At 35.7% G+C, this 72089-nt stretch overlaps 2 pseudogenes across 2 annotated transcripts; both read right to left on the reverse strand.

The window, feature by feature from the left end:
- Positions 1-1765: 1765 nt before the first annotated feature.
- Positions 1766-18486, reverse strand: LOC307185507 (UDP-glucuronosyltransferase 2B31-like; annotated as a pseudogene). The gene is made up of 3 exons: positions 17776-18486; positions 5487-5635; positions 1766-1902 (listed from the first exon to the last, which is right to left on the reverse strand). The product of its transcript is annotated as a UDP-glucuronosyltransferase 2B31-like (transcript).
- Positions 18487-22792: 4306 nt separating this feature from the next.
- On the reverse strand, positions 22793-59524 carry LOC307185333 (UDP-glucuronosyltransferase 2C1-like; annotated as a pseudogene). Its single transcript has 7 exons — positions 58804-59524; positions 54315-54462; positions 47097-47138; positions 44812-44901; positions 28410-28496; positions 26846-27065; positions 22793-23073 (listed from the first exon to the last, which is right to left on the reverse strand). The product of its transcript is annotated as a UDP-glucuronosyltransferase 2C1-like (transcript).
- Between the last annotated feature and the right edge of the window lie 12565 nt (positions 59525-72089).

A 72089-nucleotide genomic window follows, 5' to 3' on the forward strand; every position in this document is an offset into this window, starting at 1 on the left:
GTGATTCTGGTGCTCTCATAAGAGGAGATGAGAGCATGTCCTTCTACTCTGCCATCTTGAACCAATCTCCTATAATCTTTTAAGTATGAATTTTTCAAGATATTATCTCAATTTTTTTCCCTCAAAGTTTCTAGTTTCTAAGAGTGGAGTTATCCATGCACAGTTTTACACGTTTTTATACAAAACTAGGAACTGAAGAATAATACAAGTGATAAAATTTAAAAAAAGACAATGTCACATTAATTTTCACTGACCATTATATGATAAAATAGGCAAAGTAGCAGTTTATGCTTTCAGGAGATCTAACTGCATTTTATACAATGGAAAACACTAATTTAGAAGGTATTGAATATGCTATATCCAGCCCAAAGAATTCATGGATATTGAAATTCTCACTTCTCAATGGGATGAAATCCCAAGGAATCCTAGGTTTCTGGGGCAATTTTTTTTTTTTTAAGGTAGGTGGCTGTCTATTACTTGTCAAGGCAGTCAGCCTGATTCCAGGCTGTAGAAGATAAAAATTGTTTGGGTTGTTTTGGGGCAGTTTAGATCATGCCTGAAGGTGGAAAGTAGTTCACCACTAGTGAGAGAGCTCAGATGGATTTATACTGTCATAAAAATAACTATAGGATTTACCAGGGAGCACTTCTGTAATTTTCTCTGTGCTAACCCTGACTACTCCGATGCTTTCCAGTTTTTGCCTCTCCTCTTCCTCCCCACCTCTGAGAAAGTAGCTGTTAATCCAATTGGTCAGAACCGTATGTTGATTAGGCCAAGTTGTTAATGGGCAGGACTAAGAGACCTTAAATTCAGAACCTATGCCTCTTACGGTCACCCTTTTCTGCTTTAACAGGAAACAAAGCATGGCACCCAGGGGTCTCTCTTGGTCTTTTACTCAACGACTGGTTTTAAGACACAGACCTACTAGAGAATGGACTTGAGGATATGGGGAGGGGGAAGGGTAAGCTGGGACAAAGCAAGAGAGTGGCATGGACATATATACACTACCAAATGTAAGGTAGATAGCTAGTGGGGAGCAGCCGCATAGCACAGGGAGATCAGCTCAGTGCTTTGTGACCACCTAGAGGTGTGGGATAGGGAGGGTGGGAGGGAGGGAGACGCAAGAAGGAAGAGATATAGGGACATATGCATATGTATAACTGATTCACTTTGTTATAAAGCAGAAACTAACACACCATTGTAAAGTGATTATACTCCAATAAAGATGTTTTAAAAAGAAAGAAAGAAAGAAAAAAGATATATGCTCTTTTCATCTTGGGAAAAGAGAGAGCAGGAACAGGAAGAAGGATTTGAATCTTTATGCTTCAACTCAGCCTTTTTCAAAATTCTATTTTGAATATTGAATATCGAGTACTAACTGAACTGTAACACAATGTCTCTCTGCTGCTCAGAACTTCCACAGTCCCCCAGAAACTCCTCTGGGAAAAATCATCATTTGTGGGGTTAGATTTGGACATTCTTGTGTTCTTACTATTAACTTAATAGCACTGAAACCTCACACATAACCTCTAATACAGAAGTGTCTCTGAGAACAAAGTAAAACTTGAATTGGAATATTTAAGCACATGAGTCCCCCTTGCACCATTTAAAACTTTGACTTCAAAAGAAAAACAGATATACCAGTTCATTTTGATCTAATTGTGTTATGAAATTCTCTCCCCCTTGCAAAAACTATTTTAATGGACCCACTCCATAGACATTAAAGAGAGTCATTTAAGTAGTTGTTCAGCACAAAGGCAATGTATCATACCTTCTGTGGAATCTGGACAGGGGCCAATGCAATCATGTTAGCCTTTCCTTCTGGAAGGTTTTGGACCATTGAGCCCAAACTAAGTAATACAATGCCATCTTCTCCAGAGCTTTGGACAACTTTTCGATTTCCTGAAAAGAAATAATTTGCTATACTACAAAGGGGCATCAGCAAAGAGAGAGTTTTGTTTGTTTGTTTCATTTATTCTTGTTTTAGTTTGTTTGAAGGAAATGAATATGTATATTTCTAAAGAGAGAAGTATTGTTAGAATGCCTCATCTTCTAACATGCCAAACCTTAAACCCCCTTGGAAAGAGATGTGTAATATGAAATCTATTTTCTTTAATCAATGTATAATCATTGACTACTAGGCAAGTATGGTGATTTATTTATTACTTATCAACAAGAGACAGCAGTAAAGTGAAAGTTTCCAGTGAAGAACATTTTACGTTGTGACAGCACAGGTTTAATTTTCTTAAGTGAGTTTTGAAAACAGTGTAATTTTTATTCCATGTCTCAAACAATAGCAGGACCAGGAATTTTTTTTCTAGTTATGTGTTAAATAATGCTATGTTCCAGCAACAATGACTTAGTAATTTGTCCCAGGATGACAGGATTGTGACCAAGTAAAATAGTGTGCTTATTAAAACACGTGGCTTGCTCACACAGACAAAATTCAAGACCTGACCTCACTGTGTCCAGCAATTCAAAGTTATGCCTTGAACTTTGCCCAGTCCCAAACTGTTCCTCACTTTACAAATTCTTCCTTGATATCGCCAACCAGGCCCCAACACCTTAGAATTATCTTCCCCTGACTTTCCTCTGCTGAAAAGTAATAAAACTCTGTCAAAGTGCTGTTCTTGTTTCCTATAATAAGTCAAATAAACCTAGCCTTGCTTGATCAACAAGGTTTTTTTTGTTTGTTTGGATTTTTTTTGGTTTTGTTTGGAGGAGTTGACAGAAGACAAATATTTAAAAGGACCTGAATTCCTAACAGAGAATCTGTCTGTAGCTCGGCTTCTTGAGATTTTATGTCATTTTATGTCCAGTGTATTTGTTACTGAATTGGTCTACTTTTCTTCTTGGCAGTTTTCAGGATGTCTCTTTTGGTGTACAGGCTTTCCTGATTATAAAGGCTACATATGATAATATAACCTGATTATGAGGTTACATATAATTGCTTTGGTAAAAGAACGAAAGTGCTCTTGTTAAATCATCTATATATAAATAAATGACTCTGAATTTATTAATCACAATTTATTATTTATTTATTGGTGTTTCAAATTCCCAATATTGATGGGTTCCCTAAATTTAATCCTCAGTTAAGATTCTGATCTATTAAACTTCTGGTGATATTACATTAATTGACTGAAAGAGAAAAAGACTGATGAAAGCAATTTTCCTTATCTTAAAATATTATTTCCTTTTTCTTTCTACCTCATGCTCTGATAACACTGGGCATGCTATATTAATTTCATCTCTCTTAAGGAAATAGCTTTTCAAAACTTCCTGTAGTTTATTTCTCTCTATTTTCATTCAAAACCTAATGAAATTACAATATCAAATATTATCATTATTTTTATATGGGATGTTTAAATTTTGAGTATAAATTTAATTTTACTTCTGATCATGGCCCAGATATTTTAAGGGAATTAATGCTATGACTTATAATGAATGTGACAGATTTTGCCTGTAAATTGTTTATTTTGGGTGGATTTTACTCCATGAGAGTGTGATTTATTGGGTAAAACATCTGATCAGGCTATCTATGAACTAATTGGGGCTCATGACATAACGTTATGGAAGACTTTCATTTACATTTTAAAATTTGTAGCCTATTGTGCAGGTTAATACTAAACTAGGCACTTCCTCTCTGATATCTACTTTACTTTATTTGTTTCCAAGCCTAGCTAGTGAGGTCAGGCAATTTACATGATTGAAATAGAGCTATATCTTTATGCGTTACTGGATGATTTTTAATGCACCACCACAACCAATTCCTGAGAGAGGCTTATTTCCATGAATTGTATTATCAGGATACAATAATTTCTGTTCTATTTTGTGCTGTGAAGTTCTTTGATCTCAAATATGATGAGAACAAATTTTGGGGGAAAAAATATCATGAGTTTGCCAGTATGACACATACACAAGTGCATATATCAGAAGGAATCCCTCCAGTCTAGATACTAGTGAGACTGCTTAAAGCTTCAAATACAATTTTAATATTTTCTTCTTCTTACTTTGGTTTCTGAGACAAATTCCTTTTGTCAAAAGGGGCACTAAGAAATTTGTCACAATAGCTAATATTTATCAAGCACTATGTCCTTGGCACTGTGTATGGGCTTTATGTATCCAGTCGATTCTTTTTATTCTTAGTAACTATGTTCTATAAAGTTGCCACAAACATGTCATTTGTGAGTAATGAATCATTGCTCCTGGTTTCACCCAAGCTTCTTGTCACAACACTTTTGTCAACTGCTCAACACATAAGCTGGTTTTATGTGTATTTCTGTTTTAAAACACCTTGTTTAACATATATTGTTGATTCATCAACACTGAACTCATAGCCAACAGTGCTATAACTCATGGAATGGAATGAAGATTATCTGGCAAACATATTTTCTTCCTAAGGCACATCACAGCCTTCTTACTTCTTTTCCGGAACAATAGAAAACATGTCAGCACTCTCCTTGGGGGCCATTCCAAACAGCGACATCACCAACAAAAAGCACTCAAATGCAAGAATGTGGTATTAATTAGACCTGAAAAGGACACTTATTTACAGTATGAGAGCTGCAACAAAAAGGCAGAGGATTGCATTGTTCAATGCTTAACTGGGAACATGCACGTCCAGTGAGTAACTTTTTTGCTGCTCTGTATATAGCTATGAATGACCATGAAATACTACAAATATTGATTCTGGGGTTACAAATAAATTTTAGTGAGTAGGAAAATTTGAAAATACAGAATCTGTATATAATGAAGAATTACTGTATTAGACCATTTTATTCTCACACCACTCCAATGAGGTAGGTAAGTAAACCCCCTCCCTCATTTTTCTTCTTTTTTTCTTGTGCATCCATATTTTATAGGAAAGGCACTACCGGCAGGATTTGGCTTTTGTATATTTCCTAGCTACCATAGTACCATACATTAAAGCACCAGATTCCATAACCTTTGAATACTCTCACATATTTCCACTTTTAATATCACATTATCAGAATTTAATTCTTTTAAATACCTCATTGCAATTTATTTTAATAAAATACAAGAGATAAGCTCCCACATTACCTCAGTCTTATGCATTTTGTGATTTGTACTTGATTGTAAATAACTATTTAACATTTATAGTTTTTCTGGCTGACCAGTCTATAATATCCCTAAGGACTACAACTTTGTCTATCTCATTCACCCCTCCTTCTTCATTTCGGAGTGTAGAATCTGGTATCTAGCAGACAAAGAATACACATTTGTTGAAAAAAATATAATTTCTTATGTGTTGGAAGACTTTTTTATAGTGGTTATATCCACACAATCTTGCATTTCTCTCTTACTTTTCATGACTGTTATGTAGCTCAGAATCTTCAGTGATAATAAAACCTGAAACACATAATAGGTGAGGACATGGTGTGAAGAAATTTTATATATTGTCCGTTTCTTTTCCATAAGACAGTATTTGGACTGGGAATAGAAAACTATTCAAGACACCAGTTTACCTTTGGCAGTGGTTTAGCAGGTTTGCTGTGGAGTCTTCCAACAAATTCAAAATTTGGTAAGAGTGGGTGGAGAAATTCAAAGTCCCAATAACTTCTTATCAGTCAAATATCAGTTTTCCCCATCAATTCACACAATGTAGTGAGTCTTCCTGAAAAAGAAAATAGGAAAAGGAATATATGTAAATTTGTATCCATTTTTTCTTAGAAGATATAGCAATAAAGCTTCAAGTCTGTGTTGGTCAAGATGAACAAATAATGCCAGTGTTTTATAATTTAAACAAACATATATACAGAAAAAAGAGAAGGAAAAAAATACATGTTAAGTGAGAGACTTACATAGCTTACAATAACTTCTCCCCTCTGCACCTTTGAAAACAGGTTCAAATAATTGTTAAAGATTAATTCTTGTTTCATGTATTACATGTTCAAGTTAACTAACAGATTTTAATTCTAAGTCAATATCTCTCTGTAATTATTTAAGTATGTGATGAATATTACATTCTAAATGGTCATTTTCCTGCATAGCATTGGGCTTGTATCACATTGATGATATTTGTGTATTTTTTACTTAATGCTCTAACATTTTAAACTTTTCTTTTTTTTAACTAACTGAGCATCCCCATCTTCCAAGGATGACCCAGCATCGTGTGACTGCCATGGACCTACTGGCAGGCAAGCCCCTGGTGCTAATAGGTTAGAAAGAGGCTTCCAAAATGGTGTTTGCCAGTGTTAGCATGGTAGAACAAGATCTCCAAAATGGCTGCCACCAGAGTCTCCATCCCTAGGTGGAGTCCCAGCTGCACAATGCCTCTCCAGGAGACTCGCCAAGATCAGCAAGTAGGTCTCACCCAGGTGCCTTTTTAACTACTGCCTCTTCACTGGGACTCAGACTGTGTGAGATTTTGTGTGCAGACTTTGAGAACAGAATCTCTGTTTACAGGGTCTCCTGTTCTCTCGAATGTAAGCCCGTCTGGTTTGCAAAGCCAGACATTCTGGGGGCCTATCTTACCAAAATGGGGAGCCTGAAGTGGGGGCTCAGACCCCTTTCTCCTGGAGGAGAACCTCTGTGGTTGTGATATTCCTCCTGTTTGTGAGTGGCCAACCCCAGGGTGTGGATCCTGGTTAGACTGCATCTCTGCTCCTCCTACTTGTCTAGTTGTGGCTCCTTCTTTATATCTTTAGTTGTGGGAAATCTTTTATGCTAGTCTTCAAGTTGTTCTCAAAGATAGTTGCTTTCTGAATAGTTGTATTTTGGTGTGTCCATGGGAGGAGGTAAGTTCCTATTTCACCAACTTGATCTCACCTTCATAGAGATTGTTTTCTAAAGATTATTAATGACTTTCCACATTAAACAAGGACCTGCAGCATGATGAATTTGCACTGTTCACACTTGTTTCAGTCTGGTCTCCAGTGTCACTTAGCTAGCCACCAGAGAATAACAGGTTACTCATAGGAAATTGAATTTCCTCTAGGGGTATAGAGAAAGGCAAGAAGAGAAACCTCAGTGGTTTAAGAAGCTTCCCTAATGATGCATATATCACTAAGAATGAATAGCCTTCCCTTGCATAACTTAAAGTCTCACACTTTCTTGTATGTTTTAAAGAAGAAAGCTTATTGTGGGACTAAATTCTTGGACCATCTGTGATCAAGAAAGGGCATGATGAATGAGGTGCACCAAATGAAATGATGTCTTTCACTTCCATCTCTATGTCATTTATTTTTTCTGTTCTAGGAAATTCGAAACATTCTGACTGTATCAATTACTACAATCTAATATAAAGGGAAGGCTGCTTGATAACTGCCTAGAAAGGATAGGAGGCTAAGGAAGTATCACATGATTCAGACTGTGAAGTGTTTTCCCATATCTAAACTTGTCTCTTTGGTCTCCAGAAAAATTATAAATACTGGAAAATCTAAAAATAAATATTATGAACAAGTGGGAATGAGTGATAAAGGAGACTCAGCTGCCCAAAGCTGAAAAATATTCCTTTAGTGTTTATAACTTGGTCAAAGGATCTCCTTTGTTAGTTTCTATTCCTAGAATAAATCAGCAATGCTGTGATGGCTTCTTTTTCAAGGAATGACAAAAAACTTCTGGAAAGTCAGACTGGAAAACTGCCTTGGTTGTAAAAGTCTATTTGTGTCAATCGCTTTCACCTCTGTCCCCTTATTTACCTACAATTTCTCTAAGCTTTTTCGTGGCTTTGGATTATTTGCTTAGTCATATTCTCACAGACCAATGCACCCGCCCCATTCACAGCCCAGCATTCTACTTTGATTGTTATTTGGTGCCATGTTTTCCTTCCCATTGCTGTGCATGTGCTTATTATGGTATCTCATTTAAGAGCTTATTTTCTATGACTTATGATTCCTGATTAATTTTTATCTTAGAAACTTTGGTCTTTGGGTTATTTGTTTAGTCTTTTATTTCAGATAGGCCTACTCATCCTCCCACTTCATTCACCAACCAGCTTTCTACTTTGATTGTTTGGCATTTGATGCTCTGTTTTCCTTCACATTGCCTTGCATGCCCTGGGAATGGAATCTCATCTAAGAGCTTATTTTCTATGATCTGTGATTCTTGATTAATTTTTAGCAGAATTTGTTCCTGAGACTTTGACCTTGGCTCTATTCTCCAAGCCACTACGTCCTATAACCTCATATACTATATATGTAATCAAAGTTTAATGTTTATATAACTCGGATATTTATTTCCTTTGTAATTGTAAATTACCCTTTTAAATATTCTTAGGCAATGAGAGTAATTATGAATTTCTGTCAAGGATGGTTAAGATCAATTTGGAAGGGATACTTTTCTTAGGTTTCCAAAATTTTTACAATACTTCCCAAATACAAAGATGCTTTATATGTATCTATGAGTAAATGGTGGTGAGGGAGCATCTCTCCTGGCAAAAATAAGTTTGGTTAGTTCAGCGGTATATGCTGACTATAGAGAGTGTTTGTTATAAAGACCACCAACATCAAGAAAAACTAATCTTCTTGGTCTTCTATATTGCAGAACACTTGGTGCTTAGCACAATGTTTCTCCAAATCGTACATGGAGTTTTGAAATTACAGTCTCATGCTTTTCTTTCAGTTAATGCAATATACAAGTGCTTAGGTTCAGGGGCCAGACTGCTGTGTTTTAATCCCATCTCCATCACTTCTTCCCCAAGAGAACCGGAGTAGGTTATCTTACTTAAGTTTCCATATTTATAAAATGACGAGAATAATAGTGCCTATGAATAGGATTTCTATATGTGTCTTTCATGAGTTAATAAATGTAAAGGATGTAGAAGATTTCCTGGAGAAGTGTAAATTCTCAATAAATATTTACTAATTTCCTACTGTGCTTCACCCCCCCCTCAAACAAGAAGAAGCTCAATAAATATTTATAGTTGAATGAATGTACTCACAGAATCAAGATTAGAAATCATCCAGATATGAAAAATATTCTGGAACTTTGCCTTTTGCTTCATTTTTCAAACTGTAGTGTTGTAGAATCAGAAAGCAGACATTGATAATTCTAATATAAATCCCCAGTGTTTTAGGTTTGCTTAGCAAATGACTTTTAATCCATTGAGAGGGAAGGAGTAATACTAGATAATTCCCAGCGACAACTCATCCACACTAAGTAATTTTCCTTCTTAATAGATATATTAGATGATGAAGATGTTAGAGATATTAAAATAATAGAAGAACTGAATCTAGAAGAGAGATATCAGAGACTTTGAAGCTGAAAGCTGAAAGGAACCTCAGGTATGAGTTCATAAAATGTTTAATTTTTTTTTTTTTTCTTTGCGGTACGTGGGCCTCTCACTGTTGTGGCCACTCCCGTTGCAGAGCACAGGCTCCGGACGCGCAGGCTCAGCGGCCATGGCTCACGGGCCTAGCCGCTCCACGGCATGTGGGATCTTCCCGGACCGGGGCACGAACTGCTGTCCCCTGCATCGGCAGGCGGTCTCTAAAACGCTGCGCCACCAGGGAAACCCTAGAAATGTTTAATTTTAAAGACAAACATAAAGTTTACACAAAGTGTCATACTTTCTTGTACATGAAGTAGATTTTTTTTTACTACACCCAGGTTTAAAATTATATTTAATCATGACTGACTTTCACTTGATTTTTAAATATATTTAATGAAGTTTCTTACTATTATATATTATAAATGGCTACGTAGTCTTTGAAACTCCTCCTATTGAGAGGTGGAGGCTACTTCTTCACCTTTTGAATTTGGGCTTGTGTTGTGACTTGTTTTACCAATAGAAGGTGGCAGAAGTGATACTGTGTGACTTCCAAATCTAGGCCTAAAACTTTCATACAAACTATTCTAGAATTCTTCTGTCATGTGAAAAATTACAAGCTTTTCTGTTGGACAGGTCACATGGAAGAGACAATCATAGTATCCTGCCAATCTGCCAAATCCCAGCCATGAGAGTGACACTTTCTTGGACTGATCCACCGCAGCCAAGCTGATAACTAACCGTAGGCTAATGAGTAAGCCCAGACAAGCCTCAAAGAAGAAACATTTCCCTGAGCCCAGCCCAAGTTGCTGATTCATAGGATCATGAGCAAATGATATGTTTGCTCTTTTATTTTATTTTTTATTATTTTTATATCTTTATTGGATTATAATTGCTTTACAATGGTGTGTTAGTTTCTGCTTTATAACAAAGTGAATCAGTTATACATATACATATGTTCCCGTATCTCTTCGCTCTTGCGTCTCCCTCCCTCCCACCTTCCCTATCCCACCCCTCCAGGCGGTCACAAAGCACCGAGCTGATCTCCCTGTGCTATGCGGCTGCTTCCCACTAGCTATCTACCTTACCTTTGGTAGTGTATATATGTCCATGCCTCTCTCTCGCTTTGTCGCAGCTCACCCTTCCCCCTCCCCATATCCTCAAGTCCATTCTCTAGTAGGTCTGTGTCTTTATTCCTGTCTTACCCCTAGGTTCTTCATGACATTTTTTTTTCTTAAATTCCATATATATGTGTTAGCATACGGTATTTGTCTCTCTCTTTCTGACTTACTTCACTCTGTATGACAGACTCTAGTTCTTTCCACATCATTACAAAAAGCTCACTTTCATTTCTTTTTAAGGCTGAGTAATATTCCATTGTATATATGTGCCACATCTTCTTTATCCATTCATCCGATGATGGACACTTAGGTTGTTTCCATCTCCGGGCTATTGTATATAGAGCTGCAATGAACATTTTGGTACATGACTCTTTTTGAATTATGGTTTTCTCAGGGTATATGCCCAGTAGTGGGAGTGCTGGGTCATATGGTAGATCTATTTGTAGTTTTCTAAGGAACCTCCATACTGTTCTCCACAGTGGCTGTATCAATTTACATTACCACCAACAGTGCAAGAGGGTTCCCTTTTCTCCACACCCACTCCAGCATTTATTGTTTCTAGATTTTTTGATGATGGCCATTCTGACTGGTGTGAGATGATACCTCATTGTAGTTTTGATTTGCATTTCTCTAATGATTAATTATGTTGAGCATTCTTTCATGTGTTTGTTGGCAGTCTGTATATCTTCTTTGGAGAAATGTCTATTTAGGTCTTCTGCCCATTTTTGGATTGGGTTGTTTGTTTATTTGCTATTGAGCTGCATGAGCTGCTTATAAATTTTGGAGATTAATCCTTTGTCAGTTGCTTCATTTGCAAATATTTTCTCCCATTCTGAGGGTTGTCTTTTGGTCTTGTTTATGGTTTATTTGCTGTGCAAAAGCTTTGAAGTTTCATTAGGTCCCACTTGTTTACTTTTGTTTTTATTTCCATCTCTCTAGGAGGTGGGTCAAAAAGGATCTTGCTGTGATTTATGTCATAGAGGGTTCTGCCTATGTTTTCCTCTAAGAGTTTGATAGTTTATGGCCTTACATTTAGGTCTTTAATCCATTTTGAGCTTCTTTTTGTGTATGGTGTTAGGGAGTCATCTAATCTCATACTTTTACATGTACCTGTCCAGTTTTCCCAGCACCACTTATTGAAGAGGCTGTCCTTTCTCCACTATACATTCCTGCCTCCTTTATCAAAGATAAGGTGACCATATGTGTGTGGGTTTATCTCTGGGCTTTCTATCCTGTTCCATTGATCTATCTTTCTGTTTTTGTGCCAGTACAATACTGTCTTGATTACTGTAGCTTTGTAGTATAGTCTGAAGTCAGGGATCCTGATTCCTCTAGCTCCGTTTTTTGTTCTCAAGATTGTTTTGGCTATTCAGAGTCTTTTGTGTTTCCATACAAATTGTGAAATTTTTTGTTCCAGTTCTGTGAAAAATACCAGTGGTAGTTTGATAGTGATTGCATTGAATCTGCAGATTGCTTTGGGTAGTAGAGTCATTTTCACAATGTTGATTCTTTCAATCCAAGAACATGGTATATCTCTCCATCTATTTGTATCATCTTTAATTTATTTCATCAGTATCTTATAATTTTCTGCATACAAGTCTTTTGTCTCCTTAGGTAGGTTTATTCCTAGATATTTTATTCTTTTTGTTGCAGTGGTAAATGGGAGTGTTTTCTTGATTTCACTTTCAGATTTTTCATCATTAGTGTATAGGAATGCAAGAGATTTCTGTGCATTAATTTTGTATCCTGCTACTTTACCAAATTCATTGATTAGCTCTAGTAGTTTTCTGGTAGCATCTTTAGGATTCTCTATGTATAGTATCATGTCATCTGCAAACAGTGACAGCTTTATTTCTTCTTTTCTGATTTGGATTCCTTTTATTTCCTTTTGTTCTCTGATTGCTGTGGCTAAAACTTCCAAAACTATGTTGCATAATAGTGGTGAGAGTGGGCAACCTTGTCTTGTTCCTGATCTTAGTGGAAATGTTTTCAGATTTTCACCATTGAGGACGATGTTGGCTGTGGGTTTGTCATATATGGCCTTTATTATGTTGAGGAAAGTTCCCTCTATGCCTACTTTCTGCAGGGTTTTTATCATAAATCAGTGTTGAATTTTGTCGAAAACTTTCTCTGCATCTATTGAGGTGATCATATGGTTTTTCTCCTTCAATTTGTTAATATGGTTTATCACATTGATTGATTTGTGTATATTAAAGAATCCTTGCATTCCTGGAATAAACCACACTTGATCATGGTGTATGATCCTTCTAATGTGCTGTTGGATTCTGTTTGCTAGTATTTTGTTGAGGATTTTTGCATCTATGTTCATCAGTGATATTGGCCTTTAGTTTTCTTTCTTTGTGACATCCTTGTCTGGTTTTGGTATCAGGGTGATGGTGGCCTCGTAGAATGAGTTTTGGAGTGTTCCTCCCTCTGCTACATTTTGGAAGAGTTTGAGAAGGATGGGTGTTAGCTCTTCTCTAAATGTTTGATATAATTCGCCTGTGAAGTCATCCGGTCCTGGGTTTTTGTTTGTTGGAAGATTTTTAATCACAGTTTCAATTTCAGTGCTTGTGATTGGTCTGTTCATATTTTCTATTTCTTCCTGATTCAGTCTCGGCAGGTTGTACATTTCTAAGAATTTGTCCATTTCTTCCAGGTTGTCCATTTTATTGGCATATAGTTGCTTGTAGTAATCTCTCATGATCTTTTGTATTTCTGCAGTGTCAGTTTTTACTTCTCCTTTTTCATTTCTAATTCTATTGATTTGAGTCTTCTCCCTTTTTTTCTTGATGAGTTTGGCTAATGGTTTATCAATTTTGTTTATCTTCTCAAAGAACCAGCTTTTAATTTTATTGATCTTTGCTATCGTTTCCTTCATTTCTTTTTCATTTATTTCTGATCTGATGTTTATGATTTCTTTCCTTCTGCTAACTTTGGGTATTTTTTGTTCTTCTTTCTCTAATTGCTTTAGGTGCAAGGTTAGGTTGTTTATTTGAGATGTTTCCTGTATTTTAAGGTACGTTGTATTGCTATAAACTTCCCTCTTAGAACTGCTTTTGCTGCATCCCATAGATTTTGGGTCATCGTGTCTCCATTGTCATTTGTTTCTAGATATTTTTTAATTTCATCTTTGATTTCTTCAGTGATCACTTCGTTATTATGTAGTGTATTGTTTAGCCTCCATGTGTTTGTATTTTTTACAGATCTTTTCCTGTAATTGATATATAGTTCTCATAGCATTGTGGTCGGAAAAGATACTTGATACAATTTCAATTTTCTTAAATTTACCAAGGCTTGATTTGTGACCCAAGATATGATCTATCCTGGAGAATGTTCCATGAGCACTTGAGAAAAATGTGTATTCTGTTGGTTTTGGATGGAATGTCCTATAAATATCAATTAAGTCCATCTTGTTTAATATATCATTTAAAGCTTGTGTTTCCTTATTTGTTTTCATTTTGGATGATCTGTCCATGGGTGAAAGTGGGGTGTTAAATTCCCCTACTATGTATGTGTTACTGTCGATTTCCCCTTTTATGGCTGTTAGTATTTGCCTTATGTATTGAGGTGCTCCTATGTTGGGTGCATAAATATTTACAATTGTTATATCTTCTTCTTGGATCAATCCCTTGATCATTATGTAGTGTCCTTCTTTGTCTCTTCTAATATTCTTTATTTTAAAGTCTATTTTGTCTGATATGAGAATTGCTACTCCAGCTTTCTTTTGGTTTCTATTTGCATGAAATATCTTTTTCCATCCCCTTACTTTCAGTCTATATGTGTTTCTAGGTCTGAAGTTGGTCTCTTGTAGACAGCAAATATATGGGTCTTGTTTGTGTATCCATTCAGCCAATCTGTGTCTTTTGGTGGGAGCATTTAGTCCAATTTAAGATAATTATCGATATGTATGTTCCTATTCCCATTTTCTTAATTGTTTGGGGTTCGTTATTGTAGGTCTTTTCCTTCTCTTGTGTTTTTTGCCTAGAGAAGTTCCTTTAGCAGTTGTTGTAAAGACGGTTTGGTGGTGCTGATCTCTCTCAGCTTTTGCTTGTCTGTAAAGGTTTTAATTTCTCCATCAAATCTGAATGAGATCCTTGCTGGGTAGAGTAATCTTGGTTGCAGGTTTTTCTCCTTCATCACTTAAGTATGTCCTGCCAGTCCCTTCTGGCTTGCAGAGTTTCTCCTGAAAGATCAGCTGTTAACCTTATGGGGATTCCCTTGTGTGTTATTTGTTGTTTTTCCCTTGCTGCTTTTAATATGTTTTCTTTGTATTTAATTTTTGACAGTTTGATTCATATGTGTCTTGGCATACTTCTCCTTGGATTTATCCTGTATGGGACTCTCTGTGCTTCCTGGACTTGATTAACTATTTCCTTTCCCATATTAGGGAAGTTTTCAACTATAATCTCTTCAAATATTTTCTCAGTCCCTTTCTTTTCCTCCTCTTCTTCTGGAACTCCTGTAATTCGAATGTTGGTGCGTTTAATGTTGTCCCAGAAATCTCTGAGACTGTCCTCAGTTCTTTCCATTCTTTTTTCTTTATTCTGCTCTGCAGTAATTATTTCCACTATTTTATCTTCCAGGTCACTTATCTGTTCTTTTTCCTCAGTTATTCTGCTATTGATCCCATCTAGAGTATTTTTCATTTCATTTATTGTGTTGTTCATCGTTGTTTGTTTCATCTTTAATTCTTCTAGGTCCTTGTTAAATGTTTCTTGCATTTTGTCTATTCTATTTCCAAGATTTTGGATCATCTTTACTATCATTATTCTGAATTCTTTTTCAGGTAGACTGCCTATTTCCTCTTCATTTGTTAGGTCTGGTGGGTTTTCATCTTGCTCCTTCATCTGCTATGTGTTTTTCTGTCTTCTCATTTTGCTTATCTTACTGTGTTTGGGGTCTCCTTTTTGCAGGCTGCAGGTTCATAGTTCCCGTTGTTTTTGGTGTCTGTTCCCAGTGGTTAAGGTTGGTTTAGTGGGTTGTATAGGCTTCCTGGTGGAGGGTACTAGTGCCTGTGTTTTGGTAGATGAGGCTGGATCTTGTCTTTCTGGTGGGCAGGTCCACATCTGGTGGTGTGTTTTGGGGTGTCTGTGGACTTATTATGATTTTAGGCAGCCTCTCTGCTAATGGGTGGGGTTTTGTTCCTGTCTTGTTATTTGTTTGGCATAGGATGTTCAGCACTGTAGCTTGCTGGTCATTGAGTGAAGCTGGGTGCTGGTGTTGAGATGGAGATCTGTGGGAGATTTTCGCCATTTTATATTATGTGGAGCTGGGAGGTCTCTTGTGGATCTGTCCTGAAATTGGCTCTCCCACCTCAGAGGCACAGCACTGACTCCTGGCTGCAGCACCAAGAGCCTTTCATCCACATCGCTCAGAATAAAAGGGAGAAAAAGTAGAAAGAAAGAATTAGTAGAAGTAGAGAGAAAGAAAGAAAGAAAGAAAGAAGGGAGGGAGGGAACGAGAGAGGGAGGAAGGAAGGAAGGAAGGAAGGAAGGGGGAAGGAAGCATAAAAAGAAAGAAGATAAAGTAAAATAAAAGTAAAGTAGATAAAATAAAGATAAGTAAAATAAAAGTAAAATAAAATAAAGTAAGAAAATATAATAAAGTTATTAAAATAAAAAATTATTAAGAAAAAAAGAAAAAAAATTAACAAAAAAAAAAAGAAAAAAAACCACGGACAGATAGAACCCTAGGACAAATGGTGGAAGCAAAGGTATACAGACAAAATCTCACACAGAAGCATACACATACATACTCACAAAAAGAGGAAAAGGGGAAAAAATCATAAATCTTGCTGTCAAAGTCCACCTCCTCAATTTGGGATGATTCATTGTCTATTCATGTATTCCACAGATGCAGAGTACATCAAGTTGATTGTGGAGCTTTAATCCGCTGCTTCTGAGGCTGCTGGGAGAGATTTCCCTTTCTTTTCTTTGTTCTCACAGCTCCCAGGGGCTCAGCTTTGGACTTGGCCCCGCTTCTGCGTGTAGGTCTCAGGAAGGCGTCTGTTCTTCGCTCAGACAGGACGGGGTTAAAGGAGCCGCTGATTCCGGGGCTCTGGCTCACTCAGGCGGGGGGGAGGGAGGGGCATGGAGTGCGGGGCGGGCCTGCGCCGGCAGAGGCCGGCGTGACGTTGCACCAGCCTGAGGCGCGCCGTACATTCTCCCGGGGAAGTTGTCCCTGGATCCCGGGACCCTGGCAGTGGCTGGCTGCACAGGCTCCCCGGAAGGGGGGTGTGGATAGAGACCTGTGCTCGCACACAGCCTTCTTGGTGGCGGCAGCAGCAGCCTTAGTGTCTCATGACTGTCTCTGGGGTACGCGCTTTAGCCGCGGCTCGCGCCAGTCTCTGGAGCTCGTTTAAGCAGCGCTCTTAATCCCCTCTCCTCGCGCACAAGGAAACAAAGAGGGAAGAAAAAGTCTCTTGCCTCTTCGGCAGGTCCAGACTTTTCCCCGGACTCCCTCCCGGCTAGCCATGGCGCACTAACCACCTGCAGGCTGTGTTCACGCCGCCAACCCCAGTCCTCTCCCGGAGATCCGACTGAAGCCCGAGCCTCAACTCCCAGCCCCGCCCGCCCCGGCGAGTGAGCAGACAAGCCTCCTGGGCTGGTGAGTGCCGGTCGGCACCGATCCTCTGTGCGGGAATCTCTCCGCTTTCCTCTCTGCACCCCTGTTGCTGCGCTCTCCTCCACGGCTGCGAAGCTTTCCCCCTCTACCACCCGCAGTCTCCTCCCACGAAGGGGCTTCCTAGTGTGTGGAATCCTTTCCTCCTTCACGGCTCCCTCCCACTGGTGCAGGTCCCGTCCCTATTCTTTTGTCTCTGTTTATTCTTTTTTCTTTTGTCCTACCCAGGTACGTTGGGGCGGGGGGGGCGTTCTTGCCTTTTGGGAGGTCTGAGTTCTTCTGCCAGCGTTCAGTAGGTGTTCTGTAGGAGTTGTTCCAAGTGTAGATGTATTTCTGGTGTATCTCCGCGTCTTACTCTTCCGCCATCTTCCCGGAGGCTCTCTCACGTTTGCTCTTTTAAATGCTAAGTTTTAGGATGGTTGATTTTACAACAATAATTAACAGACAGTATGGTTTATCGAAAACACAGTGAGTATGTAGCTTTCTAAATAAACAAGTCCCAAGAATATTCACATATTGGAATATTATTGTCAAATGGAGGGATATCTCCAGTGTCACACAGTTCTAGATTACTTTGCATGCTTTCTTGAATAGTTGATAAATTTTGACTGAGAAGCGTTCTATTTCCATTTTGACACTAAAGCTAAGAAAATACAAGTTATTTTTTATTTTAAATTATATGTGTATATATATATATATATATATATATACACACACACATATGCACTCTAACCCACACAAAGGAAGTAAGGTTTCTTTCCATCTACTAGAGGGAAAACGTACTAAATAAACCAGACTTACCTAATACTTCACTGTAAAATTTATCCCACTACTTCTTGTTAAAAGTCTCAAATGCAAAGTCAAAATATAGCTAATACAACATATTTGTTACCATCTCCATAAATGTCCTTTTGTCACTAAGTTCTGATATGATAACAGGTACATAGGAAGGAGGTAATGTGAGCCCTCCGCAGAGTTTTTCATTTGTATTGTCAGTGGTAAGTCAAAGACTGTAGACCAAAGGTAGGTTAAGTAGTTCAGACAGCAGCTCGGCACAAGGAGAAATGGCATGTCCAAAAACAACATCAAATCTGTATTCCTGCAGTTTTTTCACAAGTTTTTTGTTCAAAACTGCATCCTCACAGAGCTTTTGAACAGTATCAGAATATTCATAATATGTTTTTTGCATCTTTGAATCATATGCCCATAATGTACTCTTTGGTAACTCGTATGGCCATATCTTGATCCATTCTGTAAAAAGCAAATCAAGCTCATTCTTAGTGAAGGATGTAGAGTGAACCTCAAATTTAAGGGTAGATGGCTTATTGGGACCCACAAGGATGGTGAAGATACTAGCACAGTAACTTCATGGTCCCTCTGAGCAAGTTCATCCCATATTGTCTTTAAATTGATGCAGTGATTATATTCCATTGGCCACAGCAGCACCTTTCCACAAGATGCACAGCTGAAATAAAAGGAAAGGACAAGAAGAGAAACCCATGTCTTAGACATCTTGATAAAATCCAAACCTTCTTCATAAACTTTCTTTACTGCAGAGGTAGCTCTCACTTATATCCAGTATGGAGTAATTAAGTAGTTAAAATATAACTGGCACATAGCAAGGTCACAATGACTATGAGGTAAAGATTTTGTTTCCAAGAGCACGCCTTCATAATTTCTCTGCAAGCTAATCTCCAGTTCAGAGGCTTTGGAAAGCAAATAGATAAAGAAAAGCGTAGATGATCTTGTGCCTCTATGTGTGAAAAATAAATCCCAGTATCATTGTAAATGCTACTGGCTCTAGGCTAAGAAGAAATTACCTTGTATGTAGGGAGTTTCCAGATACGAAAGCAGCATGTGTCAACACAAGGATATTCTGATTTATTTGAGCATTTCCAAACATTTCTTTCTCCATATTTTCACACCTGTTTTATTAGCCCCATTTCATTTAGCTTGCTGTTGTTCTTTTTTGGCTATAGTTATTCCTTCCCTTTTTTCCTTTTTATCCAAACATGGGTATCCTTTGAGTATCAACTTTGGTTACTTTCCTTTATTTAAGAATATTATCTCTGGGCTTCCCTGGTGGCGCAGTGGTTGAGAGTCCGCCTGCCAATGTAGGGGACACGGGTTCGTGCCCCGGTCCGGGAAGATCCCACGTGCCGCGGAGTGGCTGGGCCCATGAGCCATGGCCGCTGAGCCTGCGCGTCCGCAGCCTGTGCTCTGCAACGGGAGAGGCCACAACAGTGAGAGGCCTGCGTACCGCAAAAAAAAAAAAAAAAAAAAAAAGAAGAATATTATCTCTGAATTATGATCATTTCCTTTTCTGAACATTTGCAACATTCCTTATATTTCTCTCACTTCTTCAGTACTTCCCAATACTTACTCTTAGAAAGTATTTATCCTCTAAGTACCTTCTTCTGAACTTTGTTTTGTATCCTGCCTTTGTAGTCCAGGTAAGTTATATTTTAAAATGATCTTACCAGGAATTCCCATCAAATTAGAAGTAAGAAGGGAAAGATGCATGTCATGGGATAGATTTGTTTTTATGCTATCAATAATCTATTGACCTGAAATGAGAGGAGAATCTCCTTTGAAAAGGATTTGGATACAGATTCTAAGTAAACATTCATTCTGTGAGTGATATAAGCTTTTAAGTGTAGCAACTAATTTGGGAACAATATCCTCATCATCTTGCCTTGTAAACATATGAAAGTAATGGATAAATTCACATTTCTCATGTTAGGATTCTCCAGAGGTATTGCATCGGGTTTTGTGAAGACTGGAATGGAAGATGGCTGTTAACTGCAAAGGGATGGTGCAGGAGTAATAGTACCAGCAGTGATTTCTTATACCTCTCACACAGGTAAGATGATACCATCATGACACCTGGACAGTGAATCTTCACTCAGTTCTTAGTAATTATCGATGAAATAGCAGTTTTATCTCAACAAAGGAAGAAAGATCTAGTTTATTGCAAACTCTCCATGAGTTTTAGGATCTCCCCTATCATAATCTGCATGATGAGACTTTATGTCTAGGAGTCCTGGAAAGGAGACAAGGTCTAAACTGAGGCATGTTCATGAGGGCAAAGGATCTCCAGGATAGTGGGGTGGCTTCCCTTCATGAAAAGATCATAATTTTATCATCTGACAATTCCTTTAAGCGTGAAAGGCGCCTTCATTTCATGGTGTCATATGGATTGCTGATATCATAGAAGATTTCATCTGAGTGTATTAAAGATTGTCTCTGGGGGAAATGAATGGCAGGAACTGACAATGAGAGATTAGGATCTCAGCCTCTTTGGCTAAGTTTAGAGCCAGAATCTAGAACTTTGGTAGAATTGGAATGGAATTCAGAAGCAAACAACCTGGGGAGGAAATGAAATTGAGAAGCAGGTTGGTAGGGTTTCAATGTTCATTGCAGAACTTATGGTTCTCTATTTTATAGGCAGCAGACGCTTCTAAGTCCCAAATGTATTACTGTTTAAAATACAGTTAATATTCTCCTAAATTAGGGAGTATGTTAAATCTAAGATACAGGTGAATCATTATTTTTGGTAAAACATGTAGAACATAAGAGAAACAAATCCTTCCTTGTAAAAAACAAGCAAGTTTGAAAATCAAAACATAAAATATAAATCACTTTTTTGTGATGTATAGAAAGTGACTTTGTATTCACATATGTATGCATGTAATGTACAAAATACTTGCATCTACCTATTAGTGTTTTCAATGGTCATGATACAGAAGAAAATTGAGCAGGATTCTATAATATAGTCACATATGAATAGTAAATAGTTTAAAAATAAAGTATTTTAAGACATGTTATTTTAACTGACTGGAAAAGCCAGAGGTCATCAAACTCCTGAAAAATATGTTTTTATTAAAACTTAAACTAGAAAAAATATGATATGTTACAAAGGTTTAGCTTCTACACACCTAAAATTATTACCAGATTGTTAATATATTTAATATAGTAATGTATAGATGATTTAAATAGGTAAATATTTGTGTTTAAGAAAAACTTTGGTCTCTACAAGATAGAATATATTTGTTTATTTGCCAGGGTAGTTCTTTTGAATAAACTCAGAAATTGCTAACAAGGTATCCAAATCTTGAGTTTACTTAAACTCCTTTATGTTACATCATTTGATAATAATGAAAAATGTGAAGGGATATCTTGACATTGGTATAAAATAACCAAAGATTAAACTATGATTTTATAGAGCATTTTAGGAAATAACATTATCTTATTGCCAGAATAAATGATTTAGCACTATGGTAAATTATTGCTTCGATTACATTAATTAGATTGTAAACAAGGTAGCATTGTGTTTACATTTTTCAAAATATGTACCTTAAAGCATTATAATTAATTATCTCAAAACCTCATAAAATTGAGAAAATATCTTTTTTTGTATATCTCTTTATAGTTAATTCCACACCTAAGAATAAATTTATCTTTATCTTGTTCTTATTTGTGCCACTATTCCTGTAACAAAGAAGATAATTGCCCAAATGATTTATAACTATTCTAAGATAGAGCTATAATTTTAGGCCTCTTAAACTTGAGTTATAAATTTCAAACTCTGTGGTAAATCATTTAATGAACTTGGTTACTACTATGTAATACCATCACAGTTAAATAATATTTTGACCTCAAGGGCAAAACACTGGCAAACATAATGGAAGATAGACTTTTTAGAAAAGAAAGGAAAATATATTCTTTATTTTTATTAAAATTGAACTTGTGTCTTCATGTTTACTGCAGATTTCTGACTGATGCTAGTTAATAAGAAGCCTAGGTACTTGTGCTTATTATAGCTGTCCCAGTACAGTTCATGAGAGGACCAGGGGAAGTGATGGGACAAAGGAAAAGGAAGAAATGGGCAAACTCTTGAGTTTCTGATGGAGAAATCATACCCATAGAAAATAGCATTTCTGAGAAATACATTTTCTTCCCAAAGTATTTGCAGAGTAGCTCTTAAGTAATTTGCTTCTTCTTTTCAAATATGTACATTGTAAGTAAAATTAATGTAGGAAAGAATTAAATAAACTTTTAAATTAATTTAAAAGGGTAGGAATGAAATTCCAATCATTTACTTCTGCTCCATCATATCATCAACCATGCTAACATATGATAATCAGCTAGTTCTCTGAAGCCACGAAGTGTTACAATACAAATGAAGTACTATCATTATTAATATCCAAATGAAGGGAAATCTTCAAATCAAAGACCAAAAATAGTGTTTTATATTCCAAGAGGGACAAAGTCTGACGTGTCATGTGAAAGGAAATTGATGGTGTAAAATCTGCTTTACAGCAGATTAGAAACCCTGACAGTTTCCTGATCTTCCTGACCAGAAGGGCAGCTCTGGCTAGAGTAATATTTTACATTACTTCTTGTCTAGTTCCTTTAGATAATACGCAATAATTCTCATACACTGGACCCAAAACGATGTTATTTAGGAAATAGTCAACATGAGCAGTACTGAAAATAGAATTAATCATTATGTTCCTAAGGTCTCAAACAGCATCTCATTTGGTTGAACTGAAAGAAAGAAACAAAGCACTGAGGCTTTAATGGTAATAACTTCCATGTGTTTAATTGTTTATATTGTCTTTTAAAGAACAGATTAATTTAAACCTTAATTCTGAATCATGTGGCATATTTTTGGGATGAGTCTTTGTTCTGTGACTTGATAAGCTGAGGAATGGACAAGAACCTGGGGAAGTAGGAGAGGAATCTATTCTAATCAGTGGCTGGGTTAATTCAGATGGATCCTACCAAAGTTTCCAGCCGAACTGTTAAAAAAAAACTACTCTCTCTTTTTCTTCTTCGCAGTTTTACCAAACTTCCAGCAACAAAACAGGCAACATTTAGTGATCAGGAATATAAAAGTTGCCACGCATGCTAGGAGGAACCCAATCACATAAAAAGAATTGTACTGGTACTAGGTGTAGTTGTGGATGGCTGGCCAAAGGTGTTTGACTCCTTTATGGCACATGATAAACTCAATCCAGAAGAACTGCTCATTCCAGAGGCTTCATAGGCTGATCATGGTGAATTCTTGCTAACTTTATAGCATTCTCTTTATAGCTAAAATTGAATATACCGATAGCAACTTGAAAAATTTGTTAAGGACATGATATACCTAAAACTGTTATATATTATTAAAAGTATATTACATAATTATATAATAAGTTGTGTCATAAATGATATCACCAAGAGTCAGAATGCATATGAAAGTTTGTTTCCTCTTGAGATATTTCTAGATATAGTGGCCTATCAGCTGGAATTTGTTGGATGTTTCATAGTCTCAGTAATGATTGGAGGCAGGGGAGAAAAGAATTTCTAACTGGAAATAGCATTTTGAAAGTTCAGAAATAGGAATGTAGAATATGTAGGTTGAGAATACAGAATTTGGTTTCATTTGATGAGTGTAGTATTGGGAACATGATAGTGACAAGAAGCAGCAATGAGGGGAAAGTTTATGAAAAAGGAACCCTTCCCCCCACCACTCTGCCCTTCCCCAGGTTCTGTCTGTAGTGTCAGTGTTAGCAAGGAGCTAGTCTTCAATAGTAACAGGAAATGGTTTCAGTCTGTGATTTTCATGGCCCTGACATTCCAGATGAAACCAATAAGTTTCATGTGACCGTCTGGGCAAGAAGTGGGCCTGAAAGTGAGTAGATGCTGGACTCTTTGCTTCAATCTACAGAGGGATGCAAGTGCCAGTGTTGAGATAGAACAATGGCAATAGCTAGAACACTAACCCTTCTAACTTCTGTCATGGAACAAAGACCAGACCAAGGTTTGGTTTAAGGTTTTGAATGGCTGATTTAGAAAAAGGATTTCCTTGTATCTGTGAAAGAGTTGAAGGAGGAAGGTTATTCTCCCACACTGAAGTGCAGTCATCATTGATGGAGAATATAGAACATTAAATTGTAGAAGATAGTGGAAGAGCATGTAGAAAGTTCTGAGGAAGGGAACGGTAAATCAGAAAAACATCAAATCCTTGTTGCTCTTTGGTTTAAAAAAAAAAAAGACCTTTCTTAATACCAAGAATTTAAGGAATAAATACTTCTGAATATATCTCAAGGAAACAAGGAAATAGCAACAAGAAACCCTCCAAGACCCAAAAACAAAATATCTGTCAGATAAAAAATTAATGAAAAGAAAATCCTCCAGGAATAGAGAGACTGCAATAAAAAGAAAGTGCATCATTAAATCCATATAAATACAAAACTAAGGCTAAATGTTATTCGAAATTTTGGTCGTGGACAAAATGTGTACATTGTAAGTTTTGAACATGTTATAATGATAATACAGCAAACAAAAATTAAGATGTGATGTTTAGGTGACATGAATGGGAAGTTTAAAAGTGACTTCATAGTGAAAAGTCATTCTATATTGACCAAAATTGGAAATATTTAAAAAGTAATTATTCTAAACTCTAATAAAAATATTTGTACATAGAATTATAGGAAAATTTTAGTAAGAATTTATCTAATATTAAAAAAATCTCTCCAACCGTGGCAATTCTTTTAATTTTAATATAGCTTATTTTTTTCCAAGAATATATTTGATTTATTTGAAATACACTAAAATGATAAATATAATCACTTGCTGTTGAGAATATTTTTATTTATTTATAATCACAGCTAATCACTATGCAGTACAAATATCCCTATAACTTATTCACTTCAAACTAAAAGTTTGTACCCTTTGACCAACATCTCTTCACTTCCCAAACCCCTAGACTCTAGTTACCACCAACCTGCTTTCAGTTTCTATGAATTTGACTTTTTAGATTACACATATAAGTGATATCATATAGTATTTGACTTTCTCTGCCTGACTTATTTCACTTAGAACAATGCCATGTTACACAAATTGGCAGGATTTCCTTCTTTCTCTTTGCTGAATAATATTTCTTTACATACATATACCACATCTTCTTTATCCATTTATCCATTGATGGATAATTAGGTTGTTTTTATATCTTAGTTGTTATGAATAACGCTACAATGAACATAGAAATGCAGGTATCTCTTCCATATTCCGTTGTAATTTCCTTTAGATGTATACCCCAAAGTGGCATTGCTGAATGATGTAGTAGTTCTATTTTAAATTTTTGGAGGAAGCGCCATCCTATTTTCCATAGTGGTTACAGCAATTTACATTCCTACCAACACCCTTCTTCACTTCCTCACCAACATTTGTTATACCTTTTCTTTCGTTCATGGCCATTCTAATAGGTATGAGGTGATATTTCATTGTGGTTTTGATTTGCATTTTCTGATGCTTACTGATGTCAACCCCCCTTTCATGTATCTGTTGGCCATTTGTACATCTTCTTTGGAAAAATGTTTGTTTAGTAACTCTACTAATTTTTAAATTTTTCTTTACTTGAGTTATATGAGTTTTTATATATTTTGTGTTTTAACCTTATCAGATATCTAATTTGCAAATATTTTCTCCCATTTTGTACGTTTTCTTTCATTTTGTAGATCATTTCTTTTGCTGTGCAGGAGCTTTTAAATTTGATGTAGCCCACTTGTTGATTCTTGTATTTGTTCCTTGTGCTGTCGTTGGCATATCCAAAATATTGTTACAAAGACCCTTGTCAAGGAGCTTTTTTTCCCCTATATTTTCTTCTAGGAGTTGTATGGTTTCAGGTCTTATGTTTAAGTTTTTAATCCATTTCTAGTTAATCTTTGTAGGTGAGGTAAGATAGGGGTCCAATTTCATTCTCCTATATGAGATTATCTAGGTTCCCCAGCACCATTTATTGAAGACACAACTGTTTTCTTATTGAGTATTCTTGGCTCTCTTGTTAAATATTGTTTTACCTTATATGTGAGGGTTTACTTTTGGACACTCAATCCTGTCCATTGGTCTATGTGTCTGTTTTTATGCCAGTACCATACTTTTAGAAGATCTGTAGCTTTGTAGTAGCTACAATTTAGGATTTGTGTTTCAATTTCTGTGCCCCAAAAGGCTTTAGAACCTGGTCACTCGACTCACCCTTTCCTGTTGAGAAACTCTTTCTAGCTGGGAAGTTCCCTCTTGGTGTTGAGTAATGCTGGCTTGGAAATGGGATGATATGGGTAAAATGAAGCTGTCTTCATTCTGTTTTTGTGTGATTATTCTCAGGATTTTTTAGTTCCACAGTGTTGCTAAAATTCCTTAAGTGGACTTTAGAGCTCTCCCAGAGATGTTTTTGTTTATGGGTACTGTCGTGTCTAATTGTCGATCTTTGTCAGGGGACAGGGAGGCTGGGGTCTTCTATGTCTCCATTTGGATCTCACTGTCTCACACTCTTTACTTCACCGTCTTTCTCTTGTTTTCAATTAAAATATACCAATATAGGATGTTTTTAATTAACAAGTAGAATGATCCTATTTTTATAAAAGTATTTCTATCTTTTTTTTCTAGTTATAAATTAGCACGAGGAAATACCTAAAGTAATATTTCTATACTGATGGTTATAGCTGCATGTGGAGAGTTAAGTGATTTTTCACTTTTATTTCTCTATGCTTTTTTAATACTGTCTAAATTCTTTATAGTGTTAACATCTGCATTTTTAAGAGATAAACAATAAGTATTATTAATAAAAATATTTGTGTCTCTTTAACAGCAGCTTAGTTTCTTTAAATAAATTTAGTATTTCTTTCAGGTTGTAATCTATTACCCAGTAACAGTAGGTGAATCTAAATACTTTCATAGAATTTGAGAAGTGTAAGACAATCATATTTGATGTTAGTTATGTCCTGGTGATTATGTAAAAGTAATCAATTTAACTGAATGAGACAATTTACTCCTTTTAAAATACCGAGGCTTCTCAGAAAAGAATATAGTCTATACTCAGGAAGGGTTGTTAATAACTGTGTTCAAAGTGTTAAGGAGATTGGAACTCGTAATTATGTGCAAATTTAATTCAACAGCTGCCCCTTTGGCTTTTATATGAGCAATATTATCATGCTGATCACCAAACAGGGGAATTACCACCATAGGGACCCTGTGGTAAATAGCTTCATAGATCCCATTGGTTCCACAGTGAGTAATAAAAGCTCTGGCTTTGGGATGACCTAAAAATAAAATATATATCATTAGTAAGAGTTTCAGATACAGAAAATCATGACACCTTTATAAATCATTAATTCAATTAGGTAGCATCTTCTGCATAATTCTGTGCCATGAGGCCATATATAAATTCCTATAGGCTCTAAAGAAAGCAGCAATTAATTATTCCAGGCTAAGCAGCAATTAGTAATTCCAGCAATTAAGTCATTCCACACATGTGAAAAGTTTGTGCAGAGTTAACCGATGGAGAGCATTTGACGTTGGACAGTTGCTGGGGTGAGAATACTTTAATAAAAAGGAATGGAGGGTTTTAAGAAAACAAACGCTTGCTTTAATAGGGAAAGGGAGTTGAGATGTGCAGGGTTTCAATGTGAGAATGTTGGCATAACAGGCTAGAAAGATCGACCTGGGCAAGTTCATGTAGTACTCTGTTTTAAAAATTGGGTTTTGAATTGATTATAAGTAATTTGAACCATTTATAATATTGTAGATGGTGAAATGGCTTATCAGATTTTTTTTTCAAATAGCTACTGTGGGAAAAGTGAAGAGACGAGGAAGATAATGGATACAGAAAGCCAGGAGGGTGTTGCAATATTCTATACAAAAGATAATGATAGCCTGATGTAAAGGTACTTTCTTTGGCTCTGATTCTGAGGAGGGAGAGATTGTATCATAAACGGAAGAATTATAAATACCATATTTATGTTAGTGCTTGACAAAGATTCCATATTTGACCAAACTCTAGTCAGGCTCCTCTGAACTCTCTTTTCAAGTAGACCCTGATTTGGGGGCTTTTTGTTTATCTCTGCATTGCCCAATTTTAGCAACCATCCTTCTAAAGTCAGTTTAGCTAGATTCTCCCAGTACTGATACCTGATCACTCTTTTGAGCTGCTGCTTCCTCTTTCACCATCCCCCAAGTGATGGCTGATCACCCTGGCCTGCTGTCAACAAGAATCGGATTAGGTTAGTTTTGCCAGCGTCCTCCCTTGACCCTGATGTTTCTTCTAGTGATTTTCCATCCACTGACCTCCCTCTCTGCACTTTGGTTATAAATTTCCCACTTTTCTTTCTGCATGCAGTTTAGTCCAATCTCTCTGTCTTACTGTAAAAGTCCATTGCAGTAGTTACTGTACTTATCATGGTGGTCTTGGCTAAAGTGTGCCTTACAGTCTTTAACAAGTGTCATGAATAAGTTTTTCTTTAACAAGCTCCAGAAGAAATGTGAAGAAGAAATTAAGTTTTTTTTCTTATTTTGAATACAACTTATCTGTTATTGAGTAATCATTCAGATTATTCCTCATTCGTAATTAAGCAAAATTATTTAATTTTGCTTCTCTTTGGTCTTACCCAAGATCATTCTGTGGAATCCATCCATATAGCCGGGTATTTGCTCCTAGTGTTTCTGGTTTCTTTTCCTGTGTATCTCCACAGAACCTGCTAAGACAAGTGCATTTACTCTATTAGAAAACTTTTAGAATCACATCCCATCAGAAGGAGGCAGTTAACTTAGAATTAATCAGGTTTGATGACTCCAGGTAATACACAAGCAAACTGAGGTCCTAAGTGATTAAGTAATGAATGTTTTTAAACCTTTGACACCACAACAGTGTTTTCAAATGCTTGCAATAATCCTAGTCGATAGGCTATCATCATCAGGTTAATTCTAACTTGTAGATGAAGATAAAAGACAATCTGTATCTGAAACAAGTGTATATTGGTATTACTAGGCCATTCTGGTAAAGTGGATTTTGAAACAAAGTTTTCAGAGGCAAAGGGAAGGAATGTGATTTACGTCACTAAGAAATTGTTAGTGCTTTGATCTTTGTTATATACTTGGTAGTAACTTAGAATCAAGTATTTCCTTTTTTATTATAGTAAAATATACATAATGATGTCTATCATTTTAAAGTATTGTAATTATAGAATCTGGTGGCACTAAATACATCCACAGTGGTGTGTAACGATAAGCACTATCTATACCCCAAATGTTTTCATCTTCCCTACATAAACTCTGTATCATTAAGCAATAACTCCCTATTCCCCCCACTCCCTAGCCCCTGGTACCTCTATTCTACTTTCTGTCTCCATGAATTTGTCTAATCTAGGTATCTGATATAAGTGGAATCATACAGTATTTGTCTTCTGACAACATTATTTCACTTAGCATTATGTCTTCAAGGTTCATGTATATTTTAACATATCAGAATTTCCTTTCTTTTTAAGGCTGAATAATATTCCATTTTGTGTATATATCACATTTTCTTTATCTATTCATTCTGGTATTGTGAACAATGTTGCTGTGACCATTGTTGTACAAATATCTGTTTGAGTCCCTGATTTCAATTTCTCTTCATAAATAGTCAGGATTAGAATTACCGGGGCATATAACAGCTCTATGTTTAACTTAGTGAAGAACAAGAAAAATGTTTTTCAGAGCAGATACATCATTTTGCATTCTTATGAGTATAATAGAGAAGAACAAATCTGATTTCACATTAGATCTGTTTCTTTTACTTTAACCTTTCTGTTCTGTTTCCTGTGTTGGTCATGCTGGCTCTGTACCTTTTGTAAAATAATGTTGCCTACAGCCTAAAATGTACAGGATAGCCTATTCTCAAGGCTCTGACCTTTAAGAGTCCATTAATATAGAGATAAAAGTTGCAGAACAGAAAATAATATTTGTCTTGTTGGAGGTTTACAGGAACATCACGACCTGACCTACTTGGAGAGTGGCAAGAACAAAGTACTGTCCTACACCAAGAAGTTTGCAACAACTAACCACATACCTCTCTTACCTTGCCTTTAAAAGTGCTTTGTTGAAACCCTTTGGAGAGTTCAGGGCTTTCTGGGCACAAGCCACCCACCTCCTTTGTGGACTTGCAGTAAACCTTTCTCTGCTCCAAACTCCTATGTTTTGGTTTGTCTGGACTAACTGCATCAGGTATACGAACTTGCATTCGGTAACAGAATTGTAACGCACGAGGTCCTATTTCTCCACATTCACACCAACCCTTGCTATTTTCCTTTTATTTACTTTTTATAATAGCCATCTTAATGTGTGAAGTGGTTCTTCAATTTGCATTTCCTTAATGATTAATGCTTTTGAGCATCTTTGCATGTACTTTTTGACCATTTGTGTATCTTATTTTGAGAAGTATCTATTCAAGTACTTTCCCATTTTTCAATTGGTTTTTTGTTGTTGTTGAGTTATAGGAGTTCTTTATGTATTGTGCACATTAGTTCCTTATCAGATACGTGATTTGCAAAGATTGTCTCCCAATCTGTATATTGTATTTCGCTTTCTTGATAGTATCTTTTGATGCACAAAGTTCTGCATTTGATGAAGTCCAATTTATTTACTTTTATTGTTTGTGCTTTTGGTGTCATACCTATGAAATCATAGCAAAATACAATGTGATGAAGTTTTCCCTTAGGATTTTCTTGTAAAAGTATTATGTTTTTACTTCTAAAGTTTGTCTCTGATCCATTTTGAGTTAATTTTTTTAAGGTAAGTGTCCAACTTTATTCCTTTGCATGTGGATATCAAGATTTTACAAGCACTATTTGTTGAGAAGATTGTCCTTTCCCCACTGAATCGTCTTGCATCCTTGTTGAAAATCAATTGCCCATACGTGTGAGGGTTAATTTCTACTTTGTCTTCTATTCCATTGGTTTACATGTCTGCCCTTTTCCCATTACTACACTGTTAATTTACTGTAGGTTCATAGTAAATTTCTAACTTCAGTGTTTGAAAGTGTGAGTCCTTTAACTTTGCTGTTTTTCAGGATTGTTTCGTCTATTTGTGGTTCTTGTAGTTCCATGTGAGGTTGAGGAGTGGATTTTTTATTTCTACAAAAATGCTGTTAGAGTTTTGATAGGCATTGCATTAAATCTGTAGATAGTTTTGGATAGTGTTGACATCTTAACCATGTTAAGTATTCCTATCATGAACATACATAGGATGAGTTTCCACGTATTTAGGTATCCTTTAATTTCTTGCAGCAATAATGTTTTGTGGGGAATTCCCTGGCTGTCCAGTGGTTAGGGCCCTGAGCTTCCACTGCAGGAGGCATAGGTTCAATCCCTGGTTGGGGAACTAAGATCCTGCATGCCACGCAGCACAGTAATAATAATAATAATAATAATATTTTGTGGTTCTCATCATGCAAATGTTTTACCTCCTTGGTTAGATTTATTCTTAAGTATTTAATTTGTTTTGTTGCTCTAGTAAGTGGAAGTTTAAAAATTTCATGTTCAGAGTGTTCACTGACCCTGTGTGTATGAAAAAAACTGATTTTTGCCTGTTAATCTTGTATTATGCACCTTAGTTAAGTTTGGTTATTATCCTTAGTAGGTTTTTGTGAATTCTTTGAGATTTTCTATGTATAGTATCACGTCATCTGCAAATACACATTGCTTTACCTCTCTCATTCCAATGTGGATGCATTTTTATTTCTTTTTCCTGTGTCATTCCTATGCTAGAACTTCTGGTATAAGGTTAAATAGCAACAGTGAAACAATACAACTTTGTATTGTTCCTGATCTTAGGAAGAAAGCTTTCAGTTTACACCACTGAGTATGACATAAGCTGTGGGTTTTTCAAAAGTATCCTGTATCATATTGAGGACTTCTCCCTCTATTCCTAAATTTCTTGAGAGTTTTCATCAAAAGAATGTTGGATTTTCTCAACTTCCTTTTCTGTGTAAGTTAAAATGATCATTTGTTTGTTTGTTTTTCCCTTCATTATATTCATGTGCTGTATTACATGGATTGATTTACATTTGCTGAACCAGCTTTGCAAAAATAGAATAAGTATCATTTTACTATGGTGAATACTCCTTTCAATATTCTAGTGGATTTGATCTGCAAATCTTTTCTTGAGTATTTTAATGTCCATATTTAGAAATGATCATGGTCTGTAATTTTATTTTGTGGTGTCTTTATCTGGCTGTTGGGAAAACTAGTAAAGTAGTCTTGTTTAGGCTTCAGAGGCAAAAGAAGGCCTCTGACTGACTTGTGATCCTGCCTGGACTGCAGGCCTGCTTGCACACCTAACAATTCTTACTAACAAGTCAAGCAGCAAGTACAATAAGAAAGGGAGTGGGTCTTGGAATTTCTTGAGCCCTGGGGACCTGGCCAGTCCCCTGGGGTCTAGAAAATCTTGTGACTCATATGGTGAAATCAACAGCATTGTTACAGTTGAACCAGAGCTGCATTTTTGCATGCAAACTGATGACATCAGTTTGTGGCCTGGAATTATAAACGGAAGCCCCCAGAACTACAATTTGAAGTTTCACCCCTGAGGTGGACGCACCGCCTGGGACCCTTCCCAGCTGGGACTCCAGATTGCTGTTACTCGGGATTTCCCAGCTGCTGTTTGAATCTGGATGAAGATGTCAGCCCAATCTGGTGATGTATACTCTGTTATGTCTTTCTAATACTTTTATTCATCCCCTTCTAATGATTGTATATTGAAATTAAGTTAAATCATCTTCTATTAAAGAAATTAATTAAATCTGTTCAGTTGTGTGAGACGAGTGGGTATTTTGCTGGTGAGTCCAACGAACCTTGAAACTGAAAGCAGGTTTCGGCAATACACAGGATTTCATATCAGGTAAATCTAGCCTCACAGCATTATATAATGTTTCCTTCTTTTCACTTTTTTGGAATATTTGAAAAGGATTACTTAATTATATAAATGTTTGATAGAATTTGCCAGTGATGCTATCTCTCCAGGACTTTTCCTTTTTGGTAGGTTTTTGATTACTATTTCAGTCTCTTAATTTGATATAGGTCTGTTGAAATACTCTATTTCTTGTTTAGTCAGTGTAAGTAAATTGAGTTTTTCAAGGTATTTATCCACGTATTCCAGGCTGTCTAATTTTTGTTGTGCAAGTTTTGATAATATCCTCTTTTTTTTCTTTCAGTTTTGTTGATATATAATTGACATACAGCACTAAGTTTAAGTTGTATAGCATTATAATTTTACTTACATACATTAGGAAGTGATTATCACAATAAGTGATAAGTGAATAAGTGAATATCCATCATCTTATGTAGGTACAAAATTAAAGAAATAGAAAAAAAATTTCTTCACATGAGACCTCAAGATTTACTCTCAACAATTTTCATATATAACATACAACAGTGTTTATGATGTATATTGCATTCCTAGTACTCATTTATCATATAACTGGAAGTTTGAACCTTTTAACCACCTTCCTCCAATTGTCCTTTCCCCAGTCCCCTGCCTCTGGTAACCACAAATCTGATCTATTTTTCCATGAGGTTGTTCTTTCTTTTCTGTTTTGAAGTATAACTAACCTACAACACTATGTTAGTTCCTGTTACACAATATAGCTATTTGGTATTTCTATACCTCTCAAAATATCATCACGATAAGTCTAGTTACAACATGTAAAACTATTGTATAGTTATTGTCTTATTCCCCACACTGTATTTAGCAAAATACATACATATATATGTGAAAATACATGATTATTTTAAGTTGCTGATCTCTTAAGTTCAAGTGCATTTTAACAACCTTGCATTTTTACTTTCCTCACCACACTTACTATTTTTGACATCATATTTTAAACCTTTTAGTTTCATGTATCTCTTAACTACTTATTATGAGTATACATGATTGTATTACTTTTGTGTTCTAACCTTCCTTCTAGCTTTATATCTGGCTGATTTACTAACTTTACTATATATTTGCCTTTACCAATTTTTCCTTTTGTGATTTTCCTGTTTCTAGTTGTGACCTTTTCTCTCTCACTTAGAAAAGTCCCCTTAACATTTCTTGTACACCTGGTTTGGTGGTGCTGAACTCTTTAACTTTTGCTTGCTTGTAAAACTTTTGATCTCTCCATCAAACATGAATGAGAGCCTTGCTGGTGAGAGTATTCCTGGTAGTAGGTTTTCCCCTTTCATCATTTTAAATATTATATATTGTGCCACTCCCTTCAGGTCTGCAGTGTTTCTGCTGAAAAGTTAGCCAATAGGCTTATGGGAGTATCCTTGTAAGTAACTTGTTCCTTTTCCCTTGCTGCTTTTAAAATTTTCTCTTAATTTTTGCCATTTTAATTACAATGTGTCTTGGTGTGGTCTTCTTTGGGTTGATCCTGTGTGGGATTGGCTCTGCTTCCTACAACTAGATGACTGTTTCCTTTCCCAAGTTAGGGAATTATAGCTATTATGTCTTCAAATATGTTCTCTGCCCCTTTCTGCCTCTCTTCTCCCTCTGGGAGACCTATAATGCAAATGTTAATTTGCTTGATGTTGTCACAGAAGTCTCTTAAACTGTCTTCTTTCTTTTTATTCTTTTTTCTGTTCAACTTCAATGATTTCCACTACTTTGTCTTTCAGCTCGCTGATTGATGTCTCTGTATCATCTAATCTACTGTTGATTCTTTCTGGTGTATTTATCATTTCAGTTATTGTATTGTTCATCTTTGTTTTGTTCTTATTTATATTTTCTAATTTTTTGCTAAAAACTTCTACCTTCTCACTCTGTTTATTTAATCTTCTCCCCAGTTTTTCTGAACATCTTTACAATCATTACCTTAAACTCTCTGTGGGGTAGATTGCCTATGTCCACTTCACTTAGTTCTTTTTCTGGGGTTTTATGTTGTTGCTTCATTTGCAACATATTCCTCTGTTGCCTTATTTCATCCAACTTGCAGTTTTTATTTTTATGTATCTGAAGGTTGGTTACATTTCCTGATCTTGTAAAAGTGGCCTTTTGTATTAGACATCCTATCCATCCAAGCAGTGCACCCTCATCCGGTCACCAGACTTAGATGCTCTAGGGGTACCTGTATTTGGGCTGCCTGTGTCCTCTTGTTGTGGTAGATTGATTACTATGAGCCATTAGCTCTGCTGAAAGTACTCTCCACTGGCCTTTAAGGCCATTGTTTTGGGGGCATGGCTTCCTGGTGCTGGAGCCCTGGTCTGGGGAGCCTAACCAGGAGTTAGGACTATGTACTCCTTGGGGACAGTCTTTGCTAATTTGCTCCCTTGGTGCTATGAGTCTTGACTATACCACTTCTTCATCCCCCCTATCTGTCTCACTGTGCTAAGAGGTAAGCTAGGATATTCTTCTTCTCCCATCTTGGCTACAACTTCTTCATATCCTCTTATAAACTTTTTATTTTTGAAAAGCCTTTAGTAATCTCCCTAGGTTCATTTCTCATTTTAAAATTATTTGCATCTACTTTTTTTCTTTTTCTCTTTGGCAGTTTAGCTAAAAGTTTGATAATTTTGCTGACCTTTTCAAAGAACCAGGTTTAGGTATTATTGATTTTCTCTGTTTTTTTTTTTGTTTGTTTGTTTTGTTTATCTCTGCTCTAACTCCATTTTTCTTTCCTTCTGCTATATTTTGGTTTAGTTTGCCTTCTTTTTATAGTTCTTTAAAGTATAATATTAGTATATTGATTTTTAGATCTTTCTTCTTATTTAATGTAGGCACTTGCACCTATAAATTCCTCTCTGAGTCCTGCTTCTCCACATCTATTGATTTGGACTGTTGTGTTTTCATTCATCAAAAAAAAAAAATTTTCTGGGGGCTTCCCTGGTGGCGCAGTGGTTGAGAGTCCGCCTGTCGATGCAGGGGACACAGGTTCGTGCCCCGGTCCAGGAGGATCCCACATGCCGCGGAGCGGCTGGGCCCATGAGCCATGGCTGCTGAGCCTGCGTGTCCGGAGCCTGTGCTCCACAACGGGAGAGGCCACAACAGTGAGAGGGCCGCGTACTGCCAAAAAAAAATTTCCAATTACTTTTCTTTCCAGATTTTTTAAAAGTTTATATTTTACAATACTTTTACATTTACAGAAAAATTGCAGAATTTCCATAAACCCCACATCCAATTTCTGCTATTACTAGCATCTAACATTAGTATGGTACACTTGATTTTTTTTAAGGTTTTTTTTTTATTCTTGAATTTTATTTATTTATTTTATACAGCAGGTTCTTATTAGTTATCTATTTTATACGTATTAGTGTATATATGTCAATCCTAATCTCCCAATTCATCCTACCACCCCTTGCCCCCATGTCCATACATTTGTTCTCTACATCTGTGTCTCTATTTATGCCTTGCAAACTGGAGCATCTTTACCATTTTTCTAGCTTCCACATATATGCATTAATATACAATATTTGTTTTTCTCTTTCTGACTTACCTCACTTTGTATGACAGTCTCGAGGTCCATCCATGTACCTACATATGACCCAATTTCATTCCTTTTTATGGCTGAGTAATATTCCACTGTATATATGTACCACATCTTCTTTATCCATTCATCTGTCAGTGGGCATTTAGGTTGCTTCCATGACCTGGTTATTGTAAATAGTGTTGCAATGAACTTTGGAGTGCATGTGTCTTCTTTTTTTTTTTTTTTTTTTGCAGTACACAGGCCTCTCACTGTTGTGGCCTTTCCCGTTGCAGAGCACGGGCTCCGGACACGCAGGCTCAGCAGCCATGGCTCACGGGCCCAGCCGCTCCGTGGCATGTGGGATCTTCCCGGACCAGGGCACGAACCCGCGTCCCCTGCATCGGCAGGCGGACTCTCAACCACTGCACCACCAGGGAAGCCCGCATGTGTCTTTTTGAATTATGGTTTTCTCTGGGTATATGCCCAGTAGTGGGATTGCTGGGTCATATGGTAGTTCTCTTTTTAGTTTTTCAAGGAACCTCCATACTGTTCTCCATAGTGGCTGTATCAATTTACATTCCCACTAACAGTGCAAGAGGGTCCCCTTTTCTCCACACCCTCTCCAGCATTTGTTGTTTGCAGATTTTCTGATGATGCCCATTCTAACTGGTGTGAGGTGATACCTCATTGTAGTTTTGATTTGTATTTCTCTAATAATTAGTGATGTTGAGCAGCTTTTCATGTGCTTCTTGGCCATCTGTATGTCTTCTTTGGAGAAATGTCTATTTAGGTCTTCTGCCCATTTTTGGATTGGGTTGTTTGGTTTTTTTGTTACTGAGCTACATGAGCTGTTTATATATTTTGGAGATTAATCCTTTGTCTGTTGATTCATTTGCAAATATTTTCTCCCATTCTGAGTGTTGTCTTTTCATCTTGTTCATAGTTTCCTTGGCTGTGCAAAAGCTTTCAAGTTTCATTAGGTCCAAATGTATTGTTTCATTTGTTTATTTCTGTTTTTATTTCCATTGCTCTAGGAGGTGTGTCAAAAAAGATCTTGCTGTGATTTATGTCAAGGAACATTCTTCCTACGTTTTCCTTTAAGAGTTTTATAGTGTCCGGTCTTACATTTAGGTCTTTAATCCATTTTGAGTTTATTTTTGTGTATGGTGTTAGGGAGTGTTCTAATTTCATTCTTTTACAAGTAGCTGTCCAGTTTTCCCAGCACTGCTTATTGAAGAGACTATCTTATATACATTGTATAACCTTGCCTCCTTTGTCATAGATTAGTTGACCATAGGTGCGTGGGTTTATCTCTGGGCTTTCTATCCTGTTCCATTGATCTATATTTCTGTTTTTGTGCCAGCAACATACTCTCTTGATTACTATAGCTTTGTAGTATAGTCTGAAGTCAGGGAGTCTGATTCCTCCAGCTCCAGTTTTTCCCTCAAGATTGTTTTGGCTATTCAGGGTCTTTTGTGTCTCCATACAAATTTTCAGATTTTTGTTCTAGTTCTGTAAAAAAATACCATTGGTAATTTGTTAGGGATTGCATTGACTCTGTAGATTGCTTTGGGTAGTATAGTCATTTTCACAATATTGATTCTTCCAATCCAATAACATGCTATATCTCTCCATTTCTTTTTGTTATCTTTGATTTCTTTCAACAGTGTCTTATAGTTTTCTGAGTACAAGTCTTTTACCTCCTTAGGTAGATTTATTCCTAGGTATTTTATTCTTTTTGTTGCAATGGTGAATGAGATTGTTTCCATAATTTCTTTTTCTGATCTTTCATTGTTAGTGTATAGGAATGCAAGAGATTTCTGTGCATTAATTTTGTATCCTGCTACTTTACCAAATTCATTGATTAGCTCTAGCAGTTTTCTGATGGCATCTTTAGGATTTTCTATGTATATTATCATGTCATCTGCAAACAGTGACAGTTTACTTCTTCTTTTCCAATTTGGATTCATTTTATTTCTTTTTCTTCTCTGACTGACATGGCTAGGACTTCCAAAACTATGTTGAAAATAAGTGGCTAGAGTAGACATCCTTGTCTTGTTCCTGATCTTAGAGGAAATACTTTCAGTTTTTCACCATTGAGAATGTTGTTTGCTGTGGGTTTGTCATATATGGCCTTTATTATGTTGAGGTAGGTTCCCTCTAGGCCCACTTTCTGGAGAGTTTTTATCATAAATGGGTGTTGAATTTTGTCAGAAGCTTTTTCTGCATCCATTGAGATGATCATAAGGTTTTTATTCTTCAATTTGTTAATATGGTGTATCACATTGATTGATTTGCATATATTAAAGAATCCTTGCATATAACTTCCACTTGATCATAGTGTATGATCCTTTTAATGTGTTGTGGGATTCTGTTTTCTAGTATTTTGTTGAGGATTTTTGCATCTATATTTATCAATGATATTAGTATTTAATTTCTTTTTTTTTTTTTTTTTGGAGGATCTTTGCCTGGTTTTGGTATCAGGGTGATGGTGGCCTCATAGAATGAGTTTGGGAGTGTTCCTTCCTCTGCAGTTGTTTGGAAGAGCTTGAGAAGGATGGGTGTTAGCTCTTCTCTAAATATTTGATAGAATTCACCTGTGAAGACATCTGGTCCTGGACTTTTGTTTGTTGGAAGATTTTTATTCAGTTTCAATTTCATTACTTGTGATAGGTCTGTTCATATTTTCTATTTCTTCCTGGTTCAGCCTTGGAAGTTTACACCTTTCTAAGGATTTGTCCGTTTCTTCCAAGGTTTCCCTTTTATTGACATAGAGTTCCTTGTAGTAGTCTCTTATTATGCTTTGTATTTCTGTGGTGTCCATTGTGACTTCTCCTTTTTCATTTCTAATTTTATTGATTTGAGTCCTCTCCCTCTCTTTCTTGGTGAGTCTGGTTAAAGGTTTATCAATTTTGTTTATCTTCTCAAGGAACCAGCTTTTAGTTTTATTGATCTTTGCTATTGTTTCCTTTGTTTCTATTTCATTTATTTCTGATCTGAACTTTATGATTTCTTTCCTTCTACAAACTTTGAGTTTTGTTTGTTCTTTCTCTAGTTCCTTTAGGTGTAAGGTTAGATTGTTTGAGATTTTTCTTGTTTCTTGAGGTAGGATTGTTTTGCTATAAACTTCCCTCTTAGAACTGCTTTTGCTGCATCCTTAGGTTTTGGATCATTGTATTTTCGTTGTCATTTGTCTCTAGGTATTTTTTGATTTCCTCTTTGATTTCTTCAGTAATCTCTTGGTTATTTAGTAACATATTGTTTAGCCACCATGCGTTTTTTTTTTTTTTTACATTTTTTCCCTGTAATTTATCTCTAATCTCATTGCATTGTGATCAGAAAAGATACTTGATGATTTCAATTTTCTTAAATTTACTGAGGCTTGATTTGTCACCTAAGATGTCATCTTTCCTGGAGAAAGTTCTGTGTGCACTTGAGAAGAAAGTGTAATATGCCGTTTTTGGATGGAATGTCTTATAAATATCAATTTAATCCATCTGGTCTTTTGTGTCATTTAAAGTTTTTGTTTCCTTATTAATTTTCTGTCTGGATGATCTGTCCATTGGTTTAAGTGAGGTGTTAAAATCCCCCGCTATTATTGTGTTACTGATGATTTCCTCTTTTATAGCTGTTAGCATTTGCCTTATGTACTGAGGTGCTCCTATTTTGGGTGCATATATATTTGTAATTGCTATATCTTCTTCTTGGATTGATCCTTTGGTCATTATGTAGTGCCCTTCCTTATCTCTTGTAACATTCTTTATTTTAAAATCTATTTTATCTGATGTGAGAATTACTACTACAGCTTTCTTTTGATTTCCATTTGCATGGAATATCTTTTCCATTCCCTCACTTTCAGTCTGTGTGTGTCCCTAGGTCTGAAGTGGGTCTCTTGTAGACAGCATATATATGGGTCTTGTTTTTGTAACCATTCAGCGAGCCTGTGTCTTTTGGTTGGAACATTTAATCCATTCACGTTTAAGGTAATTATCGATAGGTATGTTCCTATGACTATTTTCTTAATTGTTTTGGGTTTGTTTTTGTAGGTCCTTTTCTTCTCTTTTGTTTCCCACTTAGAGAAGTTCCTTTAGCATTTGTTGTAGAGCTGGTTTGGTGGTGCTGAATTCTCTTAGCTTTTGCTTGTCTGTAAAGCTTTTGATATTTCTATCGAACATGAATGAGATCCTTGCTGTGTAGAGTAATCTTGGTTGTAGGTTCTTCCCTTTCATTGCTTTAAATATATCATACCACTCCCTTCTGGCTTGCTGAGTTTCTGGTGAGAAATCAGCTGTTAACCTTATGGGAGTTCCCTTGTATGGTATTTGTCACTTTTCCCTTGTTGCTTTTAATAATTTTTGTCAATTTGATTACTATGTGTCTCATTGTGTTTCTCCTTGGGTTTATCCTGTCTGGGACTCTCTGTGCTTCCTGGACTTTGGTGGCTATTTCCTTTCCCAAATTATGGAAGTTTTTGACTATAAACTTTTCAAATATTTTCCTGGGTGCTTTCTTTCTCTCTTCTCCTTCTGGAACCCCTATAATGTGAATGTTGGTGCATTTAACGTTGTCCCAGAGGTCTCTTAGGCTGTCTTCACTTATTTTCATTCTTTTTTCTTTATTCTGTTCCACGGCAGTGATTTCTACCATTCTGTCTTCAAGGTTAGTTATCCGTTCTTCTGCCTCAGTTATTCTACTATTGATTCCTTCTAGTGTATTTTTCATTTTAGTTATTGCTTTGTTCATCTCTGTTTGTTTCTTCTTTAATTCTTCTAATTTTTTGTTAAACATTTCTTGCATCATCTTGATATTTGCTTCCATTCTTTTTCCGAGGTCCGGGATCATCTTCACTATCATTATTCTGCATTCTTTTTCTGGAAGGTTGCCTATCTCCGCTTCATTTAGTTTTTTTTTCTGGGGTTTTATTTTGTTCCTTCATCTGGTGTATAGTCTTCTGCCTTTTCATTTTGTCTGTTTTTCTGTGAATGTGGTTTTCATTCCACAGGCTACAGGACTGTAGTCTTCTTGCTTCTGCTGTCTGCTTTCTGATGGATGAGGCTGTCTAAGTGGTTTGTGCACGCTTCCTGATGGGAGGGACTGGTGGTGGGTAGAGCTGGGTGTTGCTCTGGAGAGCAGAGCTCAGTAAAACTTTAATCCATTTGTCTCCTGATGTATGGGGCTGAGTTCCCTCCCTGTTAGTTGTTTGGCCTGAGGCGTCTGAGGACTGGATCCTACAGGCTCTTTCGTGGGGCTCATGGTGGACTCTGGCAAGGCTCATGCCAAAGAGTACTTCCCAGAACTTCTGCTGCCAGTGTCCTTGTCCCTGTGGTGAACCACTGCCACCTCCCACCTCTGCAGAATACCCTCCAACACTAGCAGTTAGGTCTGCTTCAGTCTCCTGTGGAGTCACTGCTCCTTCTCCCTGGGTCCTGATGTGCACAGTACTTTGTGTGTGTCCTCCAAGAGTGGAGTCTCTGTTTCCCCCAGTCCTGTCAAAGTCCTGCAATAAAATCCCACTAGACTTTACAGTCTGATTCTCTGGGAATTTCTCCTCCCACTGCTGGACCCCCAGGTTGGGAAGCCTGACATGGGGATCAGTACCTTCACTCCAGTGGGTGGACTTCTGTGGTGTAATTGTTCTCCATGTATCTTTTTTGGTGAGTTCCAGTGTCTTCCTGTTGATGATTGTTTGTTTTGATTCCGGTGCTCTTCCAAGAGGGAGTGAGCACACATCCTTCTACTCCGCCATCTTGAACAATCTCTTTCCAATTACTCTTGTGACTTATTCTTTGACCAATTGTTTGTTAACTTCAATAGCATGAAAAAAACTGTGCTCTTATATAGACCCATCTATCTCTTTCTTTATTGATGTGATAAATTACATATTTATACATTGTGCTCCTAATTACATAAATTAATAATTTCATTTTATGGATTTTTATTTTAAATCATTGAGAAAATTTTTTAAAAATTGGGGTTACAACACTACTGGCTTTTTAAAATTGCCTTTACTGCAATTTTACCTTACTGCTGACCTTTATTTCTTCATATGGTTTTACCTACTGTCCAGCAGCATTTTATTTCAATTAGAAAGACTCCATTTGCATTTTTACAAGGAAAGTCTACTGTTAATTATGTCCCTCAGCTTTTGTTTTTCTTGGAATATTTTAATTTCTACTTCGTTTTTGAAGGATATTTTGCCTGATATAGCATTCTTGGTTAACAATTTGTCTTTGAGGACTTTGAATTTATCAATCTACTGCCTTTTGGCCTCCAAAGTTTCTGATGAGATATTGGCTAGTCACCATAGTCAAGATACCTTTTAGGTGATGAATTCCTTCTCTCTTGCTGCTTTCAAGATTCCCTCATTATCTTTGGCTTTTAACAACCTGGTTATAATATGTCCTAGTTTAGGTCTCTTTGAGTTTATCCTACTTGGTGTTCACTAAACTTCTTGGTTTTGTAGATTTATGTATTTCATTAAATTGGGCTATTTTAGGCCATTATTTCTTTAAATATCCTTTCTGCCCATTTCTGTCTTTCTGGGGCTTCCACAATGTGTATGCTCATTCACTGGATGATGTCCCAGAAGTTTGTTAAGATTTGTTCATTTTTCTTCATTTGTTTTTCTTTCTGTTCCCCCAACTTGATAAATATCAATTATTCTTTCCTCAAGTTTATTTATAATTTTGCCTGTTCATTTCTGGTTTTGAACTCCTGAGGTGAGCTTTTCATTTCAGTTATTGTAATTTTCATGTCCAGGATTTCTTTTTGGCCCTTTCTTTAGTAATTTATTTTTCATTATCAATATTTCATTTTGTTCCTACATCATTTTTTTCTCTTTATCATTGTCTCCCTTTAGTTGTTAGTGCATCTTTACGGCAGTGGTTTTAAAGGCTTTTTCTAGCAGCCGCAAAATCCAGACTTCCTCAGGAATAGTTTCTCTCAATTTATTTTTTTCCTATGATTGAGCCATATTTTTGTCTATCTTCTTATGCCTTGTGATATTTGTTGAGAGCTGTACATTTGATTTTTATAATGCTCTAACTCCAGAAATCAGAATTGACCCTTTGTTAGAGTTTGAATTTTTTTTTTTTCGGATTGTTGAAGTATTTCTCTTTACCAGAAACCAGCCTGAGTTTAAAGTTTTAGGTCTTCTCATTTCTTTTATAAACCAGTATCTTTCCCTGGACATGCACATAGCTTTCCAAATTCCACTATGTGAGGTTGTTTTTAATGACCTAATTCAATGTCTTGCTCCCTAATGGACAAAAAAGGAAAAAAAGAAAAAAATAGTGCTGATCCTTTAAAACTCCTGGATATTGTTTCTGCTTATGAAGGTTGAAACAACTCTCACCAACTTCTGTGCCTACACCTCAAGAATCAGAGGCAGTAATCAGCAAACAGAATGCAGAACCCCAATATCTGGAAAATAAGGTCTTTTTTGCCCATAGTGGCTCCACCAATTTACACCAGAAATATAGGCATTTTGCCTGATATGGGGTTGAGTGATGGAGGCTTTGAAGTTGCTTTTAGTCTAAAGGGGTGAAATTTATAAATTAACCACAGTTCCTAGTCAAGCTGTCCCCTGTGAGTTGTAAGTGCTCAGACAGGCCCCAGAGTTCCAATATAGTTACTTCCTACAGCTTTGGCTAGCACAATTATTTTTTTGGTAGAGAGACAAACAAAATTTGTGCTTCCTATTCTACCCTGCTTTCACCCATAAGCATTGCATTTTAATGCAATTGAAAACTCAATAATTTTCAATAATTTTATGAAAATGCTTTTTGGATTAAATATTTAAATGGGTACTACTTACACAAAATAATTTTAACGTAACTTCATTATGAATACAAAAATTATTATGATGATTTGTAACTTAAAATTACATTTAATTCTCTATTTTAACTAAAGGTAAGGAGAAAAGGGTGTCCCTGGCAGTTTAAAAGCAACATCACTCAGTTATAATCTAGAATGGTATCAATAAATAATTGTAATTTATAGGAACATCATAGAGTGAACTGCATAAATCTTTTACTGTATTATTATAGTTTTTAACTGTTTAAATAGAAGAATCACTATTTAGGAGTATTTCAGGAATCTAAGCTGTCAGTTCCGGGCTCAAACAGGGCCTGGTCCACGTCCATTAATTAAAAGGAAATAGAGTCCCAAGGCATTCTGTAAATCAAAGCTATATTTTTGAGTATCTATTCCCTTATTCTCCATCATGGTAGCTGCAATTTGTGTGTATGCCTCAGATTAAAAAAACAATAAGCACAACAAAACAAGGTTAGATTACATGGAAGCCTTAAAATGTAGATACAAAGCCGACTGAAAATTTGACAGTAGTGAATGATTGTTTTAGCTTATTATTTAAAGAAAATTTTGCAATATGTTTTCCTGTTAGTAATGCCAGGTTTAAAACAAGACAGCAATCAAATATCCTGTTTTAACGGTTAGTACCTTTTTTTTTACAGTTCAGTTAAATTGACACTAACATTGCCAATAAAATTTCTGACATTTTTAAGCATGCTTTTAAGGAGATCTTCATGGAATTTAAAATAGCTGTCCCTGAAAAAATAAGATTATCTGACCTTCTGAGGAATCTGGGCAAGGGCTGATGCAATCACATTAGACTTTTCTTCTGTGAGGTTTTTGATCATTGACCCCAGAGTAAACACTACAACTGCAACTTTTTTTTTTTTAAACATCTTTATTGGAGTATAATTGCTTTACAATGGTGTGTTAGTTTCCGCTTTATAACAAAGTGAATCAGTTACACATATACATATGTCCCCATATCTCTTCCCTTTTGCATCTGCCTCCCTCCCACCTTCCCTATCCCACACATCTAGGTGGTCACAAAGCACCGAGCTGATCTCCCTGTGCTATGCGGCTGCTTCCCACTAGCTATCTATTTTACGTTTGGTAGTATATATATGTTCACGCTACTCTCTCACTTTGTCCCAGTTTACCCTTCCCCCTCCCCATATCCTCAAGTCCATTCTCTAGTAGGTCAGTGTCTTTATTCCCATCTTGCCCCTCTTTCTTCATGACCTTTTTTTTTTTTGATTCCGTATGTATGTGTTAGCATACGGTATTTGTTTTTCTCTTTCTGACTTACTTCACTCTGTATGACAGAATCTAGATCCAACCACCTCACTACAAATAACTCAATTTCGTTTCTCTTTATGGCTGAATAATATTCCATTGTATATATGTGCCACATCTTCTTTATCCATTCATCTGTTGATGGACACTTAGGTTGCTTCCATGTCCTGGCTATTGTAAATAGAGCTGCAATGAACATTTTGGTACATTACTCTTTTTGAATTATGGTTTTCTCAGGGTATATGCCCAGGAGTGGGATTGCTGGATCGTATGGTAGTTCTATTTTTAGTTTTTTAAGGAAGCTCCATACTGTTCTCCATAGTGGCTGTATCAATTTACATTCCCACCAACAGTGCAAGAGGGTTCCCTTTTCTCCACACCCTCTCCAGCATTTATTTTTTGTAGATTTTTTGATGATGGCCATTCTGACTGGTGTGAGATGATATCTCATTGTAGTTTTGATTTGCATTTCTCTAATGATTAGTGATGTTGAGCATTCTTTCATGTGCTTCTTGGCCATCTGTATGTCTTTTTTGGAGAAATGTCTATTTAAGTCTTCTGCCCATTTTTGGATTGGGTTGTTTGTTTTTTTGATATTGAGCTGCATGTGCTGCTTGTAAATTTCAGAGATTAATTCTTTGTCAGTTGCTTCATTTGCAAATATTTTCTCCCATTCTGAGGGTTGTCTTTTCATATTGTTTATGGTTTATTTGCTGTGCAAAAGCTTTGACGTTTCATTAGGTTCTGTTTGTTTATTTTTGTTTTTATTTCCACTTCTCTAGGTGGTGGGTCAAAAAGGAACTTGCTGTGATTTATGTCATAGAGTGTTCTGTCTATGTTTTCCTCTAAGAGTTTGATAGTGTCTGGCCTTACATTTAGGTCTTTAATCCATTTTGAGTTTATTTTTGTGCATTGTGTTAGGGAGTGTTCTAATTTCATTCTTTTACATATAGCTGTCCAGTTTTCCCAGCACCACTTATTGAAGAGGCTGTCTTTTCTCCCCTGTATATTCTTGCCTCCTTTATCAAAGATAAGGTGACCATATGTGTGTGGGTTTATCTCTGGGCTTTCTATCCTGTTCCATTGATCTATATTTCTGTTTTTGTGCCAGTACTATATTGTCTTGATTACTGTAGCTTTGTAGTATAATCTGAAGCCAGGTAGCCTGATTCCTCCAGCTCCGTTTTTCTTTCTCAAGATTGCTTTGGCTGTTCAGAGTCTTTTGTGTTTTCAAACAAATTGTGAAATTTTTTGTTCTAGTTCTCTGAAAAATGCCAGTGGTAGCTTGATAGGGATTGCATTAAATCTGTAGATTGTTTTGGGTAGTAGAGTCATTTTCACAATGTTGATTCTTCCAATCCAAGAACATGGTATGTCTCTCCATCTATTTGTATCATCTTTAATTTCTTTCATCAGTGTCTTATAATTTTCAGCATACAGGTCTTTTGTCTCCTTAGGTAGGTTTATTCCTAGATATTTTATTCTTTTTGTTGCAATAGTAAATGGAAGTGTTTTCTTAATTTCACTTTCAGATTTTTCATCAGTGTATAGGAATGCCAGAGATTTCTGTGCATTAATTTTGTATCCTGCTACTTTACCAAATTCATTGATTAGCTCTAGTAGTTTTCTGGTAGCATCTTTAGGATTCTCTATGTATAGTATCATGTCATCTGCAAACAGTGACAGCTTTACTTCTTTTCCAATTTGGAGTCCTTTTATTTCTTTTTCTTCTCTGGTTGCTGTGGCTAAAACTTCCAAAACTATGCACAACTCCATTTTTTCCAGAGCTTTGCACAAACTCTTCTAACTCCTGTGAGGGAAACAGTCTTTGTTATATGAAAGTTGATAGTATCAAGAATAAGTCATACACTTTTCTCAAGGTGTCAGAATTATTAGAACATTTCTGTTTTTCATATGTTAACCATTTCAGTATACAAAATATGACCTGAAATCACTGGTTATTAGACAAATGAAAAATGACTTAAATTCGATGTTCCCTTCAACATGATAGAGCAGTGTGTGTGTGTGTGTGTGTGTGTTTACAAATTATTGACTACATGTTATCTCCTGCCATGTGCAGAGTTCTTTACATGTATCCTTTAACATAGATATATGAGAATTCTAAGAGATATGTATACATTTGCAAATGAGAAAGCTGTCTCAGTAAGGTTGAGTAAATTGTCCAAGTCTACACATCAGTAGCTGGCAGAGCCAAATTTCTAAGTTAAGCTTGTTGATTGTAAAGCCAATGACTATATTCAGTACTCTCTATTGCCTTCCAAAACCCTCTCCACAATGTTCCAAATGAAGAACATTTGATTCCTGCTTTAAGTTAAATAGTTCTGGTGCTTCACTTTATATTTAGTTTTGGATGCTAATAAGATTATCATTCATTTTTCTGCTGAATCGCAGTCAGTATAATGACATAAGTTTGGTATATTTACTTTATCCTGTTTTCTAAATTTCAGTTTTCTTTTACTTTGGTTACATTTTCTCTTTGTATAAGCTTCCATAACCACATTTAGAAATGAGGTAGCCACATAAATTCCTGACTAGATAAGACATGCAGAAAGAACTATAATGAATACTCTGAGGCTGACAGTAATATAATAGAAATATATGACTTTCCATTAAAAATAAAAATATCATATTTAATCATGCTGAAGTAAAAATGATCCTTTCATCCTATGTTTAACTACTAACAAAACTAAAACTAAGTCAACTAAATAAGAGAAGGAAAAAAATGTATGAGTCTTGAAAGGGAAAGACAGGGAAGAGATTTATATTAAGGAATTGACTCACATGATTATGGAGTTTGGAAAGTTTAATCTGCAGAATAGGCCATGAGTCTGGAGACTCAGAGAAGAGCCATTGCTCTAGTTCAAGTCTGAAGTCTGTCTACTGGCAGAATTCTTTTTTGCTTGAGAGCATTCAGTCTTTTGTTCTATTCAGGTCTTCAACTAATTGGGTGAGGCTCACCCACATAATAGAGAGCAATTTGTTTACTCAAGGTCCACATATTTAAATGTTAATGTCATCCAAAAATACCCTCACAGAAACTTCTAGAATGATGTTTGGCTAAATAGCTGGGTGCCTGGCCCAGGCAACTTGACACATAAAATTAAACATCACACTATATTTTACATGGATTGACTTAATATGTAAAGCTATCAATCTCTTTAAATTTCTTTTCATTTATGGCATTTTTCTTGATAAATTGGCACATTTTAAAATTTATATAAAAATTACATTTTCATCAATAATGAATGAACTTTGAAAAAGCAAAGGAAATACTGGAGACTACTTCATCAGATAATAATGCAGAATACAAAATGAAGGCTACTGAATTGCTAACAGACTAAGTGAACCATAGAATAATGTAGTTAGGACAGAAAGAGAGGCATAAGTAGGTGATAGTCCCGTTTATGCTAAAAATGGTATCACAATTCACTGGGACAATCAGTGAGAAAAATTCATACTGTGTGGATTGTTTATCAGGTAGTGGTATAACAATACATTCATTATTCAGACAAAACAGGGAGGTGAATGTTTACCTCCTAGCATGTATTAATAGAAAAATCTGAATGCATTAAATATATCATGTTAAACTATAATATTATACATTTAAAAATAAAATATAAGAGAATATCTCTTTAACCTCAGAAAAGATACAAATATTTTAAATGAGACTTTGAAAAGTACAAATCATAATGTATTAAAGGATGGATTTGATTACATCAAATTTGGCAGTTTACATTTAGAAAAGGAAATTAGAGGTAATATTAACAAATATATGAAGCCATAGGAGAAGATATTTGCAATGGCTAGATCAAGGATTAATACCTAAATATTCTGTGCTATGGAAAGAATTTGTATTTCTTGCAAAAATGTTAGAATATCCAAAATAATGTACTAAGTATATGATTTTCAAAGAGGGAAAATAAGAATAATAAGTTTCTGAAAAGATGTTCAGCTTTGCTATTACAGAGAATACAAATAAAATTCAGCAATGTAATATCACTTTACCTCTTTGAAACTGACAAATAGATTGGTATCAAGGTGTAGATAAAATGTGGAAGATGTGACCACCTATGCACTCCTGATGAAACAACACATTTGTAGAGATATTCAGTGAAATTAAATGTACAACACAATTAAATATGCCAATAACCCATGATACTATAATTTAATCCCACTATTGGATATAGATCTCAAATATATGCCTAGCTTTGCAAATTTTCCTCCTAATATTCTCCGTTGTAGGATGGAGATGGGGACACCTAATTATCCTTTGTGAGGAATAAATAAAATGTGATAAATACATAAACCAAAACTCTGCAACTCTCACAATGAATTAAATGGATTTACAAATAGAAACTTGGATATATTTGAAAAAAATCATAGAGTAATAAGAAAAAGTGAATTATAGTATAAAACAATTTATGTAATTATAAAACTCAAATCAATACTATATATAGTTTGAAGATCCACAGTATCTGTGTAAATTGAAGTGAGATGATAAATATTAAATGCATTTGACTGGGTGCCTACTGGTTGTGGGGTAATGAGAAAAAAGAAGATAAAGAAAAAAATGTAAGAAAATAAATCAAAAGAGATGTCAGCTATGGGCTGATTATCATATGGAATGAATTGCGAGAATGATTAATACATTCTGAGGCTCTGAAATTAAAAAAAGAAAACCCCAAATTCCATAATTCCACAAACTTACATTTTGGCATTCAAAATCAAATTGACATCTTTTTCATGTTGTAATGGAATCTGAATACATGTATCATATTGAAAATTCTATAATAGATCATGTGACAAATAGTGCTACTGACACAAACATTATTGAGTAATAATCTATTTTGAAGTGATAATTTTAAGGTTTAGATTGTGATTCAATGTCAGTTTGAGATAAGTAGTTCTTGTCCTGTGGATAAATATTATTGTTGGAATTAGGCTGGTGATAAAAGCATATGAGATTGTTGTTTTACATAGGATGGATATATATTACTTTTGTAAATACTTGAGTTTATAATTGTAAATGTTATTATAATTGGAATTGTTAATATGAATAGTGTGACTAGTGTGAAGGAGGTAAATAAGTTTATTACTTTTATTTGGAGGGAAATTTTTCACTCCTCCCTCCAACCTTTTCCTACATCTTCCTTACAGGGAAAAGATGAAAGTCTGAGTCTTACTGCAGATCCCTAGTTGGGTCACATTCCTTAGAGGATTGTTGTGCTGAGTGTTATAAGAACACACATACATGATTAACTGTGACTCTCCCTCTACTTCTTCAGTAGATGGGGCTAAAAATTTAAGAAGAAAAGACCCTGTTCCAAAGATGGGTCTTCAATACTGCTTTTTCCTTTTAATGTTTACATTGATCTGATTAATTTGACATAGCTGCCTGACATTGATAAGATTTTGGCTCAAGGGTAGAAGCAGCTGTGTACACTTTGAGTTTAACCAAATGATCCAGGCTAATTTACCAGAGAGCTCTGCATAAGGATTAAGGCACAAATGTAGTTAACAAAGGGCTCACACTTATATATCATCTGTCACTGTACATACTCTAACTCAGAAACAGAACACAAATGTGGTTATTGTTTGTGGAAATGTTCAAGCTTTACACTTTCTCCCATCATATTCCTTTCTATTAGAGCCTCAAACCTCACGATTACTTTACTTGTCACTCTCTTTATGTGTTAATTTGCACATTCACATCGACTCATATTTGTATGTAAACATAGATACAGTGTACTTTAGTATCTGCTTTTTTTTTAAAAGATTTATTTATTTAATTTTATTTTTGGCTGCATTAGGTCTTAGTGGCAGCACGTGGGATCTTCACTGAGGCATGCAGGATCTTTCCTTTCAGTGCGTGTGCTCTTCGTTGGGGCATGCGGACTTCTCTGTAGTCATGGTGTGCAGGTTTTCTTTCTCTAGTTGTGGCACGTGGGCTCCAGAGTGCGTGAGCTCTGTAGTTTGCGGCACGGCAGGCTCTCTAGTTGAGGCGCGCAGGTCAGTAGTTGTGGTGCGCAGGTTTAGTTGCCCTGCGGCATGTGGGATCTTAGTTCCCTGACCAGGATTAAACCCGCGTCCCCTGCACCATTAAGGAGGATTCTTTACCACTGGACCACGAGGGGGGTCCCTAGTATCTGCTTTTTATAGTTAGGGATACCATTGAAAATCTTCTGGAAATATTCTAATACCAAAATTAATCATGTGAATTATTCAAACAATTAAATGTTATGAAAATACTTGCTATATTAAAGAACCCCCTTACAGCTGTCATAAACTTAGGAATCATTTTTTTTCATGAGTGTGAGAGCATGTCATTATTGAACTGCAGAGATGTTATTGTGCTTTTGTAGTGTCCCCAGGGCCCTAGTGTTCTCTGATGGGTAGAGACAGGGGAAATAAGATCCATTGGAAATACTTCAAAGCTCTTACACTTTCTGGACATCCTTAAAGTTCATACAAAAGAAATCAGTTAGATCCTTGGTGACATATAGCTGGTAAAATAAATAAATGCACAAATTCACACAAACACACATTATATATACATGTATGTGTGTTACTGGGTCAATAATAAGGCAATAGGAGAATTCTGAATATTTTTGAATTATTAAATATAGCAAATATACTTATAAGTAAGTCTCACACTATCCCAACAGGGCATAGACCTTTTATCAAAAATTATGAAATAAAATAAAAAAGGCTCAGAATATTTAAGTGATTACTTTCTGAGCAGAAACAATGGCTTAGAACAAAGTAGAATGGATATCCAATATCATTTAACTTGTCAAAATATTAATGTATATATTCATATAACAGGATAAAGTAAAAATTTCTGTTACATGATTTAAAAATTCCCCCAAATTCTCAACCTCTTCAATGAGTATTCCATATATTTCCTGACCTTACCTGAAACTCAGGTCTTGCCCTATAATCCTTTAAGTATGCTCAATCATTCTACCCTACCTACATCAAACAGGGTCCAGACAGAGTCTTAATATGTGTCCTGCTTTCTTTTGACTGACATTTCCAACTGTTTCATTTTCTCTGCTTTTAAAAAATATCCTTATCTTTATGTCTTTACTCTGTACTGTCAACTACTCATGTTCTCTAATGCCAACTGTCAGGCTGACAGGTGCAACACCTGTTCACACAAGCCTTAGACATTTGGATTATAGTCTCCTGTTCCACCCCAATTTCTGCTTTTTAACTCTGGGTGGTGTAATGTTTACAATAAACAGCCAATACAAAGTCATGTCTTCTTATTCCTTGACATCCCTAATTTAAAACCACTTCTTATGGAAAAGGCAAAACTATGGAGGAAGTAAAAATAGTTATTTCTAAAGATTTAGGGGCAGGGAAGGATGAAGAAGTGGAGCACAGAGTATTTTTAGGAGAGTGGAGAGTCTGTATGAGAGTATAAGGGTAGATAACATGTCATTATACGTTTATCAAAAGATGGAATGTACAACACACAGAGTAAACCTTACTGTAAACCATGGACATTTGTTGATATTCATGTGGATGTTGGTTCATAAAGTGTAACAAATGTGCTGCAGGAATGTGGAATATTGATGGTGAGGGAAGCTGTGTATGGGAGGGGGCTAGAAATAGGTGGGGACCCTCTGTATTTTGTGCTCAGCTTTGCTGTGAATATAAATGCCTCTAAAAATAGTCAATTAGTTTAAAAATAAACCCCACAAGTACTGCATAGACCTGTCCTCTGAGATTGAAACAATGTATTTTATAGCTGCTTGCTAGACACTGCATTGTATCTTATTCAGCATACCCATATATGAAACGATCATTTTCCCTCACAACTGCTCCCATTTACTTCACCTTTGTAAATGACAATATTCACTACTAAATTGCCCATACCAAAAAAAAATAATAATAAATAAGTAAAGGACTGACATATACAAAGAAACAAAAGCCAAGGATTAATTCTGGCACTCTCTCTTTTAATCTCCACCCTCAGCCTATCAGAAAATCCTATTGACTTTCTTTGTAAATACTTCCTAAATCTCTCCATTTATATTCAAAATTGCTATCATAGTGAAGTTTGGATCTTTATAATGACTTTCAGGAACTATTGCAACTGTATCTCAGCCCATTTCCCTGCTTTAAATCTTGCTCCATTCCAAACAATTCAATAGTCAAAATTTATGAAAGGGGATGCTATATCACATTACTGCTTACAAATTATATGTTGATCCTCATCGACCTTAAATTTGAAGTGAAGAATACTTAGCATTGTCCCTTTGTTTTTTTCATAACCTATCCTCCGATCATGTCTCCAGTCTAATTTCTCTCCTCTTTGCAAATCAAACAGGTCATCATTACTGAATTTCTGCCAGAATTTTACTGGGCCATCTCATTTCTATTAGATCTTTTATCAAAGTATTATAATTTCCCCACTATTGTCCATGTCTTAGACAAGATTATGCTAAATAACATGCAATTCCAAAATCTCAGTGGCTTAAAACAACAGCTTATTTCTTTCCCATGCCATATGTCCATCTAGTGAGCTGTAACTGTTACATATATTCTTTAACTAGGACTCAGGTTGACAGAGTAGCCACTCTGGAGCACACCCCTTTGACATTACAGAAAAGAGAACTCTGGAGTAAGTGCGCCTGACAGTTAAGTGTTGGACCTGGAAGTGATACATGACACTTCAGCTCATACTCATTGCCTGGAGAGTATTGAACAATTTGCACCAAACTCAGGGGCTAGGGATTTTATTGTTGTCAAATATCTGGCATATTTGATGAACATCATTAATGATTACCATGCTAATGTTATTAATAATATGGTATTATAATACTCCAAGTGGATAATTCCCATTAATTCCTATGTCCAAGTTTTCAGATTGAAGATCAAATACTAAAAATAATAAACTAGAAATCATTCCAAGAGGTAAACACTCAAAGAGGCAATAATAAGTACATTTAATTACCTTTAGCAGGGGCTTTGCAGGCTTGCAGTGCAGTCCTCCAACAAATTCAAAATTAGGTAGTAAGGGTGAAGAAATTCAAAATCTCGGTCAGTTCGAATCAATCACATTTCAGCTTTCCCCATAATCTCACATAATGTGGTAGGTTTTCCTGAATAAAAATAAAGAATGATAGAGGGAAAACAAACTGATATATGAGATGGGAAATGTTTTACCATCAAATTTTCTAAGAAAAATCTTTAAAGAACCAGTATTGGTCCCATGTAACTATTGCCTTTTCCCTGCAAGAGTACACAATAGTGAGATTATGAAGAATCAGACACAGATTTAAGTATGGAACAAAGTCAAAAGCCTGCTGCTTTCTCTGTCAACAGACTCTTTCAGCTTGAGCTAAGTCTGAGCCCTACTCCATGCTCAGAATCAGCACGTGCTCTGAGCAATGAGCAAGGAATTCAGCCAGTGATCCCAGCCTACTATGGTAGAGTCTCCTCCTCTTCTGGAATTCCAATTTATCTCATCCTCATTGCTCCAAAAGAATTTGATATCTTTAAAAATCAGCTTTTGTAATTGATCCATTTTTTTTTTCTGGTGATTGGGAGTTTGCCACCACAACTAACTATATCCTATCAGGACTGAAATCTTTTAATAAATATTTAAAAGTGATTATCTCCTTTGCTATCCATAATTATAATTCCTGTTTCACAAGATCTTGTCCTCTTTGGTGAAGATATAGCACTTCATAATAATCTGGTGATGTATTAGTTGTTATTTTGACATATTTAGCTGACAAACACTACAAAAGGGGTACCTTTCAAATGAAGTGGTGACCAAGTGAATATTAACAGAATAAGAAATAAAATTAGTGACTCTGATTAAATTATTTTTCTTAATTTTGAACCAGAGCCTCCTTTCTGAATTCTATTCAATTACTGTGGTGTAAGGGACCTTACCCAGCATTTTGGTGTCCTTTCAAAATATGTACTCTATATCACTAATAGGAGGAAACCATTGCTATCTGGTTTCTCACCACATGGCTTTTTGAATAATCTCCTTGATGTTCTAAGTGTGTTAAAGTTTGATTAGAAAATGTAAGCGATTTTGAACTGCCAGGAAGATCTATCTGCATGAGATCACAAGAAAATCTCATTAATTTAGGTTTTGATTCTGGTAATGCCAAAGGTATTCAAAATCCAGTTTCATACTCAGTGTGTATCCCATTTCACTGCCTTATTGGTGTCAGCCATGAGTATAATATTATTCTCTTTGTGAAATGTTTCACTCTCATACCCGTTCATAAAAGTTTCGTTGAGATATATTTTAAATACAATCAATTCTTCCTTTTAAATAAATGACAGTATAGCTTTTGGTATATTTATAATGTTGTGAAACAATCACCACTATTAAATTTTAGAAAATCATTAATCCCCAAAGAAATCCTGTATCCATTTAGAACAGATACTCGATAAAAGGAAAAGGGAAGCAGTTATAAAACAAGAGATCACAACTATAAAGGAAAATTTTAATTTTTCAGGAATAAACTAATTTTTTAGTAATGATGCATTATTAGAGATATTTCTGTCAAAACAGTAAAAAAGAAAACAATTTTAAAATTCACATGAAACTGAAAAAGACCCCAAATAACCAAAGAAATCCTGAGAAAAAAGACCAATCTGCAGGCATCACACTTTCTGATTTCAAGCAAGATTATAAAGCAATAGTAATCAAAACAATTTGGTACAGGCATAAAAACAGACACATGGACCAATGGAACAGAATCAAGAGCCCAGAAATAAACCCATGCATATTTGATCAACTAATATTTCACAAAGGAACCAAAACAACTCAATGGAAAATGACAGTTTTAAATAATTCTTGCTGAAAAAGATGGATATTCATGTGCAAAGGAATGAAACTAGACTCCAATCTTACTCCACAAAAATTAGCTGGAAATAGATTAAAGACGTCAATGTAAGACCTGAAACCAAAAAATTTCTAGAAGAAAACATGACAGAAAATTTTCTTGACAGAGGTCTTGACAATGATTTTTAAAATATGACACAAAAGCATAAAAAACAAAATTAAAAATAAATAAGTGGGACTACTTCAAACTAAAATGACTATGCACAGCAAAAGAAATGATCAACAAAATGAGAATACGACCTATGAAATAAGAGACATTATTCTCAAACCATATATTGGATACAGGGTTGCCATCCAAAATCTCTAAGGAATTCATACAATTCAGTACAAAAAAAATAATAATTCAATTAAAAATTGAGCAAAGGACCTGAATAGACATTTTTCCAAAGAAGCTATTCAAATAGGTAGCAAATATATAAAAATGTGCTCACCATTGCTAATCATCAGGGAAATGCAAATTAAAACCACGGTGAGATATCACCTCACACCTATTAGCATAGCTATCATGAAAAGACAAGAGATAACAAATGCTGGGGGGGATCTGGAGAAAGGGGAGCCTTTGTGCACTGTTGGTGGGAATGTAATTTGTGTAAAACTATGGAAAACAGTTTGGAGGTTCCTCAAAAAATTAAAAATAAAACTACTATGGCACTCCATGTTCACTGCAAGTTTGGAGCATTATACAGTAGCCAAAATATGGAAACAATCTGCATGTTTTTCAATGGGTGAATGGATAAAGAAAATATGATTATATATACCATGGAATATTATTAAGTCATGAGAAAAAAGGACAACCTGTCATTTGCCTCGACAGATGGAACTTGAGGACTTCATGGTAAGTGAATTAGGTCAGACAGAGAAAGGCAAATCCTATTTGATATCACTTAAATGTGGAATCTAAAAAGAAAACAAAACAAAAAAGAAAATGAACTCATAGAACCAGAGAACAGACTGGTGGTTGCCAGATGCCGGGGCTGGAAGATGGGCACAATAGGTAGGTGAAGGTGGTGAAAGGGTACGAAATTGCAGTTATAAAATAAGTCAGTCCTGTGGCCGTGATGTACAGCATGGTGACTATAGTTAATAATACTGTATTGTATATGTGAAATGTGCTAAGAGATTAGATCTTAAAAGTTCTCATCTCAAAATAAAAAAAACTACATTCAGTGATGAGTGTTAACAAGTTCTTGTGGTGTTCAATATGTACAAATATAAAACCATTATGTTGTATACCTGTGATAAAAGGAAATGATTTTAAGGCAGGACAAGAAAAATTTAACATAAAATTTTCTCTTCCATTTGAGCCACTACCCACCCCCCCCCCTTTAGTGTATCTGCATTCTACATTAACTAGGTCCCCTTAGAAGACACAAGAGTGCCTACTCAACCACCACCACCACAACAACAAAAAAACCAATTTCCTCCTGGTGCCAGCAAGGTAGCTCCTTAGGAGATAAAATTCCTTCCTTAATCCCTTAAGGGATCACAGTGACCCACTACTCGCCTTCTTGACCTATGTAAACTGTCAGTATATTACTTTGATGTATAACACTTTGTCTCAAAAACTTGTACAACTGTGCTTTGACTTCTAAAGGGGAGAACATTCCTCAGAGCTTTATGAAAAACTGTCTCCTGGATTATAATCCTCACGTTGGCTCGAATACAATTTTCCAGTTTTTTGTAGACTGACTATTGATTAATTTTTGTAGATCCCTGAAATGAATGCAATGTTACATGTTAATTATATCTCAAAAAATCTAAATAATGTAAGTAGGGTAGGGCTTCCTCAAAGATAAATAATGTCTTATGCAAAAATCATCCATGACACAATTAAATGAATGCTTTTCAAATAAAAAAAATCAAAAGGAAAAACAAAGGGGGTAAACAAATTTGCTTAAACAGAGAAAAACTTTGTGCTCAGAGTAAAAGCTCACTAGTTGACCTCTAATGCAATTTAAAATAGAACAACAGCAACAAGAAAATAATAGGTTAAAAGTTTAAAAACATGGTCCTTTAGGGAAAAATCTTCCTTTTTTCTCCTTTGGAAAACAAGAGCAGATGAAACGAAGCTATATTTATTTATTTATTTTCTAGTTTCATGCTCACCACATGCCAAGCTCTGCAACCAACTAACCAAGCCCTGATAGAATGCAAACAGAAAATCTGAGAAACAGTACGTTAATCAGAAAGAAAACAGACTGTGTACCAGAAGTAAACAAGGGAGTAGTCCAAGGTTATGGAAATTAAGCACAGTGTCAGATTTGGGTTTTCCAGTTACTTCAAAAAAACCTAGGGGCATCAGTCAGGATTTATGCATAGGTATATAGAATATTCCTTCTTTGATATATTGTCAGTACTCAATCATATAAAACAAAACAAAAAAGAGAAAAAAAGGAAAAAAAGAGAAAAAAAAAGAGAAAAGAAAAAAAATTATTTTTTTCATTCAATATAGTTAAGCAAGAGGAGATTGGGTTCTCTCTTAAAAACACTTTTTTGTAAGTTTTCATACAGTCAGATAAATATTTGCATTTTACATATGAAATAAGAATCATTACATGCACATTTCTCTTACCTAAAACCTTGCTGTAATACTTATCCCATTCCAGAAATATATCATATGAATATAACATTTCATTCATTGCATAGAAAAACCAATTCTTCAGCCTCTGTATAAAAGTCACGTTGTCTGTCAGTACTGATGTGATGCCAGGAACATATGAAGAAGGTATAAGATGCTCAGCACACAATCTCTCAATGACATTCCCATAAGAAAACCAAAAATAATATATAAATGGGATACTGAGGAGTTCAGCCACTGATTCCCCACAAAAGCTTAAAGGGTCATCAATACATATATCAAACTTAGCTGCCTGTAGCCTGTTGAGTAACTCCTTGTTTGTAATAGCACTCTCACATACTCATTTGTCTGATGTTAATAAACTGCTGATCATTTTTGTTAGTTTTTCTTGCAAGTCCCACCATGAAAGTTTCGGCACTTCAAAAGAAATTGTATAGAGACCAGTATCAAATTCTTCCATGAAAGCTTCTTTAGTTACTGGAAGTTGGAGGATCTCCACATTGAAGGGAATCTTGGTATGATCAAGCAGAAGGCTTTGTGAAGGTACCAGGATGGTTATCTCATGTGTGTGAAGGAGGAGTTCTTCCAGAATAACTTTTAAATTAATCCAGTGACTAAAATCCTCAGGCCATACAAGTACTTTCCCAGTCCTTCCAGAGTCAAAGAGACATAGATGCAGCCTGAAAAGGACACAGAAGCCTTTCACAGTCTTCATGATTAACTCTTGCTCAAACTAAATCTTATCCATTTTATTTTATTTTATAGTAGGCTGGGTTGAACTTTGAATTGTGTACTTGTAAATCAACCATATGTCACTTAAAAAATAAATTAATTAATTTAAAAGAAAATGATTAAAATGCAATGCAACTGCTGTGATGGAAAAAAAAAAGTCGATGAAGTCAATAATATATTAAGGAAAAAAAAAAAAAAACAAGTGAGAATTTCCAAACTTCTTTTGGATGATATCAAAATAAAGAGGCTTAAAGTTAAAGACAAATCCATAATAAATTCTTGGTAATGTTAAAAAAATCCATCATCATGAGATGCATACTCAATTAAAACTAGATTTTTTGGAATTTTTCTCTGGTTTTCTTTGAATGTCCGTTTGAAAAGAGTGGTCTCTCTAGTATTTCTCTTACTGATAATTATGCTAGGTATTCTACATAGGAAAGAGACAAACACTTCCTGCCAGAAAAATAAAATATGTCGAGTTTAAGAGCTATTAAGGCAAGGAGAATTTAATATAAATATTCTGATGCTAAATAAAGTGCCAGTTTGGCTATATCACAGCTATCTTTAAGAAAAATATCTTTTTACTATTACTGTGGATATGAGTCAAGTTCTGCTTCTAGGTGAGATTAATGTTATGTTGTGAAGAGATAACTTAGAATGGAGAAGGTAGATCATGAATAAGAAATCTTGATTATCTTACGCTTCCTTCTAGTGTATCCACTTCTCTTTTCTTTGCTTTCTTGTTCTAAGATTCTTCTTATAGTGTAAAATTCCCTTTTTTTTTTTTTTGGCTTGGATCTTCACAACTGGAAGCCACTACTCCATGTAGAAATGGAAACAATTATATTTAGGATCATAACTTCATCTATAGTCCTTTTGCTTAAAATGTTGATTTTCCTCAAGTTATTAATCAATAGGAATATAGGATGATAATAACATTATCATAAGAATAATTGACTAATAATAAAAATATAATTGCATAATTATTCAATTTCCTACTATAACTTTAAATTCTACCTCCAAATGATAAGCCAATCTATTTTCATTTGCAGTCTTCACTATCATCAATCTAACCCTATTCAGTTTCATATCTAATCTGGACTTACTGAAGTACCCTTCCAATATCACTTCTTCAACTTCTGCACACCTGCAACTTACTCTCCATAGAGAAACTTTTCTGATTTTCAAAAAAATTCTATTTCAGAAAATATCATACTTGAGCAAAATGGTTTAATAACTTTCTCTTATATGTACATTAAAATCTATACTCTTTGAAATGGCCCACAAGACCCTAGTTTTCTAATCTTATGTTGTTTCACTTTCCGCCTTCATTGATATCAGCTTCCTTTAAACTTTCCATGATAAGAATTTCTTTCCTGTAGTGACAGCATCAAGATTGTAGAAGGAGATCTCTACTGTCATCCACACAGAATATTGATATTGGCAGTCATCCAGGGATGAACGTAAGTTTCTGGGAGTCCGGTGGAGAAGTTTTATCCCACCATTGGAGCAAATCATTCCAAGAACAGATTCATTGAAGAGGGTAAGAAAACAATTTCACTTTGCCTGTGTCATTCCTTCCACAGGGCATTATGGACCAGTTCCAGGAAAGTTCCTTGTAAGAACTTCTTCTTTAGGAGAACTGTAATTTTTCCTACAGTGGAAAGTGAAATCTTATGAGTACTTGGTTTCCCCAGCAATAAGGGATGTCCACTTCTTTCTCACCTTTCCCAGATTACTGAGGTGATCTGCAAAGCTAAGGAGATAGGAGAGGCTGGGATCATCACCAGGCCTTAGAACTTACCAAAGCAAGGCTAGTAACCACTCTGTGGTCCTTCCTTCTAAACAATTTCTGGACTCCATTAGGAAGCCTGCCCACCATCTTCTTGGGACAACTCATCAGAAGACTGCTCTGTGGGGCCACAGACTCCCCCAGTGCTTTGTGCTCCTTTACTAAACTCTGCTTCTCCTTCTCCCTGACCCACAGAGCTGTCTCCAGCTGTACACTGCCATGGAGAATAAGAGTAAGCAAGTGCAGAAACCATATCTGTAGGACTGGGATAAGACTCACAAACTTGAACATTTCAGGACTCTACACTAGGGAAAACAAATTGGAGACCCTCAACACACAGCTTCCATTGTGGAATCAAAAGAAGGCATACAACCTGAAGAAATCCCCCTAAAGAGGGAAAGAGCAATGTGGAACAGACATATCCATAAGAAAGGTCTGAGAAAGTCTCAGATTTTCTAGTCAGACTGAGAGGTGAAAGCATTTCTGTCCCAACGCCAGTCAGTAACGATTGTGTGAGGTAACTGATGCTTTATGTGCAAACACCAACACAAGCCTTTAAGGAACATAAAAAATTAAGGAAACATGACATCACCAAAGGAACACAATAACTTTCCAGCAACAAATTACAAAGAAATACAGATCTGTGAATTCCCTGAGAAGAATTTTAAATAATTTTTAAAGGAAGCTAAGAGAGCTGTGAGAGAACACAGACAATGAAATACAGCTCAGTGAAATCAAGAATACAATACATGAACAAAATGAAACATTCAACACAGACAGAAATCATAAAAAGAAACAAAAATGAAACAGGAAAAATTATAGACCATATTTTTCTAAAAATAACACAACAATGAAAAGAAACAAACAACATACCCCAGAAATCCTGGAGCTAAAGAATGCAATGAATGGAATGAAAAATGAATACAGAGCCTCAAGAGCAGACTCAGTGAAGCAGAAAAAAGAATCTGTGAGCTCAAAGACAAGTCATTGGAAATTATCTAGTCAGAAGACAAAAAGGAAAAAAGACTAAAAAAGAGTGCTGGAGGCTTATGTGAAGAACGGGACACCTTAAAGTTAAACAATACTTGCATTATTGGATTCTCAGCAGGAGAAGAGAGGGAACAAGGTGCAGAAAGCTTAATTTAAGAAATAATAGCTAAAACTTCTCAAGCTGGGGGAGGAATATGGACTTCCAGGTACATGAAACTCAGAGGTTCCCACACAGAATCACCAAAGAGAAGACTTAACCAAGACATATGATAATCAAATTCTCAATAGTTAAGAACAAAGAGCAAAGGGAGAAAAATACCAAACCAGCAAGAGAGAAAAAAACAACTCACTTCATACAAGGGAACTCCCCATAGAGATATTATTAAATTTCTCAGCAGAAACTTTGCAGACCAGGACAGATTTGGTTGGTATATTAAAAGTTCCAAAAGAAAAAAACCTATGATCCTGAAATATTTTATGTGAAAATGATGTCCTTCAGAAATAAAGGAACGATACTTTCCCATACAAACAAAAGCTGAAGTGGTAGAAAACTCAGACCAATATCTCTGATGAATATAGATGTCAATTTTTTTCAACAAGACATTAGCAAACCAAATTCAACAGCACAAAAAAGGGACCATACACTGTGATCAAATAAGATTTATCTCTGGGATTCAAGGATGGGTCAACATACATAAATCAGTATTATGATACACAATATTGACAGAATGAAAAATAAAACTCATATGAGCATATTATAGACACAAAAATTTTGAAAAAAATATAACATCTTTTCATGATAAAAATGCTTAACAAGTTAGGAATAAAAAGAACATGACTCAACATGATAAAGGCAATCTATGCAAACCCACAGCTAACATCATACATAACAGTGAAAGTGACAGCTTTTCCTCTGGGATTTCATCAGGAATAACACATGTGCTCTATTCAATACTGTACTAGAAGTCCTGGCTAGAGCAATCAGTCAAGACAAGGAAATAAAAGGCACCCAAATTGGAAAGAAAGAAGTAAAATTGCATTTCTTTGCAGATGATATTATCTTTTATATAGGAAATTATAAAGACTACCAAAAAGTTTTTAGAAGTGACCAGTGAATTCAGTGTATTTGCAGAGTACAAGTCAATGTACAGAAATGGGTTGTATTTCTATACACTAACAACAGAACATCTCAAAAAAGAACAAAGAAAACAACTCCATCCAAAATAGCTCAAAAAGAATAAATGTTTAGGAGTAAATTTACCTAGGATGTGAAAGTTCTGTACACCAAAAATTATAAGACTTATTTGAAATAAACAGAAGAAGACACAGAAAGTTGGAATGATTCCCATATTCATGGATTAGTAGAATTAATATTGTTAAAATATCCATACTATCCAAAGCCTTCTGTATTCAACGCAATTGATGTAAAAATTCCAAGGCATCTTCACAAAAATAAGAAACACAATCCTAATATTTATATGGAGCCACAATATAATTGCCAAAGTAATCCTGAGAAAGAAGGACAAAGCTAGAAGGCTCACACTTCCTGACTTCAAATTATGTTACAAAGCTATAGTAATCAAAACACTATGACACTGGCATAAAGTATGCATGTAGACCAATGGAACAGAATTGAGAGTTTAAAACAAAAAAAGCTTTGACTATAAGGTTAACTCATATTTTATATGGGATCCAATAACACTAAATGGGGAAATGATAGTTTCTTTTATAAATGGGGATAGAAAACTGGATAACCACATGCCAAATAATTAAACTGGACCCCTATCCTACATCACTCACAAAATTTAGCATGCAATTGATAGAGACTTAAACATAACAAAAACTGAAAGCATTCATAGAAGAATAGATAGGAGAAATGCTCTTTGACTTTGGTCTTGGCATTGATTTTTTTTGATTGACACCAGAAGCACAGCAACCACAGCAAAAATAAACAAGTGGGACTATATCAAACTAATAAGTTCTACACAGGAAGAATAAAAATAAACAAAATAAAAGGCAACCTACAGAATGGGAGAAAATATTTGCAAATCATATATCTGATAAGGCATTAATATCCAAACTACATAAAGAACTCTATACTTAATAGTTTAAAAAATCTGTTTTAAAATGGGTAGACACATTGAATAATTTTCCCAAAGAATACATATCATAAATCACCAAGAGGTATGTGAAGATGTGCTCAACATTTCTAACCATCACAGAAATGCAAACCAAAGCCACAATGATCTATCACCTCACATCTGTTAGAATAGCTATTATCAAGTACAAGACACAAGAAGTATTTGTGACCATATGGACAAAAGAGAACTCTAGTGTACTATTTGGGGGAATGTAAATTAGTACAGCTACTATGGAAAACAGTATGGAGGTTTTGTGAAAAAAAAAAATAGAGCTACACATATTTAGCAATTCCCCTTCTGGGTACATATCCAATGCAAATGGAAACAGGATCTAACAGCGATATCTGCACTCATGTTCATTTTAGCATTAATAACTACAGCCAAGATATAGAAATAATCTAAGTGTCCATCAATAGATGAATGGGCAAACTGATGTGATATATGTATACAATAGAAGATTAGTTAGCTATGAGAAAGAAGGAAATCTTTCCATCTGCCACAGCATAGATGGACATTGTGGGCATAATGCTAAGTGAAATAAGTTTGACAGAGAAAGACATACTGTATGATATCACTTATATGTGGAATCTAAAGAAGCCAAACTTATAGAAACAGAGAATAGAATTGTGGTTTCTTGAAGGTAGGGGTTAAAGTGAAGGGAGAGATGATGGTAAAAGTGCACAAACATACAATTATAAGATGAATGAGTTCTGGGGACCTAATGTACTGCATGGTGATTATTGTTAATAATACTGTATTACACTTGAAAGTTGCTAAGTGAAAACATTTTCAATGTTTTCACCACAAAAAAAGCAAAGAAGCAAAGAATGGTAATTATGTGGTGTCTCAAAGATGTTATTTAATGCTAAGGCAGTAATTATTTCTAATATAAAAGCATTTCAAGTCACCTCAAATTTATACTATGTTGTATGTTGATTATATCTCAATAACTGTTTGGATATCATTAAAAATTTCTTGTATTAATGATTCTGCTGAATTATATTTGTAATGAACCACAAAAGGGATAAATAACTTTGACCCACAGCCAATGAATTCATCCATTATCAGTATTACCCTCTCAATGTTATTAGATGTTTCCTGGCTTGGATGTTAACCATTTGTACTTTAGTAGGAAAAAAATAAAAGTGTTTATTTTGTTCTCTTAGTCTTAGGAAGTCTGGAAAAATAAGAGAGTGGGCTTTCTCTTGGATTTGAGTTCAGTGAGTCACTAAATTTTTACATTACAAAAATTCCATTCTTGTTGCAAAGCTTCCTCCGGTTCTGCTTCAATTTGTTTATTCAAAGATTTTTCCAAGTCATTTAAATTTCTTAGTAATTAAGTCAGTTAAGGTATTGACTCCATTTTTGTCCATGATGGTATAACTGGAACCAGACTAACCCTCTGCCACAAACAACTAGAGAACTGGACAAATTATATGTAACAACTATTTTCAGGTATTGAACAGGCATCACAGAAACTTGACAACTAAGAGAAGGGAAGCTAATGAGGTGAACCCTAAGATCACTATAGCTTTCTGACTATAGCCACTTTTGACATTACATTGCCAAAAATAGAATCAATAGCAGAAACTGGGGGTATCAATGAGTGAAGAAAAAGAAATGAGAACTTGAGGAGAATTGACATCTGGGAAAGGAACTGCCATAAATTGGAAATTCAAAATGCTCTACACTGTTTTCTACTGAAAAACTAAGGTACTCAGTTTGTGTTGATGCTGAAGTCAATTTTCACCCGTGGCCTTAAAATATCTTGATTTTTTTACCACTTTTATACCTCTCAGTCTTAGGAACCAATAAAATTGCTAAAATTCTGGGTCAATGAAATGTGACATTTTGCAGAGTCCATGTAGATAATAAGATAAAATCATTTCCAGTATTATCTAACTATTTCTGTCAGGGTAAATAGCCAGTGTGAAAGGGATCCAATTTAGGAAATTGGCCTCAGTGCCCAGTTGGTTTACTCTAGCAATGATGCCCTATCAGGAACTCAATGTTTAATTCTCTTCCAAGCAGATATGATCCTTTTGACACTCAGGGAGTAGTTACATGAGCCTCAGTAAATAGGATCCCATACACTGGGGCCCATGCATAGCTTTACTCTCTGTCACCATAGTCACTTTGTTAATTTGTTCTAGGAGCCAGAACTGGGGTGGATGATGATAAAAGCGGTCTGATGTGACCCGGCTGGGTAATTTTGCCTACTTAATTGCTTAATGCCAATTCTATGATGGTTGGTCTCTGGTGAGAAATAACATGATGTCCCATGGTTGAGTGTTCCATATTTAACAGGGTCCCATAACATGTCAGGAGTTGTTTTTCCAAAAACACATAATTCTTCAGTCCAGATGACTTTATATTGCTGTGTTGTGATTCTTCTATTAAGCTTGGCAGAGATTCCATACAGTGTCTTCTCTCACTGCTGATGTATTTAATGCTATAAGGTTTACCTAATATTGCAGACTATTACAGGCTGGACCTATTGCAGAATTCTTTCCTGCTCTGGGTCCATTCATAACTGATAGTCTTTTGAGTTATCTGGCCTACGAGTCAAGAATGGAAAAATATGCTTCCCCTAATTCCTGAAAAGGCCTACAATATCTATTATTTTTCTTTGCAGAAAAAAGGCAAAATGCAAAATCTATCCTCTTTTGGAAATGATAACCTTAAATATCCCTGATCACTGGATCTCAATTAATTTTACTGATGTGGAAGATCACACTTGAATATTCACAGGGTTTTTCTCCCACTTTCTAAAGCTCATGTGTCTTACACAGTTGCCCAACATACTAACCACTTTTTGCTCATCTTTCTGATTTGCATAGTGTTGTCAACATAGCTGGTTAGTACAATTTTCTGAAGGATATCCAGATAATTCATATCTCATTGGCCTATATTATGAGGGAAGAGAAGAAAGTTTATTTTATATAGTCTTCAGGCAAAATTGTATATACATGTATATTATTGTCTTTTCCAAGTGAATGAGAACTGTATCTGATCTCCTTTCAGATAGGGATGGCAGAGAACACAGTTACTAGAGCAATGACCTCATCCCATGTACCTGAAGATGTATGCTTTAGCAGAGATATCACATCAGACACAGAGTGTGAGAGTAGAATGAATTCTTGTATGAGTTTGCAGGATCCACTACCATTTTCCAGGATCTTTTGGTTTTGAGGGGCCCAGATAGGATGGAGCTCATCATTCTGCATTCTTTAACTCTTTAATATCTTTAATTTTCACCATACATAGAAGTGTGATCCTGTCTTCTGTTTGTGTTTTTGGGGTCAAGTGGTGGTGAGAGTAAGTTGTTTCAAGTCTTTAATGGGTTGACTAGTGGACACCCTAAAGTATGTCCAAGTTGTAACTCCCAGGATCTATAAAATTGACCTTATATGGAGAAAGCAGTCTTTGAAATATACAGGCATACCTCATTTTATTGTTCTTTGCTTTATTGTGTTTCACAAATATCAGCTTTTTAACAATTGAATGTTTGTGGCAACCATGAGTCAATCAAGTCAATCAATGCCATATTTTCAACAGCATTTGCTCACTACATACCTCTGTGTCACATCTGGGTAATTCCTGTAATATTTCAAACTTTTTCATTATTATTATATTTGATGTGGTGATCTGTGATCAGTGATCTTTGATATTACTATTGTAATTTTAGGGGGTGCCACAGAACCTCACCCATACAAAATGATGAACTTAATCAATAAATACATGTGTTCTAACTGCTCCATCAACTGGCTATTCACCTGTCACTCTCCTGCTCTTCAGATCTCCCTATTCCCTTAGACACAACAGTATTGAAATTAGGTCATTAAAAACCCTGCAATGGTCTCTGTGTTTTCAACTGAAAGAGTTGAATATCTCTCCTTTAAATCAAAGGTAAAAATAATAAAGCTTAAGGAGAAAGGCATATTGAAAGCTAAGACAGACCAAAATCTAGGCTTCTTGCACCAAAGATTTTTTTTTTTTTGCAAAGGAAATGTTTTGAAGGAAATTAAAAATGCTACTCCAGTGAACACACAAACGATAAAGTGAAACAGCCTTATTGCTGAAATGGAGAAAGATTTCATGGTCTAGTTAGAAGATTAAACCAGCCACAACATTCCCTTAAACCAAAGCCTAAACCAGAGCAAGGTCCTAACTCTTTTCAATTCTAAGAAGGCTGCAAGAGGTGAGGAAGCTGCCTAAGAAAAATTGGAACTAGCAGAGTTTGGATCATAAGGTTTAAGGAAAGAAGCCCTCTTCAAAACATAAAAGTGCAAGGTAAAGCAACAAGTGCTGATGTAGAAGCTGTAGTAAGTTATCCAGAAGATCTAGCTAAGATAATTCATGAAGGTGGCTACAGGCAGCAGATTTTCAATGTAGATGAAACAGCCTTATATTGAAAGAAAATGCCATTTAGGACATTCATAGCTAATGAGGAGAAATCAATATCTGGCTTCAAATTTTCAGAGAACAGGATGACTCTCTTGTTATGGGCCAAGCAGCTGGTGATTTGAAGTTGAAACCAAAGTTCATTTGCCATTTTGAAAATTCTAGGCCCTTAAGAATTATGATAAATCTACTCTGCCTGTGCTCTATAAATTGAACAACAAGGCCTCGATGACAGCATATCTCTTTACAACGTATATTTACAGCTAAATATTTTCAGCCCACCTCTGAGACCTACTGTCAGAGAAAAGAACCTTTCAAAATATTACTGCTCACTGACAAGGCACCTGATCATCCAAGAGCTCTCATGGAGATGTACAATGAGACTAATATTGTTTTCATACCTTCTAACACAATGTCCATCATGCATCACATGGATCAAGGACTAACTAAAACTTTCAAGTCTTATTATTTAAGAAATACATTTTGTTAGGCTATAGCTGTCATGGATAGTGATTTCTCTGATGGATCTGGTCAAAGTGAATTGAAAACCTTCTGAAAAAAACTCATCATTTTAGATACCATTAAGAACATTTGTGATTTATGGGAAAAGGTCAAAATATCAACATTAACAGAAGTTTCAAAGAAATTGATTCCAGCTCTAATGGATGATTTTTAAGGAGTTCAAGACTTCAGTGGAGGAAGGAACTGCACGTGTGAAAATAGCAAGAGGACTCAGAAGTGGAGCCTAGGCAAAAAATATACAAATCAATTTTTACTGCAAAGTAAAGGAACTGTTACAGTGGAGGATTACTGGACTGAATATCAATATTATGACATAGTATGAGTATGTTTCGTGTTTGGTAATTGCAATCATTGTTGCTTTTGTTGTGGTCATCCATTTACAGTGCTTGGTGTCAGTCTATCTTTTGTAAAAATAAAATACAGTGTGTGTGTGTGTGTGTGTGTGTGTGTGTGTGTGTGTGTGAAAATAAATAAATAAATAAAAAGTAATAGAACCTAAGATTTAGAAATAAATAATAAATAAAATAATTTATTTTAATGTTTAAAAAAAAAAAGAAGTGGAGCCTAGGGATTTCCCTGGTGGTCCAGTGGTAAAGAATCTGCCTTCCAATGCAGGGGACATGGGTTCAATTCCTGGTCAGGGAACGAAGATCCCACATGGCATGGGGCAATTAAGTCTGCGCGCCACAACTACTGAGCTTGTGCACCTCAATGAGAGAACCTGTGTGCCGTAAACAACAGAGCCCATGCACTCTGGAGCCCACAGCACAACTAGAGAAAAGAAAACCCACCCTCCATAACTAGAGAGAAGCCCACGTGCTACCACTAAGACCCGAAGCAGCCAAAAAAAAAGAAGTGGAGACTTAAGATGTGACTGAATTGCTGCAATCTCATGATAGAACTAATGGGTGAGGAGTTACTTCTTATGGATTAGTAAAGAAAGTGACTTCTTGAGATGGAAAGTAGTGCTGGTGCAGATGCTATGAAGATTGTTGAAATGAAAACAAATGATTTAGAATATTGCATAAACTTAGTTGATAAAGGGGCAGCAAGGTTTGAGAGGATTGACTCCAATTTCAAATGAAGTTCTATTGAGCACAAAATGTTTTCAAATAGCATTGTATGTTACAGAGAAACAAAAGAAAGAGTCAATTGATGTGCCACAGCCACCCTTGTCTTAAGCAACCACCAGCCTGATTCATTAACAGTCATCAAAAAGGTAAGACCTCCACCAGCAAAAAGATTATGACACATTGAAGGTTCAGATGATGATTAACATTGATTAGCAATAAAATCTTTTTTAATTAAGGAAGGTACATTTTTTTACACACTTAATAGATTACATTACAGTGCAGACATAACTTTTACATCTACTGAGAAACAAATAAATTTGTGACTCACTTCACTGTGACCTTTGCTTTGCTGTGGTGGTCTGGAATCCAACCTGCTATACCTCTGATGTATGCCTGTAATTAAGTTAAAGATATCGAGATAAGTTCATACTGGATTTAGGATGGGCTCTAAATCCAATGACAGATATTCTTATGGCAAGAAGGATGGAAAGGGTTTATAGACACACAAAGGAAAAGGTGATGTGAAGAGAGAGACAGCAATTGGAGAGAAACCACAGCCAAGGAACAACATGCATTGTCAGAAGCCAACAGAATCTTGTAGCGAGCCATGGAATGGATTTTTCAAGAAATCTCAAAAAGTAATGGAGCATAACAACACCTTGATTTCAGACTTCTGGCTTCCGTAACTGTGAAAGAATAAATTTCAGTTGTTATAAACTACCAAGTTTGTGGTAATTTGTTATAGCAGCCCTAGGAATCTAATACAGAGTGCTTCTACCCGACCTTTCCCACTATTATAACTTTTATCCCACATGTCAAGGATACAGTTTGCATTTGTGCCACTGACAAAGTATTTCTATCCAATTATATATTTGAGGGACTGAAAAAATCATTAGCTGTCCCAGGATGCTGTCATCTTCTTGGGAAAGAATTGAGGAAATTATTAGCATGTACACTTACTGTGATGCTACAGCGTTCTTCCTCTAAAGGACTTAGTCTCTTCATTAGTCAATGGATCAGGTCTAAAAACTCTCAGGTCTAAAAGCTTGATAAGTGATTATGATTTGAGTGAAGCGATGGTCCTCATCCTTCTGATACTGATCCTCAAACTCTTCTGGTAGTATAGACAGGACAATGCCCTTTTTAGTGGCCTGTTTATCTCTATCACCATATTGATAGTTTTTCATGAGTTAAGACTGCTTGGCTGCCACTCTAACCTCACTGTTCACTGTGATCATTGTGACTGTCTGACTTCTGATGATTGAGTACCATCACCTAGTCTCTCTTATTTTTGGATTTGATTACAATTAACATCATTGAGCTCAGTTTTGTTACTGCCAACCACCTGGCCCTCAGAATATGGCCACACTGAACAATTTATAACTTCAGTAAACAATCATGTGGTAGATTTTCCAGACTTACAAGCATATAAATCTTAATATATCCACTATTCTAAGCCTTTGGATTCCTTCTTTCACTGTTTATCATGGCACTTCCAGCATATCAGTTTTACTTCCTATGGGCCATCACTTTTTCCAAGTTTCTACAGGAATCTTAGTACTCTGTTACCACCATCTCCTGGAGTCTGAACCCAGGTATTAAATCCTATGTCCTGAGAGTGCTCCA

Source organism: Stenella coeruleoalba, assembly GCF_951394435.1.
Source record: "Stenella coeruleoalba genome assembly, chromosome: 4".
Classification (NCBI taxonomy): domain Eukaryota; kingdom Metazoa; phylum Chordata; class Mammalia; order Artiodactyla; family Delphinidae; genus Stenella; species Stenella coeruleoalba.